The following is a 72,089-nucleotide window of genomic DNA, read 5'->3' as shown; positions in this document are numbered from 1 at the left end:
TGGGCCACACTAACCTCAAAGCTAATTTAGCCTCAATTTTTTACATGCTTTGAGAAGCTGCACAAGTTCACTAGCCACATTATTAAGTAACCAGTTCTAATCGGAAAGCATAACCTCCATTTCTCATAGAATATATTCAGGGGCGGACTGGGAGTCAAAGAGCCTTCCGGGACTTTTAGGAAAAGGGCCACAAAATACTTACATAATTATTTACTTACTCGAAATATTTAAAAATAAAAGTTGATATGCTGAAATTGTTTTTTTTTATATACAGTGGTCGAAAAATAATTAGAAACAAGCTCTTTTTTTCAAAATGTATGTATGTTCTTAATATAAATAAAAAATATTAGAAATATTTTTTAACAGAGACATTTGAAGAGCTTGATGTTTTATTAACGATCTCGTCTTTATTGCACCTTCTTTTTCTAAAATATAAGGGGTTGGTCTGTCAGGAATAATTGTTAAGGACGTTTTATCTATTTTTTCGGAACATGTGGCATTTTACGAGGACTGCAACCACATTAACCGACTTATAGAAATTAGTCGGTGATAGTCCTTTTTATTAATTGTACCTACTTTTAATTAATTGACCAAGTTTGGAAAATGTAAATGCTAAAAATCATTTATTTTTTCAAATAAAAGCATTTGTTTTTAAAAGTTTTCGTGAATTTATCCAGTGCTTTTGTTTGTCATGTTAAAGCTTTTAAAATTTCAAAACTTTTAATTACATGTTAAAAGTTAAATTAAAATTTAAGATTTCACAATTTCAAAATCTTTTAAAATAAAATGATAATGTTAAAAAACAACACTTCACGATTTTCACAAAAAAAAAAAAAAATAATATTTTTAACAGTTACTAACAGTACCTTTTACTGACCGGTTCAGTAAATTAGGTACTATGCATTCTATTACGATTTTATAATGTTTTTGTCGTGTTTGCTAAAAATTTGTTAAATATGTATTTTGTATACACAGGGTGTCCCAAAAGTAATGGATCAAATTCTTACGGTTTTCGATTTAATGCAGTTTTTGCGAAATTTCGAAAAGTCCCGACTTTGCAACTGTATTTTGCTCCCTCCGCTCATAATAGATTTTTGTTTTTTACAATTCTTTCACTAAAACATTTCTTAATAATAAGAAATAATTAATAAATCAAAATATTTTTTGCTGCAAATCAATTAAGAGTTCAATATTTTTTAAAAACTCAATTTGTTACTTTTATTTCATATTTTGTCACCTAAATCTCTAATTAGGGGAGATTAGGTACTGTTGAAGCAAAGGACGGTTGAAACAATACAAGTAGCTCGAGAATCGTTAGTGATACAGTACGACTTATAGGGAATCGAATGTATTTGTATTTGACAAGGCGACATGGCGACAAGGCGACATGGCGACAAGGCGACATGGCGACATGGCGACAAGGCGACATGGCGACAAGGCGACATGGCGACAAGGCGACATGGCGACAAGGCGACATGGCGACAAGGCGACATGGCGACAAGGCGACATGGCGACAAGGCGACAAGGCGACATGGCGACAAGGCGACATGGCGACAAGGCGACATGGCGACAAGGCGACATGGCGACATGGCGACTTGGCGACAAGGCGATATGGCGACATGGCGACATGGCGACAAGGCGACATGGCGACAAGGCGACATGGCGACAAGGCGACAAGGCGACATGGCGACAAGGCGACATGGCGACAAGGCGACATGGCGACAAGGCGACAAGGCGACATGGCGACATGGCGACAAGGCGACAAGGCATTTTCATCATTGTTCCATTCAATCATTGTTCCAGTACATTAGAATCATTGTCAAGTCACGGTTGTTTACATAATTTCTGTTGCGTTGTAATAGAGCAACCTTTATGATTTTAAAATTGTCGTGTTAAGTTCTGATTTTACTTTGACTTACAGGGTTGTTCTATCATTCTATTACGTTTTTGTTTTTGCTAATTGGAGACTTTTGAGGATTTGGAGAAAATGGGAGAAAAAATTATTTATTGGAGATTTTGTCCATTGGATGCCTTTCCCCATGGAGATTTTGTCCATGGGGTCAAACATTTTCTGGAGATTTTATCCGATTGAGAATTTTTTTTTTTGAGATAGTGTAGGTTTCCCGTTTGTCAAAAGAGCTTTTTTTTTTCGGAAAATGACAGGAACTATGTGATCGAAGAGCTACCTTACGGAAAGGATATAAAATATTGTTTCAGTGTATTTGTTTTTAAAACTTTGTGAAAATCGAAAGCTTGGTCTTGTTCAAGCTTTTTGAACCGAATACTTTTTTAAAATGAAAGAGAGATATACAAACAAGCTACTAGGGGGAAGAAGAAAAAACATCGTGTTTACTTTTTTGAACTTTTTTGACTTTGTGTTTTGATGTAGTTCAGGCTTAACACAACAAATAAAGTACCTTGGCACCACTGCTTTTATCGAGTAAAATCTGGATAATTATCTGGATTTTTCAAAAATCTATACAGATAAAGTTTTTGTTGTTTTTTATTTTTTGCCTCGAAAGATTCATATAGGGCCCCCAAACAGAATTCGGTAGGCCTCCAAAGATCCATAGGAGGCCTTCATTGACTTAAAGGCCATAAAGATAATTCCATGGGCCTCGAAAGATCCATATGGGGCCCACAAACAGAATTCGGTAGGCCCCTAAAGATCCATAGGAGGCCTTCATTGACTTAAACGCCATAAACATGATTCTGTGGGCCTCGCAAGATCCATATGGGGCCCCCTGAAAATCCATAGGGGGCCCACAAACAGAATTCTGTAAACATGATTCTGTGGGCCTCGCAAGATCCATATGGGGCCCCCTGAAAATCCATACGGGGCCCACAATTAGAATTCGGTAGGCCCATTAAGATCCATAGGTGGCCTTCATTGACTTAAAGGTCACAAAGATAATTCTGTGGGCCTCGAAAGATCCATATGGTGCCCCTGAAAATCCATAGGCGACCCACAAACAGAATTCGGTAGGCCCCTAAAGATCCATAGGAGGCCTTCATTGACTTAAACGCCATAAACATGATTTTGTGGGCCTCGAAATATCCATATGGGGCCATTTGAAAATCCATAGGGGGCCCAGAAACAGAATTCGGTAGGCCCATTAAGATCCATAGGAGGCCTACGTTGACTTAAATGCCGCAAACATAATTCTGTGGGCCTCGAAACATACATAGGGGAATCACAAACATAATTCTATAGGTCTCGAAAGATCCATAAGGGGCACAATAGATTTATACTGACTAAAAAGGCCAGAAACCGATTTGAAGCATGACGTGAGTGAATTTAAAAATGGAATTTCAAGTGCTTTTAAGAAATGTTTTCTTGCCCGAGGGCCTACCGGGAAAAATCCAGAATGCCCGGTGGGCCAGTCCGCCCCTGAATATATTCAATTTGTTGATTTGCGGCTAAAAGGTGAAAATGTTGTCAACCAGGTATACTACGCTGACGTAGATTAAAACTTTCTCTCGAATATCGGCAAAATATTTATTCCTCCTGAAAAAAATTGGGCTTAAAAAACAGCCTTGTGGAACGCCTGTTGTCGTTTTATACAAATCGTTGGTTGTTGTTTGTTGAAAGAAGAACGAAAAGTCAACAAAGTTTTCTTAATTTTGTAATGTAGAAGATCTTCCCTGGAAAGCATTTTCCCAGGAGTTCTAATTTTATGAATAAAAGGCTTGGAGTCGCACTTGAAATATCTTCGATATAACAAAACAAGAAAAACATCGCAAAGATGTAAGAAGAGAACAGTTTTCATGCTTCGATGAATTTATAACACTTTGTAGAGACTTAGAACAGCTCTCTATCAATATAAGGCCTCAATCAATTTACAGAAAGGTCAAGTGAGATGCAATCATTGTAATTACCGCGGACATGATATGACAGAAGATTGTCGAAAACTCACTCAATCCTCTTATGGACAGAAATTAAACAACAGTTGTCCAACGCTTTGGGAGACTTCCGCAAACTTGATTGATAAGCAGTCGTAGCTTAGTACAAAACATATAAATAAAGTGGTCCGAGTGGATACTTGAGACTTGTTCGTGCCTTGCAGACCGGTTTTCGGCTAAGTTAAACCTTCAGAAACTTGTTTACTACTTGTAGAATCTTCAGGTAGGCTAGGTTCGAAGATTCTTCGCTTTTTAGAATCAAACCTTGAAGCAAACCGGTGTAATTTTTTCTCGCTGCCTTAAGAAAGTTCAAAACTTCTTTTAGGAATGCTTACATTTTGATATCCCTGACACGAACCAAAAGGAACTACAACTTTTGAAATCCACAAAAAGAGCCTAACATATGTATTATGTCCAAAAAACTCCTTTTAAAAGAACTCTGAGGAAAGAAATGAGTGAATTCAACTTGTTTTTGCTAAACACAATTTTTCCAAATTGTTCGTCTCTTTCTGGATAAAGTGCATGCGAATTATGTGACTCAAAGTGTTAAATTGTATGAAGATAATAAAATAGCTTAATATTTTTAGGTACAAAGACCAGACAAATATTTGGAGTGTGAACCTTTCCTTTGAACATAAAATTTCTGTAGATCCCTTACTAAATGAGAGCTAATAAATGTTTCCAACTTTAACACCATCCACCTCCATAGTCGATATACATAATTAATTGAGAAGAATGACTTCTTTCATCATCATAATCAACTAAAGGCTCGACTTTCAAGCTAATAGGTAACCAATTAAAGTAAAACTTTACCCAAACAAAAGTCACCTGTTACAGCATTTGAGTATAAAACAAGACAACAATGAAAAAAAAAACCTAATTGGCATTTCCTGTGAAAAAAAAGTTGTTTTTCTCTTCGAGATCTATTAGCACCTAAACGCCTACGCCTCACTCCATCACTCCATTAGACTATACAACAATTCCCAGCAAACATCACCTAACAGATTAGATTATAAAATGTCAATACCTTCTAAATGCAAATGTCCATGAAACATGTAACCGCTTAATTGTGTTGGATGCAGCAGCAAGTAATAAGCTCAGCCAGTCAGCAGAAAGTTTTGTCTTGACATGATTCCACGCTGCGCTGCTAGACCGCTAGACTTTATGCTATGATGTTAGCGACAGATAGGTAATTCAGTTAAAAAAGATACGACAAACTCTTCGTCAGAAATCGCGCAGAAAAATCACCTTTTTCTTTACCTCTTCAAGACGCTATGTAAGCTTTATAATCGCTGAGCTACGCTGGCTTGGTGTACGTTCACGTATATTAGTTAAGCTGCTTCCACACAAACACTACACGGTGCAACAGCCATCAACCAACCGACCGACAACGAATGCAATTGCAACGCAAACGATTGCTGCAATACACGGAACGATTACGTGAAAGGTGAAAGTTTTGTTTGAATCGAACCGGTAGAAGCGAAGCACCGAATACCGAAACCCACCATTCATTACACATTATTGCGAACAGCTCCACTTTTGTGGGGCATATGGTCCAGGTCTATACTGTGCGCCGCCTCCTCCTCCGCCACCCTCGCCATCGCTATCGTCACCGATTATGCCTGTGTGACTATTTCTGTGGATCTGAGACTGCATCACAGACCTGTTTGGTTAAGTCGAAGTCTCGAATGAAGAAGTGGAAGAAGTCGATGTTGTATAGTTGTCGTTGTCGTCTTCGTCGTCGTCGCCAGGTTTTGTGGTATGTACTAGTTGCTTTGTTGACATGCTAGCCTAGTGCTCTACCTAAGCTGTCTGATGCCCTGCACCAGCCAGCACAATGATGGCTCTGTCGTCTGGCTCTGACTTGCTGTGGATATATTGCCGTTGGCGATTGAACCAATTTTGTTCCATATTTGTTGCGTTTCTTTGCTATTTGCAGATGACATAACGTTCGCGGTGTTTCCAGTTTCTCGCATGCGGTCGTTTTTTGACGTAATAAAATAAATCACGATGCACCTATCAGTGCTGTTACTGCCGCTGTGTATATGTTGCTTTTTGCTGGTTTTGGAGCTTGCTTGGTGCTGCAGCTCCGCTGCCAATTATTGGAAATGCTTTCCGAATCGGAATCAGTTAAATGCATTGAAGGCGCAACCTGCTTTTTGGTATTTTTTTCATTTTTAATGAGGAAGAGGGAAACGGCCAAACCAACGAGATGGCGATGAATATGCCACTTTAATTATGTAGTTTTGTTATTATTGTACCTGATTTTTTTTTTGTTCGTATTGAAAAATTGAATTTTAATTTTATGACCGAAGACAGTTCATGATGGAGGTGTTTGGTAATTAATTGAAGTCTTGGTCTTTAAATTATTACAATATTTATCGATTATCGACGTTTGGCGTGTATATGACTATTTGACTGACTGTAACCAAACTTGTTTTGGATTAATCATGTAATCGATAGTTCATTTTGATGAGAAAATTAATGTCGGGGATAGTAATAGAGTATTGTTGCGATGGATTTTATTGTCCATCATTTGATCTGAACTGTGATAAATTTGCATTTCAGAAAGTTTACTTGAAGTTCAAGATTCTTCATTTCCTACGAATTGTTACTTTCGAAACATGTATATGTACTTACCTAGTATTTAACAAATTAAAGACGACGTGAGTCAGAACAAATAATTGACTTTGCAATTGGAAAGTCAAGAAATATGGGGTTATTGCCATGAATTAGGATTTCCCTGAAGTTTGTTTTATTTGCGGAAAACTGGTAAATTTTTTTAGAATTTGAAAAATACTGCATGAAAAGTGAATTAAGATAGGTAATGAAAATGGAATGGAGAGTAAAAAGAAGTTATTTTTTGGAAAAGTTTTATTTAGAACCCGAGTAAACATGGAATTTCGCAGCACCACCGCTGCGCCACGTCCGCAGTACTTTTCAACCGCCGCACCTACACTGCACCACTTAAGCACTATTATCAGAAATTTCTATTGCGCCGCACCACTCACCGTGGTACACCGCTTCATTTTAAAATGAAAAAATAAATGAAACAAATTCGCTGTACCACCGCCGCGCCGCACAACGACTGCACCACGTCCGCACCATTTAATTTTAAATGAAAAAAATTCTATTCTCGTACTTATACAAGTGTTTAGGTCGCTTCAAAGTTATTTTGACTTAAGTAAACAATTGTCAGTTCGTACAAACAAGACGACTTGATAGTCGATTCCCGACAAACAATTTTGGTTCTATGAAGCTTTACAGATGCAATTGTTGCTTCTGTAAAGCATTATAGAAGCAAAATTGTTAGTAGGGTTGGTTAAAGGACTTCTAATTAAAAGTGCTCGGGTTCGAATCTTCTTCTCGTCGGTAGTTTATTTTTATTTTTCAATAATCCAAAATTAGACATCATGGTGCGGCGAATTTTCATACAAAATGAAATGGTGCAGACGTGGTGCATTCGTGGTGCGCCGAAATTTTCCGCCAAACGGCGTTGGTTTAACTGTGGTGCGGCGGTCAAGATTTTTTTTTTCTTTAAAGATTCAATTTCTATTGTTACTCGGGAAAGATTACCTAAAAACCTTCAAACTTCTTTAACAAGAAAATGCAATAAAACCAACATTCAGTTGCCCTCTCCCACTTGCTTATATAAAGCTTTAAAGGTGCTACTATTGCTTCTGTAAGGCTTTATAGAAACAAAATTGTTTGTAGGATCAGAAATGGGACAATACAAAAGCGGGACGAGGCTGCTGCAGAAGGATTTAGGATTAGGTCAGAAATGAGAAGGAAGTGTTTGAATAGGAAGGAAATGGGTGTACGAATGGGGCGGGATCTTGTCACCGACACTTAATAACTTAATAATAACTGTACAATACCCATAGCTGACATTAGTGACAGCGGCCGAGCTATCATCACATCAAGGGCACTGCGGATTTTTTTAGCAGTATTGCCTACAATTTTGAACTTAACTTACCTGCGAGTAGGCTCGATGCTGGTTGGCGATAGTTCCAACAAGTTTCTTTGCTGATTGCCTTATCCAATGTCATGGTTTTTGCTTCCTCAGAGAATCGATCGTTGTTGCGTAAAATTGTTTCATCCGTCGTTTGAAGAAAAGTCCGCTCTATATTATCATCCCTCAAAAATTTGAAGCTCCTTTCTGACTCTCTTGGAGAGAGCAAAAGCTGTTGTAAATCAGGAGTTGACATTGTTTAATCCGGAAGGAAGGCATGTTTGGCTTTTCTAGAGTGTGTGTTGAATGTCAGGAGTTCGTTAAAGTTGATTTTAAGATACTTGTCGTTGCGTTTGTCTGGCAATTTAGTTCCACCTAGGAGTGCCCCGGCCTTATATTCGTTTAAGTAATAAGAGCAGCGATTTTAATGAGTTTTGGGCAGCTTTTAATGGCGAAATAAATTTGCAGTTTGTGAGTGAATTTTCACTGTAAAGTAGTTTGTTAGTCAGAGATCAGAGTGCTGTATAGAAAGGGTTCAGTTTTGAGCCTTTTTGATGCATTTCATTGTAGACTTATAGTTCTCCAGTTGTACATAGAACATCCTAGAAAAAACAAGATTGCATTAGTGCTAAAAAAAAATCCGAGTTTTAAGCTAAAGGAAAGTCGTTGGTTCTAACCAAAAACCACAACGGGTTGTAATAAGGTACGTAACTAAGCAGTTACATACCTACATTTATAATATTCACCGTTTCACGGAAAGTAGTCATTATCGAAAAATGGTTTCCCGACTTTCTCTAAAAAACAAAATCCCATGAATATTTAATATTAGAAGACCTAAAATGTGTGCAAGTGGATTTCTATTGTGTTAGATAAAATGCACAATCTCACAGATAAAATGATACGAACAAAAATTAAGTAAACGTAATTTTTCATGTTGTATTAGCCCATCAAGAGTACAACAACCCCTTTCTCAAAACCAACAACAACAAAATAAAAAATAAAATCCCAACCCCATTTTAACTACCAAATATAATATACCCTTGGCATCAGTTGAACTTTTCTTTGTTAAATTCATGAAGACACCCTGCGGACGCGCGTCACGTATTCCAACCACCTTCTTCTTCTATTATTATCTGCCTGTGCGCCTCCTCTGCCTGCTTTATTCACTTCCGAGTTCCGTATTTACACAGATGCTACAATCAGAATTCTAATCGGGTGACATATGCAGAAAATGGGATGCAGGATATTCCAAACCCACACCCATTCTACAACCCAACCTCCTTCGACTTGGTTATTATATAGAGAGACAAGGTTCTGGTTGTGATTCGTTTTTCTTTAGTTTTTGTTGTTGTTGTGTTGTATTCATATTTGTTTATTGCTGTTCGACGACGGGAATCCTCTCATTAATGAAACAAACGACTCAAGGCCACAGGGGTGCAGTTTCTTTATATCCAATATTCAGTATAACACACGGTAGCATTTGATTTGGGGTTGTCTTTTGTCGTCTTTCGAATTTCGATCCTTATGAAGTCGGTTTAGTTAGGTCTTTCAGTCCCTTAATGGCATTAAAACCGCTTCCGCGATGGGTGTCATGTGGTATGAAAGGAACGGAAAGTAGTGTAGCAAGTGCATATGATGCTCAGGAAGTTCTACATGTCTATGTTTATTTTGTATGGTAAAAATCTAATTTTGAAATTATTTGGTATAAAGGGTATTTTTCGGAATTTCTTGAAACGTTTAGAATAGTTCTGATTTGGCATGGCTCATAAATTGCAGTTAGATTTCTACCACCTTTTCATCGATTTTTTCACATTTAAGACATCTGTGAATGTAATTGAATAATTAAATACCATTCTATTTTCAATAATAATAATAACAACAACATCGACATTGCTGGTTTCAAAACATTCTGACAAGATAAAAACGAGAACTTCAGCATGGCAATCATCACTCTCAACATTCACTTGTTGTCATTTCACAAAACGAAACCATCCTTCCCAAGGAGCTCGAGTAAAAATAGAAATTGAATTTTTAAAGACAAAAATGAAACAATCTTGACCGCACCACGACTGCACCACATCTGCACCATTTCATTTTAAATGAAAAATTCGGTGCACCACCGCCGCACCACGACTGCACCACGTTCGCACCATTTAATTTTGTATGAAAAATTCGCTGCACCATGATTCATAGTTTTGGATAATCGAAAAATAAAAACAAAAAAACGACGAGAAGGAGATTAGAAACCAAGTATCCAGAGCATTTTCAATTAGAAGTTCAACGCCTTAACCACTCGACCAACAAGTAATGTTTGTACGAACTGGCAATTTGTTGCTTAAGTCAATATAACTTTGAATATTACTTAAACATTTGTATAAGTACGAGAATAGAATTTTTGATCATGGTGCAGACGGTGGTGCACCGAATTTTTCCTTCAAAATGAAATGGTCTGGAAGTGGTGCAGTCGTAATGCGGCGGTGGTGCAGCGAATTTCTTAAATTTTTTTCATTTTTTCAAAATTAAATGGTGCGGACATGTTGCAGCGGTGGTGCGGTGCGGCGCAATAGAAATTTCTGATAATGGTACGTACGTTGTGCAGCGGTGGTGCGGCGGAGTTCCATTTTTACTCGGGAGACCTTTCGAAATCTTTTTGGATTTTTTAGCCTCTAGTTTTTATAGTATAAAAATTCAATTTTATCGACAGACTGATATGTTTTACTGTCCAGCGGTTCCCATCAAGATACTTGCACCCCCAAGCTAAATTATCAAAATTGATAAAATTCGTTTTTTTTTGTTTATAATGGATTTTTAATTGATATTACAACAAAAACATCACAAAGGAAAAAAAAATTCTTTTTCTGACCTCATTCAGCAATTCTAGGAAAGGATTTCATATCATTATACGGATGTCTACGAATCACCACGAATGGTTCCTCAAAAAAAAAAAAAATGAAATAAAAAAAAAAGAACAACAATTCTCAAATTACACATCTACAAAGTACCTGCCCGCCCTTCTGTTGCCTCCATCAGGATAATAACCATCAAGACAAAAATCTCTGAACAATGATCATTTTTCTTTTCCGTTCCATTTGAAAACTAAAAACAAAACAAAAAAAAATCATGAAAAAAAAGTAAAACGGAGCACCATCCTTAAAGGTCCCATTAAGGACCCTATTGGAATCTACTTATTATCTCTTCTTAAAACGAACTTCTTGATGCCCATCGGAGTTTTTACCCTCTATTTCGGTTATGGAAGTATGTGTAGCCATTGAAAAGGTTTGGTTTTATTTTTTGTTTTATTCTTGTGGTCTTTATCAATTTTTGAAGGAGGTTGTGTGTAGCCAGTTATGCGGGCTGTGGAATTCGGATTATGTAGATTTTATTTCGATCATCAAAGATCGACCAAAAACGTGATTTGCTTGTGCTTCATTCTTTATACAACACGGTGTGGTTTGGGTTTATTGTAGTTGTTGTTGTTTTTTTTGAGGACAAAGTGATGATCTACTTGCGTAATTTGTTTGATATTTAAAACCATCCATATCGGGAACACCTGCGATTATCTGATCTCTTTGCGGATATATTTTTTTATGTTCGCTGATTTTGGCAGATTGAATGCAGAGTCTTGTGGCAGGAATGTGAGTTTAAAAAAAAAATATGTTTCAATATTTTATATGATTTTTGGAACTGCATCTGCTGTTAAAAAAGACAAATCCAAGGATCAAGGCTTAATCAGCTGAGTTTTACTTTGTTGTCTGGATTTTTCTCCCACGTTTTGTTTTTTTTTTTTTATTAAAAAAAAAGAACTTGGTGTAACTTTCACTCATAGATTCTAGCAAAAAAAAAAGAGCAATTGTCAATTTAATAGTTAGACAAACTGGCGCTGGTCAAGCCAAGCTTCTTAAATTCTTGCATTTAACAACAATTATTGATCAAGCATTCAAAGTAAACAATTTTTTTCTATGGTGTTCCTCAGGGAAGTTATAATGAACCTTGTTTGTTTGCTTTTCTCAATTATATGATATCCCAATTATTTCAATATTTGTATATCAATATTATTTGCTTTGTTGTAGAAAAATACGAGTTTTATGACCAACTTTATTACGTCTTCTGTTCGTTCATTCTGTCAGGATCCTTAGGCAAAAGTAGATAAAAGAGATTTTTTAAAGATTTTTGAGGCAAGTTTAAGTTACTAAGTTGTTGTGTCAAAAGTTTAAAAAATGATAAAAAAGTTGTGAGTTCAAAACTTTAAGTTGTTTTCTTCACAACTCACGCTTTCAAAGTCGGTGCGTTTCATAATTTTAAAACTGCTGCGCTGCTGCCCCGATCCTTGAAATTTTGAATACTATTTCTATGCTAAATAGCTTTAAATTTGTTAATGATCGCATTCGAAGTGCTCCAAAAAAGTGAAAAATTAAAATTTCAACCAACAAGTGAATTTTGATTTCGGATGAAGATAATTCAGCAATAAGTTATATGAGGGGCACCGCAGCGCAGTGGCAACCCTATTAAGTTTTTTTTACACTGAACCAAATCCTTACGTAAATACAACGAAAAAATTCGTTGAGCCAACGAAAATTTAATTAATTTTCAGCCGATGAAAAATTTAATTGGCTCAACGAAATGGCTTTCATACGTTAATGAAGAACTTCATCAACTAACGAAAACTGTCGTATTTTAATGAAATTTTTCATAAACATTTTTGATCGCGAATTAATGAATTTTTACATCACTTTACGAAACTTTTTCATTGATTAACGTAAAATTTAATTAACCACGGTCATATTTTTCGTTAGTCAATGTATTTTTTGATTAATTTATGAAAGAACTTTCGTTAGCTAACGAATTTTTTCGTAAATTTAATGAATATTTTAATATTAAATTACGAAAAAATATTCGTTAGCTAACGAAACTTTTCGTTGTATTAATTTTTTTTTTAGTAGATTATTGTTAAATATTTATTGGACTTATTAAATTATTATTAATTTAATACAGTCCAAACAAAAAAATGGCGTTTCGACGCGGTGGAGCTCACTTGGACTCATCAGTTGACTTATCCGTGAGACACCTTGTCAATACGCAAATATTTTTTATATTCAGCTCAACTTACATAGATTTTTAAACAAAAACCTAATGTGAACTATATCCAGCAAGATTCAATTTTTAACCATTAAAACAGAAATGCACCCAAGGCAACGATTTTTTTCGTTAACTGATGTATTTTTTCATAAGCCAATGTAATATTTCATTAGTATATGAAGAATTTTCATAAGCTTATGAAGATTTTCGTTAGTTAATGTTGAATTTCATAAGTTAATGAATTTTTTCGTTACTTAATTAAAACTTTGATTAAGTAAGGAAAAAAATCGTATTTTTGTTCTTTAAAATGAGTATGAAATTTTTCGTTAATTGATGAATCTTTTCATTGAATTGGATTTTTTGGCACTAAAAAGGGAGAAAAAGTGTATGAAACATTTTCATTAATTGATGAAGGTTTTCATATTACGAAAAATTACATATTTTCGTTGAGCCAACGAAAGTTTCGTTGGGCCAACGAAAATGTAGTGTATGAAACTATTTTCGTAATTTTACGAAATTTATTATTTTCAGTGTATATCGAACGTGGCACTCGATGAAGGATAGTTATTTTATGGTTTGATGTGAGACTATAAGGGAATTTATAAAGATGGCTTAAAACTGATTAAGCTAAATGAAGCCCCTGGATATATAAACTTACTAAAGTTACGGTTGCAGCGCTTATTGTTAAACTTAAATTAATAATTTAACTTAAATTAAATATTGTAAAACTTAAATTTATAATTGTTTGATAGATGTTCCTTAAATACCATTTCAACAGCTAAGCACAACAAGGATGGATTTTCTCAAGGATCAAGAGTGGGACCAGGATTGTTCAAAATTTACTCTACGTACTGATCAACCAACATCTCAGTTATAAAACAGTACCAAAAATTATAAAGACGTAATGGTTAAAATTATTTAAAATTAAATAAAGTAGGTACCGATCCCCAAATAGCCTCTATGTTGCCCAAAAATTTTACAGACAAGGATCCAAATTTGAACAAAAAACCTGAGCAAAAAATACCCCTTCTAAAAATGGTAAAAAAACGCATACAATTTTTATTTTGTATGAGACTTTTGATTTTCTTTAAAATTTTCAAATAAGTTAGGTTCATCAGACTTTGAGTAAAACTATTTATTTTTCAGTTTGTTCATAGATTTTGGTTTTCATGCTCATTGATGACGATGATGAAAATTAAATTTATGATACTGTAACGATGAAATATTGAACTTTTGTGAAGACAAACACCTGAACGCACCTTTATTAATATAAGTGTGAACATGCCTTTAGATTTTTGCTGAACGCACCCACTGAGTATGAAGCGAAGCGCCCCCTCCAGCAAAAGATGTTTCGAGAAGCAAAGACGAGAACCTTCGAAGACATTCTCGAATTTTGAAATTCAGGTATAAAAGAGCAGCGTGGACACCGACCGGATACAATTTAATTTTGAAAGTAAAAGAGTACAGAACAAAGTGAAATAAAGTGTTGAAAATTGCAAGTAGTAAATAAAGTGATTTAAAAGTGTGTTTGTTTGAGCGAATAAAAAAGTAAACTGAGTTGAAATAAAGTGTGTTCTTATTTGAACGGAAAGATAAGTGGAAATTAATGTCGTTTTCGATTGGTTTCACTCAAGGATTCACTCATTCTGAAATCCAATAGAACAGTTTGAATCGCTATCACTCAATTCTGAAGTTTTGTATCGGTGTATTGGTGAATAATAAAATAAAAATTATTTTGTTTTGCACGAGAAAATTTTGTTTGACGTTAAGTTTCTAGGTATTAGTGATTTTGAGTCGATCCTAATTTCAAATCGAGAAGAGAATTTTTCTTCTGAGAAAAGTTTTAGCTGTCATTTTCGTGCAAATAAAACGGTTTTAGAAGACTTCGGAATGATTCCGGGCGCTTCTGGACGTCCAATCGAAAACGACATAAATAAACGAAATGGAAAGTTGTAAGTGCTCATATCTATGCTGAAATTTTGTTTGTGAAATGCTCTAATTTTAAAGAGCCTTAAATTGCCAATTTCAAAATTTAAATATTGATAAATTGGAAATCACAATTTTAAGGAGGGAGTAAATTGTTCAAGGAGCCTATTTAGCGATAAATAGTCGGCTTTGGCAACGCTGAATAGCCTTGCAAATGATTTATCTTTGTTGTGTCATCACCTTATTAAGCACACAGATCGCTAAAACTATACTCAACCACTAAAATCATACTCAAATCCATTTGACTACCGAATGCTTATTTATACACGATCAAGAAAATAATATTGTTCCTGAGCACCATGCAGCACCAATTCATGGTTCGTAGTGGATAGTCAATTATTGGGGTTCTACTTTTTGTATCTTTAAGAATACCATGAAAATGTGTGTACGATACTGTTCCGGTTGAAAATCGTAGTTAAATATCTTTTGATTGTTCACGCTCTAAGATTTTTGAAAAATCATCACAAAACTAAGTTTTGATGAACGGACACAAGCAGTAAAGAAAATTTAAATTCTTTAAGGGGAGTTTGTTTTGATATTGCAAATAAGGGGTCTGACAATCGTAAATATACCAAGAACTAGTGATGGGAACTATCGAATAAAAACTATCAAACTATCGATAGTTGTAAAATATTCATTCATTCGATAGTTTTAAATCATTCATTTAGTTACTATTTTCATTCGAATAGTTTTTTCATTCGATAGTTTTTTCATTTGAATAGTTTTTTTTAAACGATAGTTTTATCATTCGAATAGTTTTCTAAAACGATAGTTTTTTCATTTGAATAGTTTTTATCCGATAGTTTATTCTATAGTTTATTCGATAGTTTTTGTTCGATAGTTTTTGTTCGATAGTTTTATTCGGTAGTTTTTGTTCGAATGAATAAATGAATGAATGAATTAACTATTCGATAGTTCAAATCATTCAGTTACTAACTATCGATAGTTGGAATCATTCGATAGTTCCCATCACTACCAAGAACCTAAGAAATAGTAAATGTAAAAGTGAGTGATGTGGAATGGGCCATGTTCGTGGGAAAAAGGTGCACCAAGGAGTGTTGTGTTTTTTTAGGAACTTTGCCATTTTGGTATACAAAATTGGACGCTGCGCTGTATGCTTCGAGTTCCTGAGTCCTGGAGATGATAAATAGTTAATTGAAATAAAAAATTAACTTCAGAGAAAAATTAGAACTAATTTCACCTTTTGTGTCAGAAACAGCAAAAATATCTGACAAATAATTAAAAAGAGTAGGTATCGAAAACTCTAAAAGTGCATGGAAATGTTGGCCTTGATTATGACTTGAAATCCTTATGGAATGATAATGTGAATTGCTTTCAAGGCAGTTCATACAAAAACTTCTCCCTGAAGCGTGATGCTCATTATTTGAAATCCTTCTTCCTTGATCAAAAGGTTTGAAATTATCTCGCACTAATGTTCTCTCTCTAAAACCTGTTTCACTGTTGTATAGAACATAAGACAACAAAAACATTTCAACGCAATTTATATGTGGATGATGCACAAAAGCTCTTTCCGGGAATTGATTGATACATATACATATACGCAACGCAACCAAAATGATTTTGGCTTCTTGTATGAAAACAGTATAGAGTATTATAGTGATGTGTTTCCTTAACAAGAATTCTCCAAAATCACATTACAATTTACAATGCTGAATCATAGTTCTCTCATTTCCCAAAATCGTCTAACCAATTCGACCGACCGTTCAACCGACCGACCGACGACCCTATGGTTCTCTCTCAACTTCGAATCAGAGTCTATTAACAAAAGGAAGTAACATTTCATTACCAAGTCGCATCCGGGCGGAAGCTGGGTAGTTTCAAGCTTAGGATATTAAACTCATCTCCCCCGGTTCGGTTTCAAATTGTATTGTGGTTTATACAAAACTCAGTTCTACTGATGTCTTCAACTTTTACCCACATTTCGCTTTTGTGTTACAACACAAGGGACCACACACACACACACACACACACATAGTTTTATACACTCTCACACAAAACATTTTCTAAATGCAGAATCATCATCCTTGTGACTTCCTCATTATTCCACAGTTGGTCCATCCACTATCATCGTCGTCGTCGTTGTCGTCCTCATCCTTATCCTCATACCCGTTGTTCTCATCGTCGTCGTCCTCATATAAAACCAACAACAACAACAAAGTTCAAAATGAAAATGTCTACAAATCATCTTCTGAAGGCTTTTGAAATTTCTCTTCCTTGAAAATGTTCATCTTCCTGCTTCCGGGATAAAATGTTCATATTTCGAGGACATTTTCAGGAAATAAAATACGATGCCATCCCCAACTTCCTGTATGTGATATCCCGGCGTATCACCGCCGCCGCCGCTACTACACCCACTGCCAATAGGACATCCCACAGTACAACCGGGGATTTTGCACTGCCAAGCCCACCCGCTCTCTTACTCCCATTTCCCATTTTTACCCGTTTCCCTTGTACACACAGACAACGAAACGAGGACGAGAACGACGACAACGACGAAGTATCTCGTTATGGGTTTTGCATAGGGAAATGTACGGCAACCCTCCAGCAGTCTTACCGGCTTGTGAATCTAAATCGGAGACGAAGCAATGTGCAGGGTGGTTGCTCTGCTCTGTAGGTTATTACGGAAGGACATTTTGTGCACAGAATCTGAATCAGAATCAGAACATAACCGAACCCAACTCAGAACCAAGCCAGAGAGTAATGTGCTGATGGTGGGCCCCCTGCAAAGAAGTGATGCCATCGCACGCTTTAGCTATAATCGCACTCTTGGATGCTCACCCAAGGACGACTCGCACTCTCTTTCTCTATTGAAAGGCATTGCTCGAGTATTATAGTTTAACCCCACTGAGTGGTCCTTGATTGCAAAAAAAGCACGAGTTTGCAACACATTTTAAAATGTTCAACTTTCTTGCCACTTGCTCCGTCTTGAGTCTCGACTGTGGGATTCTCATACAAAAAAGGAACACAAAAAAATCACCCAACGGATAGAGGAGGAATCCTGATTATCAGACGTTATATTGTGGGTTGGGTTTATGGTTCGGTTCTGGGTTCTGGGTGGCATGGCGTAGTTTTTCCGGAGCGAAGGATTGTTTGTCCTTGTGCCAGTGCATACATTTATGTGCGCCGGGATATGTGCTGGCTTTGCGGAAGCGTATGAGCGGATGAACGGAAACTAGTGTGGTAGGTAGGCTATGAGGTCGCACTGCTTCCTTTTCCTTCTTGCAACATAAAAAAAAACTAAAAGAAAAAACAAAAACAACAACAACAATATTGCAAAGTGCAGTGGATGGGAGAAGATATACTTCCTTTTAAAAGTGTCCTGGATGCACATTCCCTCTATGATGATGGCATAGCTGAAAGGAAAATTGTCTTCGATTTTCTTGTTTGTAGGAAGTCAAGCCTGTTGTATGTGTATTATTATTAGTTTAAGGGTCTCTAACATGTAAATGTCTAAATATTTAAAAAAAAAAAGTCTTAAGCTTCCTTGTCGAAATAGGCCAATCACATGTATGTTAATGTTGTAATGAAAGGCTCGTTTAAAAGATTACAAAGTGGAAATTGAAAGAAGGCTTAATGAGTTCCTTAAAAAAAGGAGGGGGACTATGTTGACAGAACTAAGCGATATCTCGAAGACGAAACCTTAAGTGCGGATAAACGTTACACAGCTGTTAATGGACAAATTTACCCTGAAAGTCTTGGCTATTTCAATTTGATAAAGGTACTGCTTTGTCAGTTTGCCATTTAAAAAATCTTTAATTGCTGCGTTAATTTCTGCCTATTTTGTGCATCCAGTAGTCGTGTTCGAAGCAGAAAGAACAAATAAAAACCGAACTTCTATCGGTGTCAAACTTATTTATTCTGTAAACTGTTCCATAACCTTAAATGGTTAATTGTGGTTTCTAATTTTCACTCTTTGTTTTATGAACTGAAATTAAAAGCTTACAAGAAACATTTTCTGTAAGATAATTAATGAATACGTTCCACATTCGGTAATAGATCCAAATTTTCAATTAAAATATTTATCTAACTCCGCTAAGTCAATTGATTGACTAAGCTAAATCAATTGATTGACTAAGCTAAATCAATTGATTGACTCATCTTTTTCCACTTTAGTTTAATGTTGTCAAATTGAAAATATGTCCTATGAAAGAATGTGGAACGTATTCAGTGTTCTCTTCAAAAAAAGACGTTTAATTAAAAAAACTGTATATTTCTTGTGGTGTGTTCATCTTCCCTTGCATCATGTACATTTTATCGATAAGAAAATGTGGAACGTATTCATATTTAATTCCACATGCGAATAAGTAAGACCAAAATAAAAAAAAACCAAGTTCCACAATATTTCCAAGTTCTAAGAAAGTTATTTGTAATATTTTGATATATTTTTAAGTACCCATGTAAGATCCACATTCAGGACCTATTCAATATTAGCTTCAATAAAATAATTTTCATAATGAAAACCCTTCGTGAGAAAAGTATTTATGTATTTTTTCGTTTGTACCATCAACAAGTTCATGTGATTATGAGCTGGATAAGTTCACAGAATATAAACACACTAGTAAGTTTGTATATGACTCAGCCTAGTTATTCCTATAACTTTATGTCCCCATGTGTCCCAAGTGGATTCTTTTGGTCGAGGTCCGCCGGAGATCCGGGATCATTACATGAACGAAGACTACACAACAACACACCACTCAAATACTCCACCCATAAAACAGCCCCTCAAACAGTTGCACTTGCATACAAAATGGTAATTTCGATGGACTCATCCGCATTCCGCATTGGTCGGTTGGTCGAACAAACATGAAGAACTCACTCCACGTGATTACACCGGCACCGATCTATTGCCTTCGCTTTAGCCTAACACGTACGACCATTAGACGCAAGGGGCATCTCATCGCCAAGCAAAACATCAAATTATTTCCAGAATTGAAGCCTCCACCACCATTGCCACTTCTTCTTGGTCTTCTTTCCGTACTCCTTGGAACCTTCTTTACCCATAATCAACATCAAGACCAACAACAACCGAGGAGACCCACAAAGGAGTGCAATGACACTGATCACCGCAGCACTGATCATCATCATCATTATTGGTAACTCGAATGCGGACGACTACCAGTGTATAAGGCTTGTATAGAGCCTCTTCGTACACAGTACACACGCATTACGAATGACTGAATTAACGTTCCTTCACGTGCCACAGAACTGTCTTGCACCCGTGAACTGCATACAGAGATATGGCCAAGACTGGCTTAAGAACACATAACACCACCACTTCGACTCCATCCACCAACTCCGCAACTCGCTGACTCTAACTCTGGCTTGCAACTCCATCAGAGTCCAGAAGACAATGACCAAAAGAGAACTGATGGCAGTGGCAACAAGAAATGCATCCAGGATTTCACCGATCGGGGCGCATGTGTGTGACTCTGCTTTGTTGATTATATAAACGCTGCACATAGGGGTATTTAGTCAATTTAGGCGGACAAAACACAAAATTTTAAACTGGTCCAAACGTAAAAAAATCAAAATCCTACTAAAAGTAGATAACTTGCTTAGCATTTTCTTATAGTTTTAAAATTGATTATCCCTTCAGGTGACTAACAGCAGCGGTCTAGAGTATAAAGTTTTCAGCCCAAAGATAAAATTAATTTTTTTTGTAATTTAGCGACTGTGCTTAAGTAAGTACTTTTTTTTCAAGTGGATGTTGAAAAAAAGTTTTTATGGAATATTGATAAGGAGATACGAAACTGTCTACTAGATGTTGTATCTAAATGTTGTATATGTTGTGTGATATGTTGAATCTCAATAGAAATTAATCGTAAAAAAACTAAATTTCTGTGTTGGTAAGGAGATAAGTTATACAATTTCACATTATTGTGTGATAATATTAAATGTTTTCTAAAGGTTAAACTCTTATCTAATTGAATCTGTAAAAAAAATGTGCAACTAAGTGCAACTTCGACACATTTGCCCTTCTTAAAGATTTTAGGTTTTGAAAAATGGTTACCTTGTATTCAGCATCCAAATTTTAAGTTTTTTTTTTAAGATTCAACTTCTTGAGTTACAGAATCTGAATCCTTATGATTTTTCCTAGATTTTAAGACCTTTATCTTGGCGATACCATAAATAGAACTCCATTTATAAGTGATTTAACAAACAATTGGGATCCAATCTTGACACTTTTTTCTTTGATCAAAAAGTGGTTTAGGAAGAAAAATGTTTTCATTGAAATCAACACTTAAAACACTTTATTCCAGTACTAAATACAAGCTTTTACCTTGTTGATGAAGATAAACCGGAAAAATAATTTTGTCCGCGTAAAATTGGCAAATACCCCTATGTGCGCTGGTAAGCTGCGAGACGTGACAAGATTTCGCTATCACCGCCGCTATATGTGCTGTGCTGTGCTGTACTTGTATTCAACTATAAACCCGAAGAGATCAAAAACTAACGACGACAACGATGAAGAAGAAGACGACGACGTTTAGGATGTAACCATTCTTTGAGTTGCCCTGATTCTTCGGAAGTCGCACGATACAGTTGTCCCACCTAATTGCTCGACGACATCAAAAGCTGCTCTCTCAAGTATAGTTGGGGACTTATGTCGTTCAGGTTGTTAGTTCTGCTGGCCGTCTTTGGTAAAATGATTGCATGTGATCGCGATGGTGGAACAAAATCACTTCTCTGCCGGTCAAAAGACTATAAAACCAAGACGACGAAGAAGACACCCTACGTAAGGTAGGTAAGTAGTATATAGCTCCCATTTTCTCATCAGAGGAAACGCATCATGCTTCGCTTCACATACTTCCTTTTCCTGATCAGTGCTGCGTGGAGAAGATGACGATGATGTCTAGCGCAGGGAAAATTACCGCTTTTAAGTCACTCTGTCTCAGCTCAGGTGAAACGAGTAAAGATACGAATGAGACTTTGCCGCTCCCTAACACTCGATTTGGAGACACAGTGACAGTCACTCCTCTAATAATGTTATGTTAAGTTATTTGGATATTCACAGGTTAGGTTTTTTTTGTAAGTACTCGTATCTACGTTTTTTCAAGCGAGGAATTGATGAGACTAGAGTCTCTTCATGGCAAAAGGGTCAGTGTGCGCAGTGAATTATTTCCATAAATACCTGAGAATATTTTTTTTTAGAAATAAAATTGAAAGATATTCAAATTATTACAGGAAATTTTAAATTTTCCATTATTTATATTAAAATATGACTTGTTATTTGTTTGTTGAGTGGGACACTTTGGAATTCGGGAAAATATAGTGTTTTTTTTTTTTTTAATTTGGTGTGAAAAGAACAACAGAGTTTTAAAAGACCAGAGACTAGATCGAAAATTATTAAGTTTTTTTTTCGAAATACGTCTTCAAGAACTTACTTTATGGATCGTAACATGTTTGTGGAACGCATTCATTTTTCATTATATTTCCATTTATATTTTCACTGAGGCTTTAAGGCCCAATTTATTCACTCTCCATTATTTTTAAAGGCTCCATTAAAAATTATAAAACTGTCAAATCGCATACAAATTTTAAAATTTCCCTTTTTTAATGGCGACTTTAAATTTAATGGAGTGTGAATAAATTGGACCTAAGTAGTCTAAACTAGTGAAAATGAAATATTCATACAAAATAGTTTGGTACTTCGAGTTTTTTAGCAATGCATTCCACAGCTTTTACACTGCACTTCATCAACACAATGCACTTTCTATCTTCCGATCAAATACTTACAAATTCCTAATTTGGCTTGTAACATGATATGGAACGCATAGTTTTTTTTTAATTGTATGAATGGTGAGTGAAGACTTGATGAAAAGTAAATACGTTCCACAGTGAAAAAAAAAAAACGAAATCAGCTCGTCCCACAATTTTATAAGGCCTATTCTTGTGAAATGTAATATACCTAAATGCATTTGACAACATTATACGGTCGATCAAACTAATTGATGGCCATGCAATCAGAAGTGGAAAATACTTAGGAAATTATGGCTTAACTTAAATGTTTTGGTCGAAATAGAAAATGTGGAATGAACATGAACAACCTATTAAACAATTACAATAAAAATTCCATATAAAATTGATTGCTCCTTTTTTGAATGACTATGTTTGAATGATTAACAGCATGTTTTTCAACTGTACCATACTTTTTTCACTTCTAGTTCAATACTCAGAAGTTAAGGATATGGCCTTTAATACTTTGTGGAATCTATTCAAAGCTTTGATGGCCTGCATTCGTATCAATTATGATTCAATAACTCCAAGAAGTAGGGTGTTCCGAATTTCATTGGAGAGTTTGAAAAAGCAATGCAACCACCCGAATGCCCAAGTTTTACTCCGATAAACTTAAGAATCCCTACACCGGTAAACAATTGAGAAAATTTGTGGCATTGCTGATCTTCAAAAAATTCTCAATTGCGTATCACAACATTCAAAGTTAACTTTGTTAGTCCTTTCTTTTCGTATTCCTTGGATCTGTTAAAGAACTTTTAATTAAAGAGTTTAAGTTTAAGTTAACCTTTAATAAGGTTTGTATCTTTTGGCATCTGTTCTTTATGAACAAACTTCACGAAATACCTACCAAAAATATTTTCATTGAAAATAAAAATTTAATAATTCTAAAAATTAACCAAACAACATTCCAATGATATCGGATGTGGCAATCCATTCTCCACGAGCACACACATTTTTTGTTCTGCAAAACTACAAAAATAAAAACTTATTACTTCGAAAATCGTGATCGAAATTTCGAAATCATTCAAAAATGTATTCATTATTTATTTATCTTGAAGCGCTGAAAAGTCACCATTTTTTTTGGTCAATAAAACAAATTTTAATACACCACTTAACCGGAATGACATAAACTGTATATTCTGTCATTAAAAAGCTAACAAGCTGATGAGGCAGAACAAAAAACGAAACACCAACCAACAGATTGATATCGCTGGATATAAGCTTTTTTCGAGTACAAATCAAGTCAAGTGATGGGCCCTCTTCTGTCGCACCAATAATAGTGTGATCTGATGACGATCTCAAATAGCTTTTCATCGATTATGACCATGTTTGGTATTCAGAAGGCGTTATTTCCTGTTTAGAATATTGTTATCACAAATTCATTCTACATTGCGTCGACTTGGTGATGATGAGAAAATAAATTATTATTATATTTGTTTTATTTTTTCTCTTTCGGATACCTATAGGCCGAGTTGGCATATGAAATTGAGGGCTCAGACTCATGCAGCTTAAACGATGCCTTTGGGCCAATCATTGTATTGTCAACACACAAATTGATAATTCAATTTAGCGAACATTCCTCCCGATTAAACGGAGACAGATAAACACCGACCAGATATACCCAAGTCCTCTACTGTTCGTGGAATTGATGGAACTTTATTTATGGCCATCACACACCCACACGTTCCTCGTCGAGAACCGTGTTGTTAGGAAACAAAAACGAGAGAAAAAAAGGCCAACAATTGAATAACAATCAACACAACGACCGAAACAGTAGAATGTTACTTAAATTACCATCAGGTCCGGGCGATATGGTTTGAGGTTTTTTGAATTTTTGACTAATTACCATAAAATGCTGTGTGCTTAAGCCACATTGGTATTCTGCTCCCAAAAAAACTTTACGGAGCATTGTTCGGGAACCGAATTATGATAAGCGGATATGTCATACATAAATTCACGTGAAGCCATTATTGTGTCGTAAGAATGTCAATTCGGTTCAGTTCTAAATAGCAACGGTCTCCTAAAAAAAAAAGGAGAAGAAAAAACTACTTGTACATGTCCCGCCGCTGACGAACTCCCATACCGATCGATGCCTGAGAAACTTTTCGCGCACCTAATAAATCTCTGCAGGTTAAACCAGAATGCAAAAAAAAAAAAACTCGGTTAGGATAGGGAACCGTTGCAAGGGTTAAGTTCAAAAACTTTCACATGGTGTAAGGTTATCAAATGTCAAGTTACCTCTCTACCGCCCGCCACGCCACCACTACTATCACTATCAAGAAGGCAGTTGCTTTGTTGTCGATCGAGTCAAAGACCTGTCCTGGTCAAAAGGACAATGATGGAATCAATCTCTTGCAATCCCTTGTCCCCGTTAAGAGTCTCCGATCATAAACTAGGGGTTGTATCACTATGCGATGGAGAAAGAATGAACGATACAAAAAAAAAAAAAAAAAAACAGGGAAGCCTGTTTGAAAGTGTAGACAATCCAAAAGTGTAATTGATCTTGTTTGGAATGATCATTGAAGCGTTATAACAATCGCTGCATCTTTTGTGTGCCATTGCCACAGGTATACACCTAAAGGAGAAGAAGACACTAAGTAGTGTCCAGCCGTCACTGTTAAAGCCGTTTTCGGTGGATAGCTTGTCTCGTGAAATAATCAAGTTGCAAAAATTTGTAACCTTCGCTCTGCGATCGATGGCAAGTAGGTATATCATCAATACCCTTTATGGATGGAGATAGTGCAGGTTGATCAAACCGCAAAACCTGGGGAACAGGACTTGTCTGTCTGCTTGCAATCATGTCGTAAGGAAATCCGAAAGCGCAAAATGTGTGCAAACGTATGTACATCCTAATGCGTTGTTCCCCTATACCTGTCTTGTATAGGACCCGATTTTTGTTGTGTGATGTGTACCTACCTTTAAGAGGAACACAAATATTTGGGTGGCTTCCAAAGGTATCGTGGTTTCAGGTGACACATTTGATCTGCATGATTGTGTTATGAAAGTCTTAAAAATCAATGGTTACACTGTTGTTGCGGAATCAAGCGGCGGAAGAATTATTGCCTTTTCAATAAAGAGTAAACTCTGTGGCGGATACCTCTCAATATTATGTATATTGTTGCATTAAAAATTGTCGATGAGTTTTTGGTTGTCAAGCTGTTGCAGTCTTCTTCATGTATTTTTGTGGTTACCATAGTTCACACATAATAAGGTTTCAAAGCAATTACTTATGTGTGGGAGTCTTATAATAAGCAAGGAAAAATGATAGAAATTTAAATAAAAAAATAAAAACGTTTAAGTTAGACAGGATTTTTCCTTCAGAGATTAGAAGGAATGTAAAATGAGGAGATTGATCTTGCTGCAGAAGTTTGAATGATTTTTCAATGTTTTTTTTTGTATTTGGATAAGACCTTTGGTTTTAAATGATACCTATTTATTTATTTTGTATCTCGCGATCATTCCAGCTTAAATTGACAAATTTGAGTTGATTCTAAAATTATTACACTTCTTGGATAAGTTGTTCTTAGTTATTTATTTAGATTGTAAAAATGCTAATCGGATCTCCAACTACTAGCGCTGGTGTTACCCTAGATTCAATTTAATATCATTTGATTTGTTAAACGCAATTTTCTGACTAATTTTTGAAGTTTTTTCACAATTACACGTATCATTATTGGTTTTCTGCGCTAACTATTTGACTTGGCGTATCCCAAAATAAATAATTGGAAGGTTTAATCTCCTCATTACGCATTTCGTCAGAAAATATAAGAAGGTAAAAAGCTGCCTCAGTTGGTCGATTTTTTTGGCTCTGTAATTTGCTAAAGCTTATATATAAAAGAGAGTTCGTTAAGTGTGTGTGGCCGATAAACTCGCGTTTGGCTGGTCCGATTTTGGTAATTTTTTTTTTATTTGAAAGGTATTAATAAGAAGATGGTTTGTATCAAAAAAAATTATACATTTTCTACCATCTTTGCATAGCTGTCAATTTGTACGACAGAAGAAACACTCGCTTTTTAAAAATTTCAAATAAGATTAATTTGAAAACAAATTTATTTAGACAGGCTTTCAAAATAATTGTTATCGTTTAAATCCTGATTTTAAGTAAAAAAAAAAAATGTTTCAACAATATTCAAAGGACTATTATAGTGGTAAGTAGTAAACAAATTAATTAAGACAGGGTTTCAAAATAATAACCGTTTTATTTTAAAGTGGGGCTTTGAAAAAACTTATATTAATCAAAGGATTTTATAGAGGTAAACTTGAATTGCGAGAATCGCTCAACTCAAAGGGATTTTCGAAAAAGCAAAGTGAGTATAGAGTATTTACAGTTACTGTTTTTATTATAACGGGGCAATAAATTTGATCCATGATCTAGACGTTTCGATGTAATAAGAATTTTTTGTGCAATTCCTTTGTCATGGAAAAAAATATTAGTGTGTTTGGTTTTCCGTGGTAAAAGTAAATTATTTCCATATTTAGCTATGGAAAATTATCCTTAACTCCCATATATTTCTTTATATAACCTAAGGAAAATCTTTTCATATCACTTAATTTATGAAAGAAATTCAAACAATTTTTTGAAAATTGAGGTTTGGATTTGCTTGAAATTCACACTCATTCCGATTCAAAGCTTGCTGATACACATCAAATACAGATACAGATATTGTTCTTAGTAATTATAACCGTGTGCAGTCCTTCAAATCCACTCGAATTTTGGCATACTTATTAGGATAACATTACTCAGAATATAGTATATCGAATGAATAAAACACGGGCAAAATTAGGAATTGTTGCTCCGCAAATCATGCAGAATAGCAATATTTTCTTGATCAAGTGAAAGACAATACGATTGCATTGAATTAAAAATGTTTGGGTAAACTAATGTGGCGAAGTTAAATGTTTAGCATAATAATGTGTACGATACAATTAAACAACGTGTGATCAATCAGAGTTTAGGTTTGTGTTTTTTCTATGAACTTGGTGGAACGGGGAAAATATTTTTGCTATCATTGACGCTCTGAAAATAAAAAGGCATTGGCTCTGGCTCCTTCAAGCCACGTTATTAATTACAGTACAGCTCACTCTGCTCTTAAGTTGCCTTTAGAACACATGGCCAAAATTTTGCAACAGTGTCAGGTTATTGTGTGGATGAAAGCACAATGGCGCAGTCAAAATCACTTAAAACCTTAGATTCCACCTTGATGATTTGCTAGAAAGTCAAAAAATATTTGACAGTGGCATGATCTTTTTGACTGGTGACTTTCGACAAACTGCGATTTTATGTAGGTAACATGCTGCAGGCAAAATCAATGTCTGTTTAAAACCTTAAATTTTTTGGCTAAATGTCAGAAAATTTACTTACACACAAAAATGTTTGTGTGTAAACAAAAAACTATATATCTGCAGCAAAATTTTCTAAGTAACTTTTGTACATTGGTAATTAAATAATGCCACTTGATTCTGAACTACACTTCCAACCAATTTTTATTGTAATGCAAGTTCGAGGAATGAATTGATTCAAACTGTGTTTCCAAGCATAAAGAAAAATTACACAAATTACGGTTGGTTAAATGAATAAGAAATAATGGTTGGTATAGATAAAAATGTTTTTAAAAATCATAGTAATACTTTTGGGCGATATAAATGCATAATTTTTAGCCTAGAAAAATCAGTTGACACAATTACAAGTGAAAACGATTTCGAATATTACCCGATGTAGTTATTGAATCCTTTGGTTTAACCAGGAACTCCGTCATATTACTTAGTGCTGAAAGTAAACTTTGTAATGGTACCAGACTTCCCGTTAAGAATTTAATAGCAACTCTGATTAAAGCTGGCATTTTGTATGGAAAATTCAAAGATGAAGATGTTACGATTCATCAAATTACAATGATTCCGCTAGACTTGCTCTTTGATTTCCTGTTGATCTTACATTCGCTTAAACCATAAATAAAGCACAGAGTCCATTGTTGAAAATATGAGGTATTGGTTTTGAAATTACCTATTTTTTTCTTATGGACAGCTACATACCTGTACCTGTACCTGTACGTTGGCTGTCCGCGAGTAGGAAAACCATCTGCTCTTTTTAAAATTTTGTGTTCCAAAAACCATTAGAAATGTTCATTGCAATTAACGTAAATTCTCTTTTTCGGTTTTAAATTAGTTTCACACAGGTCCAATTTATTTCAAAAGTGCACTCAGCGAAGCGGGTGAGGGTTAGCTAGTATTCTATAAGTTTGACTCACGACTCCATTCTTTAAGAACTAGAAGATTGGAAGCGTCATCGTTGGCCATAAAATTGCGAAGGCTAAAACAAATAAAAATGAATCTCATAGTTTGAAATATGGCAATTTGGGCTGAGAGATATGATCGTCCGAAAATAATGCTGGTATAATTTACGCACAGGTCAGCTCTGAACGATATTGATTTGGCCATCACTTTAATTTCAACAGAATGGAAATTTTCACAAAAGATGAAACAAATGTCAAAAATACATGGAATATTGAAAAATTTGATTCAAAAAGCCTGCCAAAACACCTGTACAAAAGAAAGAAAAGGCCCAGGGGTTAATATTTTATCTATGAGGAAAGTCCACAAAAGCCTTACCTATTAGGATATAATTTAATAACTTAAAGTCGTTACTGCTGAACTAAATCAACTATAATGGAATTAAGCTCACTTATGCATGCATAAGTAAATGAGCGAATACACACAATCCGTATTTAAAAACCATAATGCAATTTAGGTGTGATTCGTTAAGTTTTATCAAGATTCTGCTTCAGAACTTTCAAGTCAGTTTTTAGTTTTTACTCCAAAATAACAACCTTAATTGTTCTGGTTGTAGTCTAGTCAACAAATATCAGATACATTTCTTGTTAAAAAAAGATTTAACGCAAATCCGAAAAAAAAAACCGAAAAACCATTGCTCGCTTCCAAAAGAAGTTGGTTCTATTTTTATATGACAGCTGAGACCAATGAAAGCAGTTCAAAGTTCTGAACTTTACTTCAGAATCAAGAAATTTTCGGAATTTTACTAAATAAATACTCCAAAGAGTCGTTTTTTTTACAAAGTGTACAAAAGATTTTTTAATTTATAAATTTATAAATGTCAATGCATTTACAAAGAAATGTTTATGAACATTGAATTTGCTCTACCTGAAAAATAATTATTGAATGAATACATTCAATGACCAATTTTTCACATGAATTAACACCGTAAAAAGATTATTAAATACAATTATTAACAACAATTCATTGGTTTATGATGGCAATCAAATAAATCCCTGTACATATTCTTTTAAAATGTCATTCATAAATGAATGCAAATATTCTTTCGTGTTATTAAAAGGTGTCATACATTGCTAACGTCTACTTTGTAATATATAAATTTGACTATTGTTCCTTAGAATCCTTTTTTTTTTAGGAGAAGATCAGTATTTCCCGCCTCTTTTTTATTTCTGAAATGTTTATGCAAGTGTTCCACTCTAAAGACGTTGTCCTTTTAACTGCCAAATGCTATAGTAAAAGGACATGAACCGATCCGGTAGATATAATAATAATTTTTTTTTTTTTTGAAAAGATCCCTGAGGTTTTGTTCAAGTGGTCACTCACTCAGCTGAATGTTGTATGTTGTGGAAGAGTGGAAATTCCTTGGAAACCCATTCAAAAAGAGAATATACATACAATCAGGATGTAAGTGCGTATCACTTGTGAATCAATAGAACTGTACCTGCGATCTCGCATTCTCTTTCTGAGATGGTTTTTATCTAATTTTTTGTTGTATTGTTTTTTTGTTGTTGTCTTGTCAATATAATAAATATTTTCTTCACTTTAAAATCTTTAGGACAATCGGCATAGGAATGCAGGTAGAAATATTGGATAATTTCCTCAAATATGTATCCTTAATTTATTGATGGATGTACAATAGAGTGAAGATGCTTCCCTATTTCTCAGGAATACTGCAACAAAAGGATATCTGTTTTTTAAAGTTTTTTTTTTATTTTTTTTTTTTGTTCATTTTGAATGGAGAATGTTTTCTTGATTTTTTTTTTGTAATATATGTGTTACATTCTACTCCTTTGAGGACATAGATACATATACATTATGATGAAGGTACTTTCACTTTGTTGTTAAAAACTGTTGGGGTTTTTGTCGTCGAATTCCAGAATTCTTGTGAAAGTTAATGGATTAACTTTTATTAATTAGTTTATTAGTTTATTTTAATAATATTTTATTTCGACTATGAAAGTCATCTGCTTGCATATGGGAAGAACAGTTTGCAGTTACAGTTTCAAGCTCATTTACGTAAATTGAGAACAACAGAGACCCAAGTATGGAGCCTTGAGGAACACCTTTGACTTTGAAATTACTATGTTTCGTTAGTTTGTCCATAATTTTTAAATCTAGTAGTTCTGATTTTGGGCAGGGTTGTGTAGTGAGTTAGTTCATAGACAAAATAGTCGAATGCATCATTGTCAAAAATTTATAAAATGTAGAAAAATAACCGAACAATTATTGAAAAAAAAAAAAATACCAATACTTGATTTCAAAAAAATATTACGAAATTGGAAAGCCAAAATTTTGCCAACCAATTTAGGTTACAAAGAAGGTCGAAAATTATTCCTTAAGAGCTCAAATCACAAAAGACTGAAAACTTCGGGTATTTATCGACATTTTATGCATTTTAGACAATGATACTTTCGCTACTTTTACCTGAAAACGTAGTACGTTGATTGAACCATAACCATAAACTCTGCAAAAAATCTGAAATAACAGATTTAACGCACGTTCTTCCTCCGCAACAAGAATAAACAACAAAATTCAAACACTAAAAGGATGGCGGGCTACTTTCAAGACATCTTTTATAAAAGACACTTGAAGATGCTGAAAAGTTCTAATCTTATCAGAAGTACAAACTCTGTCAACTTCAAGCAGCTACTTAGTAATAGAAATCATTAAAACCATTTTTAATCAAGAAAATCACGGAAAAATAACTCAAATGAAAACCTACTTTGCTTTCCAACGTACCCTTTTATTAGATGCAGAAATGAAAACGGTTCAGCCAGAAGAGTATGCTGTTATTTTTCTTAAACAACATCACGGGACATATCATCAAAGGACAACTCATCATGGACAGTCCATCATGAGAAAGGTCATCATCGATTGGAACAAGTTCATTTTGACTTCAATTTATTTGAATGTTCTTCTTTACACATTTTTGGCGCATAAAAGAAGAAAGATGGAAATACCTCAACCTTTGCTGTCGAAAAATCCATATGAAAAGGTCAAAATGGCCGCAGGGAAAGTAAATTGTGCTCGTACAAATCGCACCAAAGGAAGTACAACTTCACTGAAAAAAGTATTATTCTTAAAAACTATGAATCTCGTTCATAAACCAAAATTCATACATTTTTAAGAAAAATTCATTAAATTTAAGCACAAATTCTTAAAAAAAAAGTTTAGTTTTAAGAAAGATTCATAAAATTTAAGAATCAGTTTTCATACAAATTTTCCTATGGAAAATTTTTTTATGAATTTTTTTTAAGAACAAATACGAAGGTTTATGAATAAATTCATAAACTTCTAGCTCCAATTTGAAAGAATATTTTGCTGAATCTTAGAATCTGGACATACTTTTATGAATGAAATTTACTATTATTTTCCATTCAGTTGTATTTTGAGTTAAAATAATTTTTAAAATTGACTTTTTTCCCTTCTAAAATTGAAAAAAAATCTATTTTCACAATTACATTTGTAAGAAGTTCATAAATTTTGTGTTTTTATTTAAGAATTAATTCATTAAATATTATGAAAGTATACATATAATTAATGAAAAAATTCTTACGTTTTGAGTGTTTAAGGTCCATTTTCTTCACTCGGAGTTGAACATAACTTGAGAATTTTTATATTAAAAATTCTCAAGTTATGTTCAACTTCGAGTGAAGAAAATGGACCTAAGTATATTTTCTTAAAGTCTATGTACTTTTTCATCAATCTAGAAAATAATAACTGTTGTTCTGAATCCATGCCTTAGAAAGATTTCTTTGAGGATTAAATTTAAAATCTGATATTCAAAGTGGACGCTCGTTGCCGAAACAAGTTATAAAAGTTTGTGAATAAAAGACGATATCGTTTATAGTGTAAAGCATTTTAACCACGTAGACAATTTTGAAGAGTATAAGTACATTGCAAAAGTGTAAAATATTGTTGGTTCCTGTTGCCTCTTTCCCATATACTCAGATAAGTATAAAAACATATAATGTTAAAAATTGCTTTCTTTTATTTATTAAATATATTTTCTTTTTTTTTTGTTATAGGTGCATATTTTAAAATTGAAAATCGTAATTTGATATTTTTTGTGAAATATGGAGGCACGTACGTAATCTTCAACTTTGGACCGGAAAAGGGGGAAAAATCAACAGAAAATAAAAACCATATTAAAGGCGATTCTCAACAAATCCTGTACAATTGAAATTGTCATTGCAAACTAAAGCAAAACATGGAATTTAGTAAGTGTTGCATTTTATTTTATTTCTCTAAATATTTAAATTTTGTTTTAACTTAATACTATCAACATTTCTCATAGGTACCTAAATTCTTTATATTTTTATCTTTCCCCAACTTATTCAATTTTTTATTTTTTTTTTTTCATATCCAGAGTCTAATGGTGCCGATTACAATAAGGTAAGAATTAGATAATTTAACCTTCTAGCTATTTAGATTTTTTAAACCAAATACTACATATTCATTTTACTAATACAAACTTTTTTCTATCTTTTCATGATGCATCCATTAAAGAAGTAAAATTAAATTAATTTATAGTGAAATTTATAGTGATAGTGATCAATAAAACATTTTTATAACGTTTAAACTTAATAATTTCTTTTATTTTTAAAAACAATTTTCATTTTTTTGTTTCAGATTTTGGGTTGTTTTCTTTTGCAGTTTGTTTGTTTGGAATACAATTTTTTAGGAACAAATTAAAGGCTTGGAATGGTAATGTATTATATGCATTTATATAAATAACTGCATAAATTTTAATGAAAAGTGTATTATATTTTATGAAAACAATCATAAAACTTCAAGAAAAATTCATAGTTTTTATGATTTTTTTCATAAAATTTAAGCAAAATTTCATTTGAATTTTTACGAAATTTATGAAAAAAATCATAAAATTTAAGAAATAATCATAAAATGTAAGAAACTTTTCTTAAACTTTGTTCTTAAATTATAGAAGAAAAAAAAAAAAGATTTAAGAAATAATTCTTAAATTGTATGAATTTTTCTTAAAATCTAAGAAACTTTTCTTAAACATGTTCAAAACTTTTCGAATTTGTTTATGAACAGAATTCTTAAAATTTAAGAACTTATTCTTAATTTTTAAGAAAGATTCATTCCCTTATGAATTTGTTCTTAAAAAGATTCTTAAATTTAATGAATTTTTACATTGGCTCATTTGCCATGAATTTTTACATTAATTTAATGTACAAATTCATTAATTTTATGTACCTTTTTGGTTCAGTGTTGAAAAATCCCCACAATCTTCAATAAGTGACATGAAAACTATTGACCAAAGGTAATAAGTCAAAACAAAACATCAATTCACAGCTATTATTACTTAATGATCTTTTGTAAACTCTAAAAACGCAGTATGCATAGGCATTTCCTTGTATTTCATTAAAATCATTTAACTTAAAATGCTAAAATCAACTCAACTCAATTTTTTTCGTTTGAAAAACTATACCAGCACCTGTGTTTGTATGTTTTTTTTTTGTTTGTTTCCCCATATTATTGTTATAGAAACCGGACTTCTTTCTGACACAACACATTCCACCAAATAATATCAGCTAACAAAATTTTCTAAGCTCGATTATGGGCTTACCTCTATTTAAGTATTTATACAAAACTCTAAACACGTACATTGCTCCTTAGAATTTAGAAACATAAGACAAATCGTTAGAATATAATATTTTTTTGTGTGTGAGTGTTTACTTGTTGGCCCTTTGTTGTGTTATTTTGACCAGCAAAGATCCGAGGCGTCTCATATCGGTTAAGAACCCATAGATGTTCGTATATAATACTTGTACAAACCTGATGATCGAGCTTAAAAGAAGAGAAGTAGTGTCAATTTAATATGCAAGGCCGTGCTCGTCTTCAAGGAAGAAATATTTTCCGTATTACGTGATAAGTGTTGTATTTTGTTGTTGTTGTTTCTGTTGTTTAAGTCTTCGTATTCTTTGTGTGATTGAATGGTTTCAGTTTATCATCTAAAATATTCTAATGTTTGTAAAATTTTAGTGTTGAATACTCCTACAAATAAAATACATACAAGGAGTATTATCGACGAATGACAAATAAGGAGTTTTCATTATGTAGGTACATACGTCCTTGAATTAAATTTTCTATTTTTCTGAAGTTAATTTAGAAAATTGAGATAAAATATGAAAGAATTATCAAAAAAAAGTTAAGGTCTAAACAAATAAGTCCAAATTTCATTAGGAACAGAAGAGTTAGATATTATAGTCTTTGCTCTGCTCTACAAAATTCAAATCCATCATTAAACCTAATTTGACAGTTAAAAATCAAACAGGAAACGGAAATCAAAAAAAGGTTTATGTAGAAACTGCAATAAAGAGAAATTATAGCAAATACTTAAACCAATCAATAAACTAACTGCATAAAGTTTACTTTTTTGTATTCTGTTGAAATCTACTACATTTTCTATTACTTCCAAATTCCAATACAATCACTGCAATCAGTGTTGCCCTACACTGCAGTAGTAGTACTGCATAGTACTTTTTTGTACAGTTCTTTTACTTTAGACGATTTTACTGAAACATGGTAATAAAACATATGAACCGGATGAAACTTAAGTAATGCAGTTGTAGCTTTCACTTTCAGAATGTAATAAAGTTTTATTAATTAAATTTTTTATGAAAAAATTCGATCTTTATTCGAAAAGGATAGATATAAATATGTAGAAATAAATCCAATCCGGAGCAAAGTCAAATTTTTAAATTTATCCTTGGTATATCGTTCGGATTAGTAGCCAACCTTAAACCGAAGACCAGAAATCGCTTCTGATATTTAAATTGGTTCACTTGTTCTACTTACAGATATTTAATTTATGTATTTCTGGGCTACACTGACTTAAAACTATACATTTGGTTTCCCGGGCATTTACTGACAGTTTATTGTCATTCATCTAGGTTTCAAATGTCAATCTTTTAAGGATCATCATTATTTCTTTTAAAGTATTTCACGATGACACGGTATTAAATTCTGCCCCGTCAACGCTGGGACAGGGTCATTGCGATGACACCCAGTCCTAAAACCCTGTCAACGCGTCCCAATGACATTGACAGAGAGATTACACGGTCATCGAAAATAGTCAATGCGTTGACCCAAAAATGCGTGTCAACGCGAGTGTCATCATACCCGTCAACGCAATGACAGCAGTTTTCGTTGACGATCACACGACGTGACACTCTTGGGACAGATTGTGACGTCATTTTTACGTAAGAGATTCAACGCGTTGACCGATTTCGTTGACCGTGTAATCATAGCTTTATGAAGAATAATTGGGCAGGTTCTTGATTACCGTTACCGTTCTTGATTACCTGCTTGAAGGCAAAGTGACGGACCCAAAAGTGCATCAGTTATTCTTTGCTGACGATGGAGCCATCATAAGTGAAGACCCGATATCCCTGCAACGAGCACTTGATGTATGGGTGGATGTTCTAGAAGGTAGTGGGTACCGCATAAGCGCGAAAAAGACAGAATACCTATGCTGCCCATTTTCTGATCCACGCAGGCCTATTCCTGACATTTATTTGAATGGTGTAGTGCTTCCCAAGTGTGAAAAGTTTAAATATCTGGGGTCTATGATAAATAACGAAGGTATTTGTGATGACGATATCAATCATCGCGTAAGCGTAGGGTGGATGAAGTGGCGGGAAAATTCTGCCATCTTCTGTGATCGAAAAATGCCCCCTAAGCTGAAAGGAAGACTCTACACCGCAGTTGTGCGTCCAGCACTCACATACGGTTCACAATGTTGGACAATGTACAAAAAGTATGAGAGTAAGTTAACGGCAGCTGAGATGAAGATGCTTCGTATGACAGCAGGAGTAACAAAGCTTGATAGAATTAGAAGTACGAAGATCCGAGGAAGCCTTCATGTTAAAAACACCATCTCCCAAAAAATTTAACACGACCGACTCAGTTGGTATTGCCATGTTCAAAGGAGAGATCCTGAGAACCCCGTCAAAAAAGCAATATCATACAACGTTCCAACACGAAATAGAAAGAAAGGTAGGCCTAAAAACTCCTGGTACAAGCAAATGCAAAACCACCAGCATTCAGTTGGCCTTAGAAATGGAACAATACAAAACCGGGAAGCTTGCCGCCGATTTCTGAGGTCAACCCGGCGAACCCCACAGGCGGATCACTAGTGTGAAGCAGTTACGTGGGATAGTTATGATCCCCTCGACATCAAGATCATAACAGCGCCGAGAAAAAGGAAGAAGAAGAATTGGGCAGGTTCAGAAACGTTAGGCACTAAATATTTAGGTAATTTCTCGGTATCTAATTGGTCAGCTGTCAAAAAAAATCCTTCCAATTTAGGTAATTTTATTGGAAAGCTGACTGGAAAGTTAGGCAAGAAAATTTTCCCTAAAAATTTAGGAAAGTTTTTTTTTGTCAACATGACAGCAGATTGTTTTTAATTAAAGAATTAATTTAGCAAAATTAAATTTATTTGTGTAAAAAACAACTAAAAAGTGCATTATAATTAATTTTATTTATTCATTACAGTTAAGTGAAATTTGGTGTCTTACCCATGCGACCGGTAAAATTCTTAAATAAATTTTGAAATTTGACAATAGCATCACATCCAAACTAATTTAGTCAATTTACTCAAATTTCCGTTCAGAAAATGACGTTGCCTAAATATCTAGTCCCTAATATTTCCTGAACGTGCCCTTTCTGTAAAATAATTTTTCTTGATTAAAAAATTTAATTTTGTTATCTGATTATTAATGAGCCTAATAACTTCATTTGTCGAACAGTTAAGTCAGCTATTACATGAAGCCTCAAGAGGCACGCCTCTTTTCAAACGTAATGGGTGCAAAAGAGAAAAAAGATGAAACAAAAAATTATCCGACCAGGGAGTCGTGGGTCGGAATTCTGAGACTCTTTTTTGACGTTTCTTTTTCCACTTTTCCTTTTTTCAACATTCTCTTTCATTTCTTTTTGCTTCTTGGTGCAATACAACAACAAATTTTAAATCAAAAGAGAAATGTCAAATTTGAGTCCTGGACTCAAGAGGCATCGTGTAATAGTACGAGCCTCACAGAATGATTATCAAAAGAAAATTAGAAAAAAGAGTCTAGCCTCTTGAGGCTTCATGTAATAGCTGACTAACTGACTGTTTATTAGAAGATTGAAAAATCGGCTCTAAGAATATTTATTATAGCTTCCTGAAGAAGGTTGTAACTACAACCGAAACGTCGAAGAAAAATTAGGATAAATAACGAATTTGACCTCAAGCCCACATAGGCGTTAATATTATTATTTCTTTTGTTCCTCTATGTTTGAAGTTGATTTGTATCGAGATAATAAAATAAAACAGGAAATCCGCTTAGTGAGCTTTTGGTAAAATTTTAAATATACAAATGAAGGCAAAACAGTGTTGGTCCAAGACACTCCTTTGTGGCACTCCCATCTCTATAAGTTCTTTTTCATTTATGCAATCTTTAAGTAGAACTGAAACCACAAGTTTCCTCTAAAACTTACAGCAAAATTCTTACGTAATAAGATTTTGTAGTCTTCGTTATTCAATTCTGTTGACAAATTTATGAAGAGATGACTTATAGAATTCCCACCGTATTTACTTTTCTTTAAGATCATGTGTCTTTTGTGTCATGTCTATTGCTTTTGATGATTTTAGTCCTTGATTGTTTTTTTTTTTTAATAGATTGAGCTATTTAAATCTCTTTTCTTTGTGTAATATTTTGTTTTTTTTAATGTTTTTTTAGTTTAGTTTAGTTTTATTGACTTCAAAATTTTAATTCTATTCACAATTTCATTTTTAAGTTTATCTAAAGTCTTAAATTTGTTTTTTTTTTTCATATGTATTAGGATGTAGTTGTTTTTCTAATCATGTATTACCCTTCCGCAATCCTCTGGTTATTTCGAATGTCCGGTTGAATTTCTTCCAATCTTAACGGAGTAGCCAGTATTCTGCATCGTCATCCTGAAAAGCCCATCAATTTCGCTGGGTTACAAATTATACCGAAAAAGGCACTGTCATAAGTGGTTTTGAGCTATTCGTTGAAAAAAATCAACTTTCGTACTTATTTGGTTTATTTATTTTAAAGTTTTTTTTTTTTAAACTTAAATTTTTGACGAGGCATTACTGATTGATAAAATCTATTACTCAGGTCTTAGGTGATCGATCATCCAGATAAAAAACGATAAAGAGGAAGTAATGATTGTGTAATGTAAATGACCCTCTGTTTATTTATTTAATAACTCATATATTCAAAATACAAACTCCTCCAAGTTATGATTCAAACTTTCTTATGACGTACATGATTGCAGTTTTATCAAAGGAAATTCCATATTTGTTGACATGAGGTTCTGTATGAAAATATCTTTATCTAGTTTTTGTTAGGGTTGTTGATGTTTTTGTATAGATAAGTCCTACGTTTTTTTTTATCGACAGGACTTTATTTATTTACTCAAAATTTTAAATATAAAGAGGGCAATATCAGATTTATTTTTCAAAAGTATTTGAAAAAGCCACGATGAAGATTGCAACTCAATTATTACTTTGCATTTTCATGTTGTTACAATTTTTCGTTGGACTTTCGGTAGAATTTCATATTTCACAACTGTGGTCCAATGACAAACCTGACCTGCTTAAGCCAAGACGTGAACCGAATGTACAGGTACTTTTAGATTTTTAAAAATGTTAATGCAAAATATTTTTAAAGTATTTATTTTTTTTACTTTTAGATTGTTTCGCTCAAAAAAGTTAAGGAAAAATTCGTAACAGGAAATTCAGCAGAGGATTATATTGATACATATAATATGAAATACGATATGACTGCACAAACTCCGATTAAGGAAGATCCAAATTGTGAAGCGGGATTTAAGCGAGATCGACGGGGAATTTGCAGAGAAGTTTGGTGAAATTTTTGTCGTGAATAAAGCGAAATCAATTGTAGTTCAATTTGTGATAAAGTTCGATAAAAGATAGAAACGGTTTTTTTTTTAACTAAGTGCTTTTTTAGTTGTTATATTTGAAAGGCGCCCCTGACAGAGTGAGAATTTACATCACAAAGGAATAAGTCTGATTCAAAAAGCCAATGCCTTAAAATAATTGAGTGTTATAAAATTCATACAAAAAATTAAAAATAAGTACATTTTCCCCATTAATAACAAAAAAGTATAAATGAAACTCCGAAAATGAGTCATTTCATGAGAGTTGAGATCCGAACAAAAATTGTTACGAAAGGTTTTCAAATTATTTAAAGGTTCAAGGTTATCGACAAGGTTTGAGCTTTGAGATTTTGTCAATTATAATTTAAAAAGTGTCATCATAATAAAATCACAACAAGCTCTAATTGCAAAAAAATGTGATTTGATAATGAAAAGTGAAAATTTTTAGTTAAAGCTTACCTTCATAAAAGAATCTTCTTTTATTTTCATAGAAGCACCATGTTATTAGTCCAAGAAAAAGATTTGTAAGGAATGTGGTGCAATGTTAACACACCAAAACTTTTTTGTTAACAATTTTGAACTCGAATTTTTTCGTAAACTAGTAACAAACAATACTTTATTATTTTAAAAAGGTTTGGAAATCGCTGACTTACTAAATACTTTGTTACCGTGGTTTACTCTGGTCATCTTCAACACAATTTTTTTTCATTTTATCGATTTTGTTGTACTATTTTTATTTTTAAAGAAATTAAGTTTTGAAGTTTAATTTTGTTTTCTCAGTTGAAAATTTAACAAAATTATCCGATTTTTAAACAAGTAATTAGGTAGTTTCTTTGCTTTAACGGCCGATTTCTTCACAGAGTCCTAACGCTAATACCGATCCTAGTCCTAAAGTTAGTACTCAAATCAGTACCAACTCATTTCTTCACCCAAGTACTAGGTCCTAAAACTGTCAATTTAGGACCGAGTACTAGTTAGGACCTGGTCCTAGCTAGCTCCTCAAAATCGATTAGTACCTGGTTATTATACCAATCGTTAGTACTCAGATCGGTACCAAGTGATTTCTTCACAAAAGTCCTAAGCCTTAGTACTGTCAAATTGGTACCGAGTATTAGTTAGGACTCGGTATTTATTAGGACCTCAAAATCGGTAGTCTAACGGTTAGTACTTCAATCAAAGCAATGGATTTAATTATTTTTAAGAGATATCTGGCAGATTTTTTAATTTCTTGGGTGTTGTTGCACTTGACAAGTGCGTTTCTATTGATTTTAATGATTTGGATGATTTTGTTTTAATTTACCAAAAACATAATAACCGATTTTTTGCATTAGATATAATTCATGAATAATAACGACAAATACGTTCACCTGCCGTGAAAAATTGCAATAGCAAAGCAATTTTTGAATAAATTATTATGAAAAAAAATCGTTGGCACTGCATTTTTGATAGGAAAACCATGGTTAAGTATAAATATAAATGGAGTCACCTACATACAATATTCACTCAAAATATCACCTTTCGGTACCATTTTACGGGCAGAGGACATGTTTAGAATTCGTGATGGCCGTGTGAAAACCATCTTCCTATTTCCAACGCAAAATGTATTTGCAAAAGTATTCTATTTACAAATAGTATTGAAGGTTATGCTCAAACTTGTCTTCATTCTCTTCGTCCTGTTATAAACTGTTATAAAAAAAAACTGTACCAAAACAATAAAGCTGCAGTTTTTCTAAAACGTTATTTTTATTTAGATATGAATGTACATTATGAACAAACATAGTAATCATAGCATACATAGCATAGTAATCGTCTTTTTTATTACTTATTTTAAAATGATTTTTTTTCGGTCGGCGACTTTCCCAGGCAATAGCCAACCTATATTCGTTGGTGAACTAGTTACCAGTCTTGCCGACGCTTTTGTATACGATCCAGACATTATCTTCATTCTTGATTGTAACAGTTCTTAATAGAATTTATCTTCTGTTCTTGTTGGCTTCTTTTCAATCTTCACAATATTTTTTAAAAATTATTTTAATGATAATTTCATTAATTTACTGTTTTTTGTATATTTTTAATGTGGTTTAATCTGCTGAAATATCAAAATAAAATATTTCAAACATCAAAATATTGTCAGAATGACAGTTAGTCCAGTTTTATACGTATTATTTCTTAGGACTGCGTTGTGAATTTAGATCAGGTCCTATATATGTGAAGAAATGCTCGGGTCCTAACTTTTCCTTAGGACCGAGTACTATTGCTAGGACCTGGTCTAGCTAGACCGGGTGCTAAGCTGACTTAGGACTTATGTGAAGAAATTGGCCGTAAATCTTATTAAAAAAAAAACAAAGAAATTTACCAAAATACGGGTAAAAATCATGCAGGTGGTAAATTTCGATAAAAATTCATCTTTGTTTTATAATTACAATTTCATGCTCAAATTTTTTGTACGGTTATCATTTATTTGTTCATAAACGAACAGAGCACGAAATAATTCATTCCTCAATTTACCGCCAAACACCAAAAATAGTACTATAATAACGTTCCCCAAAATGGGGGAGATGTCTCCAAAACGACTGTTTTGATAATACGAAGTGTATTCATTAGTTAGAGATTTTTGTAATTATTCTTTTTTTTCTTTCTGTTTAATTTACAGGGTCACTGTGGTGTATGTGTAACCTTTTTTATTCAAAAATCTAAATGCTTTTAAATTATCTTTTAGGGTTATTTTTTTCTACTAAAGTACCCGTATTTAATTTTTTTGATGACTTGTCTTTAGTTACTTACACAAAATTTGTATAAAACTGGATGCTCTACGAGAGATCGGGGAAGCCATTTAGGAATTTTTTTTAAATCGTATTGTTTGAGCATTCATTAGGGAAAATTATTCTAAGGCCCAATTTATTCACTCTCCATTAAATTTAAAGTCGCCATTAAAAATTGAAAATATGTCAAATCGCATAGAAATTTTAAAATTTCCCGTTTTTAATGGAAACTTTAAGTTTAATGGAGTGTGAATAAATTGGGCCTAAGTTTCGTTCAATACTGTATGCATTAACAAGTAAATCGGAGGGACAGTTTTTATTTTCTAGATGCGAATTATGTCTTGACTAAACTCCGCAAATAACTTTTGGCTTATACAGACTCTTGCCTTAATTCGTGTGATATCCTTTTTTTTGTTTTTTTTTTTTTGCAAAACTAATTTATCTGATGTCTCCAATAATTTTTTTTTGAAAAAAACTTTTATTTTTCATCCCAAACTTAAATATTTATTATACATTTTTTCTTTATATAAATAACAATTTTATTCTTAATCTATAACAAATTATTATAAACAATACAAATGAAAAAATTAAACAAAAATAAAACATTTTTAAACGGAAATTTAAGTGCAAGAGAATTTCAAAATATAAATCATTTATACACTCCTAGCCAGCCTTTAGTATATTTTAACTACTTTTGTGCTGTATAACTTTAAAAAACTGTACATACAATTGAAGCATTTGGATGAAGAAGGGGGTAAGTGACATTTTTTCGATTTTCGTTTTTTTCTGAAAAATAAGGATGCCTTGCGAAAACTTAAATTTCCGTCTAATCTACGTCACGCTACGATTAGTATTTTCTAATTTAGCGCTTTCATTTTTGGTATAAAGGGGTTACTTACAACTAAAAATCGTATAATATGAGTGGAAGAATGGGGTAACAGCACTTAACTCCTTTTTGGGTGAAATAAAAAAACCAAGACTTTTTCGTCCGAGAAAAAAATCGCATAATATGAGTGGAAGAATGGGGTAACAGCACTTAACTCCTTTTTGGGTGAAAAAAAAAATTAAAGGAACAAATGATGTTCATACCAAGGGAACACCACTGGTTTTATGAAAAAGCTTTATCTGAACCATGCGAACAGAAAACAACTATTCAAAATAAAAAGAAAAAAATGAATTTTGTTACTTAACCCCTTTGTATTCTTAAAAATTCAAAATACTTATATCTAAGCTTTTTTGCAAGAAAGAGTTAACTGCTCTTTTTCTGAAAAAAATTGATTTTTTAAATATACCGAGCTACTGTTTTGAAATAAAAGTAACATTGCTAAAAAGCTTTTATTTTTCTTGTTTTATTAGTTTATTCAATTTTATTAAGATTGGAATACGAAAAAAGTTCTCAACAAAAAACTTTAAGTCCTTATATCTCGAAATGTTGCAAATGTCACTTACCCCCTTCTTCATCCAAACGCTTCAATTCTTTTGTTTTTTATTTTTCATTTTTTGTTTCTTATGGAATGTCAGTTTCTATGTCTTAAAGTATCACAAAAAAAAAAAAGAGAGAGAATACTAGAATTAGGAGGTGTGTCGCGGCAAGATCTTGACGCGTTCTTAAGTATTTTGTGTGTGTTCCCAAAAAATTTTTATTTTTTCATCTTATATCCATCAGTAAATCCATAAGCATTTGCCACTAAAAATACAAAAAAAATTGATAGCAAGTTTTTAAAAAAGAATTGATAAAACTTACTTTCAAAATCCTTTTTGTAGCATTCAAAGAAATCAGCTAATAAATGACCAGGTGGAATTTCCCATGTTGTTGTGCCTCCATATTTTGCTGGCAAGAATTCTCTATCAATATGTCCAGCTAATGATTTCCAATCTTTTCCATGGAAGAAAATCTAAAAATGAAACAAATCTCTTATAAGTTTGCTGTTGAAAATCTTGATTCAGCAGTGACTTACCCTCTTTCGTAGTTTCTCCCTAATAAAAGGTTTAAAGATGGCAAATAACATATTGAAAATGTACGAGTTATTCACAATGTGTACAGCCTTGAGTCTCATGCAAATGCAGTCTTGAACATAATCGAGTAGCATAATAGCAAAAGAGGGTGTGAATTGCATCACATGACTAACTGGCAGACCTTCCATATCGATGATGACAACGGCTCCACAAATTTGTGATTTTGGTTCTGCCATTGAACCAACGACTGCTAATTGAATTCCCTTGAACATATCACCCAGTGGCACTTTTGATGGCTTCCATTTTTCTATAAAGAAAAAAAATGTTAGTAAAGTTTAAAAAAGAAGTCTTCAAATAAACTTACTTCCAGCTTCAATGACAAGAATTCTTCTACCATGTTGATCCCTATTTGGCAAAAGTGAAAGAATATTTTCTTCAAAGACATTTCTGATTGTAGATGGAAGGATATTATCACAAACTTCTCCATATTTCAGTTTCATGTGATAAAAATTGATGAGTCTTTTGAGGGCACTTTCTGGATAGTAATGTGTGGGTCTCAGGAACATTTTCATGTATTCATCGTCCAGAGGTAAGTGCAGGAATTCCGTTTCTGTAAAAGGAATTCATGTTGTTTAAAGTTAAAGATTAAAAATTTTACTATTTAAATGCAATTAATTAGAAAATTAGAAAAAATATTGAAATATTGCGAGCGGAATTTAAATTCATTACGAACAAAAGATCTATGACGCAAGTTAAACAAGTTAAATGTTTCAAAGGTTATTAAATGGGTCATGAATGTCTTTTAATTGTTCAAATGTGAATTAAAAGATTTTATGCGTGCGGTTTTGTTTAGGAGAAAAAAGAATAAATTTTAATTGTATGACGTCAAGAGAAAAAAGGTTGACATTTTTGAGCAATTAACTACAAATTGATTTCTTTTTGTTTTAAACCTTTTTAATTATCAACTTTTGCATGACACTTTAACAAACAGACATAATGATTAGTCTTGAAAAAGTGTAATACTTTGTTTTAGAAATTATATTATGTAAGTGAATTTTTGCAGAGCTGTTGTGACTTCCTTTTTAAACGTATTCATCTTTTTAGCCTTATCTACTTATCTTTTACTTTTCATCTGCTTGTACTTTAAGTAAGTAAGTCCTTTTTTGCAGACTGAACTATTATTGTATATTTATCTACTTTATGTAGTGAAGATCCGGCTCGTAGGACCAAATATTTGTTGTAAAATGGCTGTAGTTGAATTTTTATCCATTTTCGACATTACAAGAAGTTGAAGCTTCTTTATTCTTTAACAATACTTGGGGCAGATAGAACAAATTGATCAAAACTGAGCAGACGGAGTCCCACAAGACATCCTCCTAGGTCCCTTTCTTTTTTCTTAGTGTTTAATAGTGAGAAAACAAAGTCAGTAACTTCAGCCACTCAGTTCCGTAAGACGAGTTAAGTGGCTCGCCTGTGGCTGTTATAGTTTTAAGGTTCTACCTCTTGATGTAAAATATTGATAAATATTATAAATACAACTTTCGAGAGACATATCAAGTATAAGCAATTAATAAACCTACTTTAATTGACTCATCAACGAATGGGAAAAGTACTAATACATTGTGCAAAACTAAAAATCATGACTTAAAGTGATGAGAAAAATGGTTGTCAGATCAAATAGAAATTATTATTATTTTTTTTTTTTTTTCAAATATTATCAATTTGTAGAAAATTAAAACAGAAGTTAGTAGAAGGTATAACTGCTATAGAAACCGCTTTCATACATGGAATGGTCGACTGATGAATCTGAATGACTTAAAACATTATTAACTACGCTATTAAGCTATTAGCATTTAGATTGTTAATTTAAAATGTCAACAAGTAAGATTTGTAGTTGCAACGTTCTAACATTTAGATTGACAACAAATACATTAGAACTAACTCAGCCCTGAAAAACTCCATTTGATCTGAAAAGTCAAACAAACCAACTATAAAATAACCTTATTGAGCTAATTTTTCTTAAATAAGAACAAAAAAGTATTTTTTTTTCTGTACTCAAATATTCTATATAATAGAGCTAATTTCCAAGTTTCCAAGCCAAGAAAAATTCAACCGAATTATTACAGTACAGTTCCAATGAATAACAAACATAGAAAGTACTAAAACTGATGAGAATCAACAAGAACGAACAGTTTCTATTCAAACCATATTAGCCTGGAAATTTCAATTAATATTTTTATTTTATTTTCCTCAGTTGTAAATCAAGAGCTTTACAAAGAAATTGAACAAAAATCTATGCCTAAGAAAAATTTTACAAAAAATATTTCTGGAAGGTACTCGAAATCGTGAGAATCAACAAGAACAACGTTGTTTTAAGTAAATATTTTCATTTCCCAGTTTTTTTTTGGGGAGAAACACACTTTATATTATAATTTTTTGCAGTCATAGGAAGGAAATTTATTTTATAGAATAAGAGGTGGAGTTGGATGGGGGGGGGGGGGGGGCAGGGGAAACATCGCCGTTTTATCTTATATTCGTCCAAGAATTATGAACTAAATTGGTAAAATTTATGGTTTATATTAAAAAACAAAAAATTGGGATGGTGGAAGACTTGTTTTCATTACACAAATTTTGTTTTGTCTGTTAGAAATTGTTAAAACTTTTTTTATCGTCAATATCAAATAAAGTATTTAAACAATAAAAAAATAATAAAATACAGAATTTAAAAGTGCATAAAGAGCAAACTTGAAACTTTAAGATTTGATTTAAAGATTATTTACAGTCATAAATTATATTTATCAATGCAATTCGTTTTCAATTAATAAAAATTCTCAAGTCATTTATCTCTAGCTAGGTGCTTCTCAATAAAGTAGATTCTAACAAGCTGTATAAGATTTGTATCTTACATTGATGGTATTATATAATTAACTACTGTATAAATTGTATGTTTACATTCGATGCATCAGAATGAATTTATTTGCAATAAAGCTCAATTGCTCATTAGGTGTTTTTTTTTTTTTTTAATACTTTTAGAATAATATTGTGATTAAAACGTGTTTAGAATATCTATAGTACTAAAGTTATAGATTTTTCCATTAGATAATAATTTAAAATACCTATGTATAGTGTTTATAAATGAAAGAAAATTTGTATGCTTAACTTACGTTGAATCAATTGACGTAATTCTAGAATTGCTTTCTCTACAACTTCTGGTGTTTCACGAAGTTCGTTGCGTGCCTTTTCCAATGCCCATTCTGGGGGATCTTCTTTTTCTAAACGAATAACAACACTTCCCAAATCGATATATGGTAATTGATTGTCATCAAATTTTAAACTCGTTGCTTCTGGAGGGCTCATCTTTAAAACTTTTCCTTATTTATTTACCTAAAAACAAAAAAAAATGTGTGGGTTTTAAAAAAACATTTAGGAAGTATTTTTTAACAATAAAATTAAGTAAAAGGTGTGGTCTCATCATCATGTTTTAAAATATTTCAAATTTAAACTGTTTATTTAAATTCGGAGCCCATTCACACTATAACTATGTACTTAATAATAATTATAATGTAACAAGGCACACCTTATCAATATGATTTTTCATTTAATAATGTGCATTTTGCCTACTTGTATGCATTCAATTGTTCAAAGGCAAACCTAAGTTGGCAAGTTTATCTTTTGCTTTTCCGCCCTTAGACCCAGTTTTAGAGATTTATCAAAACGAACTATATAATAAATGAATGACTCAGTAATTTGAGATTAAAATGCTAGTCAACAACAAAGGAGAGAAAGAAAAATCCAAAACAAGTTTTATGAATGGCTTTATATTTGTTCAAGCAAAACCTTTTCAAGATCAAGGCCAAACAAAAGCTAAAACGTCTATACTTCTTACATATATAATTAACGAGTTATTTAAATATATATTTTTTAATAAAAGTGATGACTTGAAACCAATATTTCTATTTGATTAGTTTTATTTTTTTTTTTTTTGTAAACGATTGTATTTTTCCACTAAATCGTTAAAATAGTAATATTGAGGTTGAAAAATTAAATATATTTGAAATTATCTCATAAAATTGAATTATTTTTTGTGGTTTAAAATGTCAGATATATTTAGATTTGAATATTTGCATTAAATCAGCCGAAAAAAAGATATTTATAAATGAAGGATGCAGAAATTAGGACAACTTTAACTTACTTTCATTTGATAAATTTTTTCAAATGATAGGTATTTGCATTGAATAATTATATATAGAAGTGACACCGATAGTTTCTAGCGCCACAGAATTTTATTTTTTTTTGGCAAAAAAATGTACTAAAAAATCCCCAGAGAGAATGGAGCTTGTCCTAGAAAATTATGTTTTCAAAATTTTGTTTTTAAAAAAGGAAATTTCACTAATACAAACAGAAGGAAACAAATATCAAATAAAAATAAATCGTATCAACACGTCGACATTCTATAATAGAAAAAAAAAATAAGGACATTTTACTCACACATAAAACATAAAACAAATATCAAACAAAAATAAATTGTATCGACACACCGACATCCTATAAATGAAAAAAGAAAATAAGGAAATTTTACTCATACATACAAAACTACACAAATATCAAACAAAAATATTTAAAAGTTAGTTGACATTATAAATGTATCCATAGTAACTCGAAACTAAAAACAAGAAATTTTTGACTAACGACGAGAATTTGAACAAAATTAAATATTATTGTTGTATATCCTAGGCACGTTATAGCTTATAGGGCATGAAAGTTACCCTTATTTCAATAGTCCTATTAGCGTAGGTGACAAGGTGATTGCTCTTTACTTTTGCTCTCTGAGTTCGTATCCCCACAGAAATTGCTATTTTTTTATATTATATTTTTTTTGGCAATATTACGAAATGCGTAACAATTAGCGCCGTTTTTTTGCGGAATCGAAACTTAAGCATTTAATTACAACATAAATCCTTATGTGACAGTTTACGTCGAAGAAAAAGTAAAGCATAAAAGTTTATGTTCAAAATAAATTATTTAAGGTTCGTTTGAGCAAATGACCCTTAAAGAAAAAAAGAAAAGCGTTAGGAAAAACTCAACGTAATATTGTAAATCAGGTATGAGCTCAAACCAATAAATCGATTTGGCTCAAACTTTTTGTTTATTTTTGATTTCAAGGAGGGGAAATTGAAGTTTTTTAACGGTACCAACTAGAGATGCTGCGAATAATGATTCGGCCGAATACCGAACATTCGACCACGCTTATTCATTTACTTACTATTAGGCTAACTTACACCTGATAACTTTACTTCATGACAAATACATACATTTGACGAAGATGGAAGTTATCGTTTGCGCCAAAGAATTCTGAATAAGAAGTTTTATTCACCAAAACTTATCATTAGTAAATTTTATTTTTTAAGGGCCTTACCAATAATCAAATTTAAGGCTGACTAAAATATTTAACTGAATTATACATATTTCACCCTACCAATAAACAATTTAATACTTAGGTACAAGGCTACAGGTCGGCTAAGTTTAATAGTTGAGTTTCATAACCATAAAATTTAACCTAGCGTTAGCTTTAAACCAGAGTTGTTTTTACACACTAGCCTAAAAAGTTAAAGGAACAAAGCAAAATTCGTGATAGCTCCAAAACAAGTACCTATTCGATTTGATTTCTTCTACTAAGATAGATTTTCAGAAAAAAAATTTCAAAATCGTTGGAACCTTATAAATAAATTAAAAAAAAGAATTAAAAATAAAATTGGTACCTATGCCATTTCGTAGAGATTACTAATCAACATTCAAAACTAAAATGTCAAGAGAATTTAATGTCCCGTTTTCGAAAATTTGATTTCAAAAAAAGTGTTAAATTTTTTTTTTTCCAAAAACTATTACTTCTCCAAATTTTCTTTCTGTTTTATATTTAAAGTTTAAACTATATTAATGCTTTTGTATAAAAAATTCGTTGAAATTGAATTGGTAGTTTGGCAGAAAATCAGATTTGAAAAAAAAACGGTTCTACGGTAGGTTAATAATAAAATTTAGAAAAATTTCCATGATTGCCCAAAAACTATTATATAATTTTTTTAAACAAAATCACTGGTACCGGCATATGGGTCAAAATCATGGAGGTGGAAAATTTCGATGACCGAATTCTTAAAAAATCAACTTTGTTTTATGATACAAATCTCATGCTCAAATGTTCGCTTTAGCCATAATTTGTCGGCCCATGAACGGGTAGAGCACAAAAATGTAAATTTTTCAATTTACCGAAAAACCCCAAAAATTAGTACTAGAAAAAAATTAAAAATAAAGAAAAGTATCCAAAAATGGTACGAAAAGATTTTTTTTTTTTCAAAATTTAACATTTTATAAAAACTTTAAATTTTCATTTACAACTGCAAATTTGAACAAAGCCGTATATCCAAAGTTCTTGTTCGAATACATAAATCATTTTGAGCAAATAATCGAGGTAGTTTCGTATTGTATTAAGATACTTTGAAATATGTATTAAAATACTTTAAAATAACGTGTAATATGGCCATATTGTATGAACTTGATCCTTACCTACTCTTGCATTATGCGGTTTAAGAAAACAGTAAGTATATGCCAAAGTTCATGTGGACAACATTGGCCTAGATGTTATAACAAAAAGCACCCTAATCAAAATTAAATAAACTCTCTATAGTTGAAAAGATAATAAAAACAGAAAAAACAAAATCTTTTCAAATATACATAAGAATCAAACATTCAAAAATAAATGTTCAATTCAAAATATTACAAAAATTAAAAATAAATTCAATTTGAATATTACAGAAACAAAAATAAACAAACACACTACTAACACAAAACAAAACTAATACAAATACACCAAATATAAATAATTTTGTAGCTGTGGTTACTTAGTAACCAAAAGTCCTTTTTAGGAATTTTTCGGCCATCAAATACACAATCCTAAAACGATTGTGGCTCCACTCCTCAAACGAATGTGGCTCCATCCCTCAAACAGAGCGGATGTTTTTTCCGGTGTCACTTCTATATATAATTATTCAATGGTATTTGTTCAATTTAAATAATAACCTGTTATTAATTTCAAAAGTTAAAATCAAATTCTGACTCAGGGCAAAGTGACATGACAGTTTGATTTTGGAAGTCTTTATTTTTATAACTTTTTTTAAATTTTGATGAAGGACAATTTTTGGGAGAGGGGAAATTAAATTAGAAATAAGATAGGTATTCAAAAATTGTTTAGAAAATATGATATGAAATAAAAATAAAAAAGGTTGATCATTTAAGTGATAAATTGAAGAATAAACGGGTCACCGGGGTGTATGCGTAACATTTATTTCTATAGAAAAAAAAAAAACTAATCTGAGACAGACCAAAAACGTACTACGGAACCTCAAAACATTCAAGTTTTTTTCACAATAGCTAACTATAGTCACTATTTGGACTCGTAAGTAAAGAACCCAAATTTTGAATCAGTTAAATAACTGAATTTTGAATAAAAAAATTAAACTGAAAATAAAGTTGTATCTTTCTTATGAAAAAAAAAACATTTTAAAAATTTTTGTATTAATTTTACTTTTATAAATAAATCAAAAATGTTTATCTTCCGTTGAACCTTGTTCTTAATTTCCAATTAAAAAAAAAATAACACACCTGACTTATCTTCAATTCGAAAATAATTGGCTCATTTAAAAATGTTTAACTCATTTAATTACTTTGAAAGCTTTCATTTTTTTTAATTTAAATGTTTTCCAATGACCATTTAAATTTTATTTACAAATGGAAATATTTGAATGAAAAAAAAAAAAACAAAATATTTCACGATTGAATACACATAAAATATTTCTAAAAAAAAAAGTTAATTAATAAGCAGAACGAGAAAAATTCTTTAGTGATTTTTTGTCTAAAATGATTGGTCCCTAATTAAAAATCTTTCGCGTTTTAAAACTGTAATTATTAACATAATAAAAACAGGAGTTTAAAATGAAAATCAAATTAATAAAAAAAAAAAAATCAAAACATCAGCTGATTATTCTAAAAACAAATAAATATATTTCGCTATGCAATTAAAGCACAAAAAGTACCACATGATAAAATTATAGGTTTGAATGATGATGAGTCAAACTTCATCCAGTCTGATTCACTTAATAACATTCGTGACCATACATGTCCATAGTTTCATGAGTGTTAATAAATTACAAGACCCAGAGACAAGGTTAAAACCAAAGTAGTTATTATTATTTAGTTAAACATAAATTTTGTATTTTACATTTATGAGTGCGTACGAACTTGAAACCATAAAAAGATAAGTTAGCAGAAAATTTACACCAAAAATATAAAAATAATATCTACATAAAAGCAAAACAATGTCACAAAGACTCGCAATACTTAAACTTTAAGATACCAATTTTAACTGGAAATGAGTATAATAGTAAATAGGTATGATAAAAGAGAATGTCGGCGTTAGCACTTTTTATCTTGCAAGCATGCCATTATTATTGTTATATTATCATTATCTGCTGGTGGACGACCGACGGACGACGACGTTAATGTGAATACAACATTTCCGGTGTGGAAAAGCCTGGTTTAAAACCAATACAATAAACTTAAAGTTTGAATTACCATTTCGCAGGTCAAACTCCCAATAAACTCATTCAGTTTACCTTGAGTCAGCATCGATACGATATCTTTTTTTTTTTTCGTTTCTTATTGTATCGCACCCTAAAAAATAAAAATAAAAAATAAAAAGCAACTTCCAAGGTATAACCGAGCAAAGTCATGGCCGATCGAATCGAGTTCGCAAGACAAAAAATACAAAAAAAAAAATAACTAAAACACTATAATCTGACGATTTTGCAGAAATTGCTTTTAAATTATTATATTTTTTTGTGACATTGTTAATTCCAAAGGAAAATAACGGTTGGCAAATGCATTTTCAATTAATTCTGCAACTGCAGTTATTAGTCAAGCGCAACCAGGTGTTAACTGACAAACATGAACACATCATTCATATCGCAGGTTGGGCTTAGGGTTGCCATTGTTATTTTATTATGAATTCATATTTATTATTAGCCATAAAAGGTTACACAAAATTGTCATTCCTTGAACGAAACATTGAAGTATTAAAATGTTTATTGAATGCGCCAGATTGCACTCTAACGATTTTTTCATATTTTTATTTTCAACGTGGTAAAAACTTTTAGTTTAATACATTTTTCTGGAAAGCATAAAAGAACACCTAAAAATCCAATTTGATGTTGAGTAAATAGTGTGCCACGTCTACTGTATTGAGCACATCAACTCCCTGAATATCGAACTCCAATAATTTACTGTTTATCAACTTCTAGAAGACTTTCAGCTCAAATCAGGTTTTAATTTAACTTTAAAATGGGTTGGGGTCCAAATTCTGCCGGGGTCAAAATTCTTTTGTCAAAATTCTGCTTTCAAAATTCTGCAAAAAATTAAAAACGGGCTTGGAAAATGTTAAAAAGCGCACGCTTTTTAAAATTTTCCAAACCTTTTTTAATTTTTTTTTTTGCCAAAATTATGTAAAATCATCTTCCTGAAAAATTATCTGCTTATTTGATTACTTACCTAAATAATTTGTAATTCTTTGAATGTATATTAATTTTTGTTTTATAAATGAATAAATTTGAAAATATTAAGAAAAGGTTTTTAATACTAAACATTTCCGAAAATAATTTAAAATTTTTTAATTTGTCAAATAAAGATGAATATTCAAAAATTTGAATAAGAAAAGAAATATCTTGTATCAAATAACATCGGTTCCAATAAGTTATAGATTTTATTTGAAAGAAAGTCAATCTATGTATTTTAAAAAATATTTGAGACACTTAAACAAAAAAATTTAGGAAAGTATACCAATGTTGAATTACATTGATGAGGTGTATTTTTCTTTAGTCAGCGCATATGCTATGAAAAAAAAAACAGAATTGGCAGAATTTTTTTGTTTAAGTATAAGACTGGCAGAATTTTGAAAAGCAGAATAGAAAAAAAGCAGAATTTTGAAAAACAGAATTTTCGCAGAATTTTGAAGCCAGAATTTTGACCCGATCCCCTTTAAAATTTAAACAACAAATTAATATGGCAACCATGGAATATGCATAATGAATATAAAATTTTAATAAATCATTGCACAATGATTGCTGCATTGTGCCGGCCATGCCAATCTCCAACGCGGACGCTTTATTTTCTATATTTTTTTGCTACTTTTTTAGAAATTGAATACTAATGATTCTGTTAGAAGATCTATCTTCTAAGGATGACCATACTCTCTATTACAATACAAGTCAAGGTGTTTGTTTTTTTTTTTTTCATTTGTAGGAAATTTAGATGCGTGCTTTTCTTCATAATGGTTGATTGCAAGGTAGCAAGGTTTTTGTTTTTTTTTTTTCTTTTGTTTTTCAAATAAAATGCGCAATTAACATGCGCAACACTTTACCCCGAGAGAGTTACGTGTATTCATAAGAGTATGATCTCTCGTAAAATAATTGCTCTACTCTGTGAACATACTATAAAGTGATAGTGACTGACTGACGTTTTTATTGCTTACTATTATATTTTTGTTTAACGATATAAAAATCTGACCTTTATAGTGTGATGTGATGAGCCATTTAAGTTTTCACAAGAAAACACAAAAATTGATGCAATTATTGTACTAAGAATGACCTTACAGAATACAAGGGGGATTTAAAAAAAAAATATTAAAGTTTTTGATTTCAGATTTCATAATAGCTGTGTTTTATTTGTTTCGCAAATAAATTCTTGATCTGATCTGGATCACGAGGAAAAAAAAACACAGCTAAGATTGAAAGTATGTATTAGATAACAGAATTTATCCAATAGGTACTTTCAAATTAAGTGCCCAAAATAGGTGAAGGTAACGCAAAAAAAGGTTTATGTATGGTAAGGAACATTATTTTTATATTATAAAAACCTTAAAACGGGGTTAAAACTCCAAAACAGAAGTGAAATTCATAAATACAAAATGTTTGTAGAAAATAATATAAAATGTTTCCTTAAAGTAATGGTTTTATAGTAATCCGCTAAAATAACTAAGCAAATTAAATGATTTATTGTTTTATTTTGGTCATACTAATTCATGAGAATCAACAAGAACGAATGTTTTAGTTTCATTACACAAATAAAACGACGAAACTAATGGGCAGGTTCAGAAACGTTAAGGGCTAAATATTTAGGTAATTTCTCGGTCTCTGATTGGTCAACTGTCAAAAAAAATCCTTCCAATTTAGGTAATTTTATTGGAAAGCTAACTGGAAAGTTAGGCAACAAAATTTTTCCCCAAACATTTAGGAAAGTTTTTTTTGTCAACATGACAGCTGATTGTTTTTAATTATAGAATTTCGTTAACAGAATTAAATTTATTTGTGTGAAAAACTAGTAAAATGTGCATTATCAGTTATAATTAATGTTATTTATTTATTAAAATTAAGTGAAATTTGGTGTCTGCCCCATGCGATCTATAAATTGTTAAGTAGATTTCGAAATTTGACAATAATATCACATCCAAACTAATTTAGGGAATTTACTCAAATTTCCGTTCAGAAAATGACGTTGCCTAAATATCTAGTCCCTAATATTTCCTGAACGTGCCCAATGAAAAACTCTTCACAATTTCATTGAAAGATTCTTCTAGGAAACAATAAACATAATTTTTAATAGAAATGATGTTTTACATTGACAAGAAGTTTTCCTTTTTTTAAACTCAAAAAACCTGTTCAAAACTTTTTTACCACAACAAATTATTTAACACAATTCAGGAATTAAATTTTTTTTCTGTTTCACGTATAGATACAACAAAATAAAACACAATTCAGTTTGATGTACATAGTATGTCAAATTCTAATTTGACAGAAATCATATTTCTTGCGACTAGATTTGTCAGGATGGGGAAATTTTTTACTCTCGCGTGAGCGCTCTCTTCTACAAAGTTTTTGAAGTTGGAAACAGACTCGGTACCAAAAATAAGTGTGGAACGGACCTAATGTGCTTTAATGACATTTTACAAATTATGTCTTCCAAATATTTAAACAATATAATGTAAATATTAAATTAATAGTTTAAGAGATAATATATGGTTTATCTATTTCGCAAAATAAATTATTTATTATTATTTAATGATGATCATACTAGTTCATGAGAATCTTCAAGAACAAACATTTCAGTTCGATTGCACTGGTTCAAATTGAACAGAAATTTAAAACTACTAAACAAGTGATTTATTTGAAATAATCAGCTCTAAGTGATCATTGAAATGGAGTAATGGAATGGAGTATTTTTGGAAAATTTATTGTACCTATACAAATACTGTTTGAAAAATAATAGACTCAGCTCAAAAAATTTGCAATGAAATACTTAAATTTCAAAAACAACGTTACATATATTTAATTCTAAAATTTGTGGAGTAGCTTGATTTTGTCATGCGTAAATTCAACAAAGAAAGTAAAATAAACAACAAAAGGAACAGATAGAAATCATACTAAATTTAAAAATTCATTTTGGTTATATCAATTCATGAGAATCAACAAGAACGAACATTTTTGTTTGATAATTTCCAATTGAACGACAAATTGTTAGCGGGATTTTAAAGTTATTAACTTCAAAATGGTGTTAGGGAGCAATTTAAGGTTTAGCTACTCATAAAAGTTTCATAGTCAGTGCAAGCAAGCAAGTCAGTGTGAACGGACGTGTTAGCGGACAACTTAAAAAAACAACCACCATAATTAAAAACAACCCCCAAAAAAAAAGGGATTAAAATCCGGACTACCTGCCAGCTACCTGGACGGATTAACCAAAAAAAAGGGATAATTACCCAAATTAACTTAATCCCTAATCGTAAAGTATTTTACCGATTAGGATTAACTTAATCACTTCAGCAAAAGGATTACCGACCCATAATAAATATGGGAAAAAAGGAAAAGCGGAAGGACGAAGCAGCCGCTACCTATGACGAGTTCATAAAAAAGGTCAGAGAAGGCATGTCTTCTCATGGAAAGGAGTTTCTGCTCCAAATACATGAGAAACTCAATGCCTTCGATGAGCTTTACAATGAAGAAGAAGAGGACCAACAAGAAGAGGATCAAGAAGAAGAAGTACAGCCAGCAGAAGAGGAAGAGGAGAAAGAAGCTCTGCAGTCCGATTTCGAGGACCTAGACGACATCGCCAAAACAAGACAAGTCATTGAGGATAACAATGACGCAGAGATGATCGATGCCGGACAGGAACAACCACCGAAAGCCCAGCCAGAATCCGATTTTATCAAGGTGATAAGAATTAAGAGGAAGAGGAAGCCAGCAGCAATGTCTACTGAGCAATTGGAGGCCAAGAAACCGACCCCATCTACACCACCACCAACGCCAACTCCATCAGCCGCAGTTGTACCAACCACCTCAGCCCCAGCAACCCAAATGGACTCAGCCGCAGCAACTACCCAGAAGACATCAAGGACAGCCACCAACATGGAAGGAACATCTAGGGAGAAGCTTATGCCACCCATTGTCTGCTTTAAATTGAATGTCGCAGAGCTCAACCGACATTTAAGAGGACTGGGTGTAGCATACAAGGCCACGAATTACAACAACGGCAAGACAGTCATATTAACGAAGACCAAGGACAACCACAAGAAGATCACGGAGTACTTAAAGGAAAGGAAGACCGAATTCAACACCTATACCCCCAAGGAAGACAAGAAAATCCTCATGATGCTGAAAGGAGTACACAGCACATTCGAGGTAAACGATATTATTGAGGAACTTAAACACGAGGGAATCAACGCCATCAACGTGAGCCCACAAAAAGGAAGGAAGGACAAGGAGTACAACAACTTTGTTGTAGAACTTGACAAGGACTGCGACATCCCAGCAGTCTTCAAGAAAACACTACTCCTGAACCAGAAAATCCACTGGGAAAAATTCAGGTCTACCACCATCACCCAGTGCAAGAACTGCCAGGCGTTTGGACATGTTGCCAGCAACTGTGGCATGCGGTACAGATGCGTCAAATGCAAGGACCAGCATTTACCAGGAGAGTGCCCAAGGACGAAGAACAACACGAAGGATGACAATGTTTACTGCGTAAACTGCCAGAAAACCGGACACCCTGCTAGTTGGAAAGGATGCCCCGTCCTAAAACGGAAAATGGAAGAAAGGAGGAAAGCCGCCGAGAAGAAGGTGGAACAAGCCAAAGCCGTGAAGAAGACAACAGTGGAATCCATTCAACAAGGACTGAGCTTTGCCACCGTTGCAGCCCGTGCAACACAAAGACGCCAACCCACGAGGACCACCAAGCCCCAGGAAACAGCTCAACAGGCACCAGCTGCAACAACAACCAAGAAACAACCTGCCCCAGCACCAAAACCAGCAACGAAGACCCAGGATAATGGAGACGTCTTTGCAGATGCTGAAAGGCTATTTGGAGCTGACCTTTTCACTTTAGTGCAAAAGGCCAAGCAAATAGTCCCAAGCAATTATGCAAGCCTTGACGATAAGGCAAAAACATTAATAATTGGCCGTCTTATCTGCCAATTATGTATTTAAAAACCCTTAAAATACTAACCTACAATGTAAACTCTATTTACTCCATAACCAGACGGGTTTCTTTAAACTTGTTTTTAAAGTCAAAGAAACCCGATATTCTTTTCTTACAGGAAACTAATTTACAGACGAGGAACAAATATCAACCAGAGGGATACCAAATCTTCAGAGAGGACAAAACCAGCAACGGAGGAAGAGGAACCGCCATACTAATGAGGAAGCTGTTCCAAGGGGAACAGATGAAAATCAACGGACTCAACGCCACAGAAGCTACCTGCGTCATCATCAAGACATCGGGATCAGAAACCCTGATTCTGATGTCTATCTACATGAAGGGAGCATCTTCTAAGGGAAACATCGAGGAGGATCTCAGGAAACTTATGGACATCGCAGACCAGCACACCCATTGCATCATTGGAGGAGACTTCAACGCCAGGCACCCCAGATGGCTGGACAGCACTAGCTCACAGCAAGGAGAAACCATCGTGGACTGGCTGGACAACAATCCACACCGACATTCTTTGGCCATCGTATCGCAACCAACACCCACCTTCCCGAGGACACCATCAACGCTGGACTTTTTCTTAGCATCAACGAGCTTCATCAACATTCTCTCACAGCTCGAGAACTACCGCTGTGTGACACATCCATCGGATTCGGATCATCTTGCTGTGGAGCTTGATATTCGACTCAGACAGAGGATATTGACCACTCAACCTGATCCGGAGTTTCACATCAGGTATGATCGAGTCAACTGGAGACAATTCCGCGATGACACCGAGGCAAGACTTCCTGAAGTGACCAACATCGCCAACCTAACAAACACGGAAATTGACGGAGCGATCCACGGATTGGAGACTGCAGTCAACATCGCCTTGGACAACCAGAAGACCCAGAAGACATCAAGGGATAGATTCTCGAACCTGCCAGAGAATATCATCGCCATCAACAACCACAGGCAGAGGCTAAGAAAAAAGCTACAGCGGATACTACATCGGACCTACAACACGGAGAATGACGAATACAGAAGGACCTATTCGGAACTAAAATGCACCCAAGTTATGTTTGACCGGGCGGTTAAACATTTCCAGGACTCCCAGCTACAAAGAAGACTCCAAGATATCAAACCTGGACCAGACTGCTTTAAGAAGATAAACGCCATCGTAGGAAGAAGACGACAACTCCCAGATTCTATCAGCCATGGACAAACAACAGCACACACCCCAGCAGAAAAAGCCGAAGCGTTTGCAAACCACTTCGAGGGAAATTTCACGGACAATCCACCAGTTCATCTCCCGGAATTCATGATGGAAGTAGAAGCAAGAGTGATTGAAGGACACCAGACATCAATAACAACATTCAGCGAGGAAAATCCTGCCCACAACCCCATCAACAACGACGTTTTCACCAACACCGAAGACATCCGTGAGACCATCATCACAGGAAATTCAAAGAAGTCAACAGGACCAGACGGCATTTCCAACTTTGTCTTGAAAAAGTTGCCGAACATCGCCCTCTTCCTGCTGACAGTCATCTTCAACAACTGCCTAAACAACGGCTATTTTCCGGCAGCATGGAAAACAGCAAGGATTGTTCCAGTACCAAAGAAGACCGACAGGAACACCGTGGAAGGATACAGGCCCATCTCACTACTTTGCTGTGTTAGCAAAGTACTTGAGAGTCTACTACTGAGAAAGGTAAAAAGTTTCTGCTTAGAAAGAAATATAATACCAAACTTCCAGTATGGATTCATGGGCAAGCACTCGACAATTCATCCTCTTCTTGGACTTCACAGCAACATCACCGTGGGATTGAACAAAAAGGAAACCACCGTAGCATGCCTGATAGACATCGAGAAGGCATTTGACAGCGTCTGGATCAAAGGACTCATCTTTAAGCTAATGGAATTTGGCTTTCCAGGATATCTGGTAAAAATCATCCAAAATTTTCTTACTAATCGTCTCTTCTTTGTACAGGTTTCCAGCGACAAGTCAGGACTACGACCCATTAAGGCCGGAGTTCCGCAAGGGTCAAGATTAGGCCCTTTTCTCTTCAATATTTTTACAGCAGATCAACCCGAAAACCCGCCAGGCACGAGGACCAAACTGTACGCAGATGACTCCATCACATACTCAACATCACTATCACCGGAGATAGCAGCCCGTAGAGTGCAGGAGCACATCTACAATCTCTGGAACTACTACCTCAAATGGGGATTGAAGATCAACGCCAGCAAGACGGAACTAATTTGCTTCAGACCACCACAGACAAGGACGAGGGCCCGTAGAAGGATCGCTGAAAGGAGTCGGAACATTACCATTGGATTTCCTGACAACACGGTAGTGACTACAAAGGACAAAGCCAAATACCTGGGAGTAAACTTCACCAACCGGATGAAGTTTAACAAACACGCTGCAGCCATTTTGAAACGCGCCAGTTTTTCGTTTCACCTGGTACATCCTCTACTAAGGAAGCAGTATGGACTCTCCAAGAAGACAAAACTACTCCTCTACAAGCAGCTCATCAGGCCCGTCATCACCTATGCCTGCCCGGTCTGGTTCACAATTTCACCATCAGCCATGAAGAAGATCAAACTCTTCGAGAGGAAAATACTCAGAGTTTGCACTGGACTTTATCGGAACCCCCTAACGAGGAAGTACTGGCCAAATAAGAAGCTGTACGAGGCAGCTGACATCATCCCAATCGACCAGCATATGATGGAACTATCCAGCCGAATTTTGAGGAACCTCGAAGGACATCCAAACCCGGAAGTACAACAACTGCTACAGGACGAAATTCTCACCAGCCAAAGGTACCTACACCCAAGAGCGATCATCGATGCCAGATTCCAGGATGTACTATTCAACGAAGGAAGACCTTTCTACGAAAGAGCGGACAGCGGACACGACAGGGGATAAAAACCTTGAGTTATAATTAATTTTCTATTTTATTTAACAAGACATTTATTTTTCAATTTAAATTTTCATGTATTAGATTAAGTCGACACAAATATGTATTTATATTTTATAAAACCATCCTTTTAGCCAGTAGAAATAAGTTAGGCCCCTTCTGAGCCAACAATCTAGTAATAGTTAATTATAAGCCTAGTTTTAAGACAATTGTATATATAAAACTTTAGCAAAATAAAAACAAACCTTAATCTAAAAAAAAAAGTTTCATAGTTTTAAAATAATATTAGTCCACTTTTTTGATAACAGTCTAAAAAGATAAACTTTGTTTTTAATTTTTTTTTTTTATTTTTTAACCTTTCAGCAAAATAACAATATGCAATTATGTTTGCATGAAAGCCATACAGTGGTATTTAAATATTCGACAAAAACGTGATTCTACTTCTTGATACTCGCAAATACTCCCCTTACTCTGTATAACCATCGAAGCTTGCAAAACTATGCAGAACCAAAACCGTAGAGTTTTATTACGAAACCAAACAGTAATAAATAGAGTTGATCAACGACCTTGTCTGTATTTCTAATTGGTTACTCTTGTATCCACATTTAGCGGTGATAGAATGTTTGTCTTTCAATTTACTTTTCAACCCTATAATTCTATCAAAACGAAAAAGAGATAAATTTTTATCACTTATCAATATTATTTTCGTTTATTACGATGCCCTTGGCCTTTTGAATAACTAAAAGACAATAAAAAAAGAGAAACATACAAAAAACCACAACTTGTATGAATAGAGCCAACTCAGCATACTGACCAAATTTTTGTTGGATCGATTTTAAATGCTAATAAGATTTGAAAAGAGAATTTTGTTTTGTGTGTGCAGAGAGACTAACAAGTAGAGAGGGGGGCCTTGGAGGAATAATTTTGTTGTCAATGACCTGCATTACATTTTGAGTCTATATTGATTCATGCCACGTTTGTTTATATATCGCTATCGGTTTCGCTTCATTTCGGCTTTAAAAATTATAATCATTCCGAATGGTCAATGAATTCTTTGTTTGTATATAGTTTGAGCTATCTACATGACTACCCCACCATATTTAAGCTATTCTTAAAAGCAACTTTCAAGAATTTTTAATTAACCAGCAGTGTTAGCGTGCGATGGTGGTTTAATAGTTGATTGGAATATTTAACGACATATTCCCTCTCCCGTTCGTGTCGATCGTCGAAGACTTCTTTCGATGTCTTTTGCATAGATTAACCTTGAATCTTCTTAAGTTTTGAGCTGGATTATTAGTTTCGTTCATAAAAATGGACAAGTTTTTGGCTAAGATTTTTTAACAAAATTTTCCACAAGAATTAAATTCAAATTAACCCCAACTTAATTGGTAGCCATTTCTCTATATTGCTGCTAATTGCAGCATAGAGTTCGTATGGAAGTCTAAATGCAATTGACTCCGTTCACTCACGCATAACTGCGCTGCTGATGATGTCTCAGAGACCGCAACACTTGCAACACAAACCATCACCACACCAGTTGTTTATTGTGCAACAATTTTTTATTTTTTTGTTTACTTACTTTACAGCACTCCTCGTCGCGGTTCAGTGTTGCTAAAGAAGCAAATTTATAAAAAGAGTCACAAAACAGAAAAAACAACACAACACAAAATATACAGAAACAATGGTTGATTGTAATGTCAGAATTATATCCACGAAATGTGTAAGTAAACCAGCGACACAGCACCAGGCCAAGTGCGACTTCGATATAAAAATATGCGGAACACTATGTATAGAGACTCAAAAGACCGACTGTTTGCCTGAAGAGCTCTCTAGATACTGAGTCTTGGTTTTGGCGAGAGGCTTGATTTCTACACAAAATATTCTTCAGCTGGAATATGGAAATAAGTCGGAAATTTGCACAAACTTCGTCGCAAAAGCTCGTATAGCGGTAAGCAATTTTTTGAGGTTGGTTTTCGAGACTGCAGCATATTTTGGTGATGAAGCTTTTTTTTTGTAGGTAGGTAAGTAAGTACGTGTGAAGTTTAAAACACGGCTTAGTTAGCAAGTTCAATAGGCAAGCTATATAGATATGGATGGATTTTTTTTATTACCAAGTTCACTATACTTGAATGGTGGATTGGCAAAAGTGGTAACTCAGCTGAAAATACTTATTATTTTTGTACAAATTAAGCTAAGTTTATAAAATCAAGTTTTTGGCCACTGTCGTCGTCGTTGTTGATGGTTGTTGGTATGATATGGTGTTTTAGGTTATTTGGCGGGTTCCAGTTGTTCTGGTTTTGGATAGATTTGTTATCGTAACACATGGTAACGCAGTAATTTGTGTCTTTGGTTTAAATAAGGTTAAATGAAAATTCTTAATTTCCAATTGAGGTTATTTTCATTTTTTGACAAAATTAATTGTAGGTATACAGCTGGTGACGAAAAAATGAAAAATTGTATGTGATGAGCAAAATGAATGAGTAGGTATAAAAAGCTACTGTCAAAGGTGAGATAGTGTTATATCATTGACAGTCTTGATGATACCTTTTTGATGTAATTTGTTCAGTAAAGGTAACCAGATCATACATTAACTGTAATATAACAAAAAGAAAGATCATGATGATGACAGCAAGTAATTTTTGTAAATTTTTTGTATTTTGTTTTATTTAGGCGCCAGCAAGAAGATAGGCAACTATTACTTTTAGTAAATGAAAATTTTCAAATTCTTTCACGTTAATGAAAAAATAATTACATTTCTGTAAACATTTTAGTTTATACATAAATACAACGAGTACCTATCTAAACATTTTTAATTTGTGAATGAGATGTTTCGATTTGTTTTTTTCCTTTCTCACAGAGCAAACCTATTTAATTTGGAAAGCTTGATGAGGATATTTAGGAAATTGTTGGAAGGTCGAACAAAATTCAAGAAAGTGATGACAATTCTGGGTAGGTACTATAATCAAAATTCTCTGATACACATGAAATTGTTCAAGGAATCATCAAAAAAATCGTAATCATCACGAAAAAGATAGGGATCTGGGGCGTAGCTTCCCTTGTATCAGCTGTATCCATGTAACAGGGCCCCCGAGATATAGGGACCCCCAAAAAATTGAGTATTAAACATTTTTCTGATAACCATTGCCTTGTACATGTGTCTTTGGGATAGTTTTTTTTTTACTGTTTATCTACTAGATCAACGAATAACGAATGTTAAAATGTAAGTAAAGATTTATGTGTTTGAAAATATAAATTCTGATTTAATACAGTAGGTAAAATAAGGAGAAAAAAGGGGTAAATCTCGGAATGAATGTTAGTAGAAATTTTTTTGCTCAATATCTTCCTTTTGCCATTCTATAACATATCTCAAAAGTCTAGAAAAATCTCATGTCCGCTTGTCGCGATTTCAAGGTCAAATCGCGAAATGGAGATTTTCAAAATTAGCAAAAATAGGCTATGGTATTATATACACATATGATACATGATTTCAAGGTATTTTTTAATGTTGATTCCAAAAAATCTAAAATTAAGACAATCTGACGTCTCTGGAAAAAGTTATACCTGTTTTTCATCTGTCAACTCATATTATTATAACAGTTGCCAACTTACTGCCGTAAAACCCTTAAAAGTAATGGTAGATGAACCAAATTTAGCATGAAGATTTTAGAATCCATCATTATTAAAAATCAAAACAATCCCTTAAAAAAATATATATACCTACGAAATAATGGTATTTTTTGATGGAGGGGCAAATTTTAGGATATGCACTAAAGAAGATTCTTGTTCATCTTAGGAATAAGTGCAAATACGCTAATTTTTTCATTTTAATCTTTGTTTGGATATTCTTTAACTACCCTCAAAAATCTAAAAAAATCTCATGTCCGCAAGTCCTAATTTTCTTGGTTTGAAAATAAGGTGCAGATTTTAAAAAATTGGAAAACTACACTTCAGATATTTGTGTTAGATCAACATGAATAAGGTGCATTACTTTTCAGGGATGATCAGGTTGACTTGTTTGTGAGTTTTGTTGGAATCAGTGTTAAAAAATACCTTTAAATCATGTCGCTTATGTTGGTATACATATACAAATTTAAACTTTTCTTATTAATTTTTTAAAATCTGCACCTTATTTTCAAACCAAGAAAATTAGGACTTGCGGACATGAGATTTTTTTAGATTTTTGAGGGTAGTTAAAGAATATCCAAACAAAGATTAAAATGAAAAAATTAGCGTATTTGCACTTATTCCTAAGATGAACAAGAATCTTCTTTAGTGCATATCCTAAAATTTGCCCCTCCATCAAAAAATACCATTATTTCGTAGGTATATATATTTTTTGTAAGGGATTGTTTTGATTTTTAATAATGATGGATTCTAAAATCTTCATGCTAAATTTGGTTCATCTACCATAACTTTTAAGGGTTTTTCGGCAGTAAGTTTGCAACTGTTATAATAATATGAGTTGACATATGAAAAACAGGTATAACTTTTTCCAGAGACGTCAGATTGTCTTAATTTTAGATTTTTTGGAATCAGCATTAAAAAATACCTTGAAATCATGTATCATATGTGTATATAATACCATAGCCTATTTTTGCTAATTTTGAAAATCTCCATTTCGCGATATGACCTTGAAATCGCGACAAGCGGACATGAGATTTTTCTAGACTTTTGAGATATGTTATAGAATGGCAAAAGGAAGATATTGAGCAAAAACATTTTCTACTAACATTCATTCCGAGGTTAAACCCTTATTTAACTGGATTAATTCTAAAGTTTTTCACAATGAAAACTTAGAGAAAAAAAACATTTTTTTTTTTGGGAAGTGAGACATGTTTTCATAAATAGAAACAGGAACATAACAAAGCGCTTTTTTGACGAGTTGGCAGAAGTAATTAAGTAAGAATTTTAAATCCGGAATCGTACTTTAAAGTCAACGTTAACAATTTCCGATGGGTTGACAAGGATTTTAGAGCCTTCATGCTTCATGGTCTGAATAGTATGTTCGACACCTTAGAACCAGATAAACTATTTCCGTTTTCAAATAATGATGTAATAAAACAAGGATCAACAAAACTGGTAGAAAAGTAGAATAAAGGCTCTCCAGTTGGTTTCTACGAGGAACTATATTTGCTTTAAAAATGTGCTTAAAATCAAAAACCCACAAAATTATTCCATAAAAGAACGTCCCCTACGGATCCTTCGTGGCGGAATCAAAGAAACACAAATCTCCCATATTGTATCTAGTTAAATGCTAATTTCTTATCCAAAAATCAATTTTGTAGATCCTATGCGTAGTTTCATATTTTATTTTTAAGTTTAAAAAATACACTCCCGGTTTGCTCGGCCAGTGGAAATTTTTTTAAAAATACCTGCTTTTTTAATTTTTTTTTGTTATTAATTATAGCTTTTACGATGCAAACTCCAATTTTGTAGCTCTATTCTTTTTGAATTATTATTTAAGGTTTTTTAAATACAAATAAATTCAAAGGTTAACTTTCAAAATGCAAAATTCTAAAATTTTTTCTGCAGATTTTGATGTAACCTTAACCGAGATCAATCGCTTACATTCCCGATTTTGTAGAAAACTAATCGAGCTAAAAAATCGAGGTTTTAGCCTTTCATTTGGGTCTGGGTAACTTAAAAATACTGCAAAACAGCACGGAAAACTATAAAAAAATAAGTTTGGAAATTTTCAATTTTTTGAGCCAATGTTGTTAAGGCTTAAGGCTGTGTCCAAGTCTAGGAGATGAAGGGGCCCCCAAAAAAAATTTCGATACAGGGCCCCCAAAGGACTAGCTACGCCACTGCTAGGGATATACTTTTAGCTTTTCATACATAATTATTTTTCATTTGTTTAATATTTAACTAAAAATAATTTGCATGTTATCATTATAATATTACAATTAGCTATTTTTTATAGGTACAGGTGCAGTAGAATCTTTTTTGTTTACGTTTTTATTTATTTATTTTAATATTATATATTATGACTAAGCAGTAGAACAACATCGTTGATGTCAGAAGTAAAAACCCATTATCGGACGTTTTTTAAGAAATTTATTAAAATTGCAATTATTTCTACTAAATAAAGGAAAATAATTTAACACTAAAGAACAAAGTTTCCCAACCCTCTTGTGGTATGTACATATGTACCTAGTATTTCGCACCAAAAATTTTCCAAAACTCTTATGCCCCTGCCTCAAAAAATTTATAGAATGTTCATAAAAAATGAATGTTTGATACATATGTAAGGAAAATATTCAAAGAAAATAAGTAATCACAAACAAATTTAGGGAAAATAGAAACAACTGATTTTATTAATATTATATAAGTGTCATTAGCTTTGTTTAAGGAGCCAGTTATAGCTTATAGCCAGGGATAGGATGTTGTGGAATTTGCCTTTTTTTCTTGCTCAATCGTACGACACTATAGATTAAAAACAAACACGTTTCACGTCCCCATCGTGCGAAATATATGTATTTTATTTTGCCTTTTCTTACGTTTTTGCCTTTTTTTGCCTTTTCTCTTGTTATTGCCTTTTTTTGTCTTTTTCTATGTTTTTTTAATCTTTTTATCGTCTTTAAAGTAATGCCTACACACAAAACACTCAAATACAAACAAAAAGATAACTTACTCAATATATCGCACCCTCAGTGCAAAAGAGCGAGAACTCAAAAAAGTTCATTTCGAAAAAACGCTTCTGCAAAATACATACTGACTCTAAACTTTCCCCTATAACTTTCTATGGGACAGCAATTTCCATAATGTCAAAGCTCTATTACAAGAACCATTATGTTTATTTTGTAGTTTTAATAAATTTATTTTTTAAAATTGTTTAAATTAGGAAAGAGTTTGACTTTTAATATAGTAGGAATTGGATAAAAACAGTCATAATCTTTCGAATTTTTCGTTTACGTTAACAACAAGCCCTTCAAAAGAAAGGTAATTTAAAAAGCAACATTTCCTCATCATTATCTCAAAAATGTCATTTTTTGACTTATCGCTCTTTTGCAATGAGGGTGCGATATTTATATTAAGGATCTACCTATGCAACTTGTTTGTCTGCTATTGCTACCTATGTTCTATTGCGCGGCCAGCAACCGACACGTATCAGGGTTCAAAAGCTAACTTACTCAATTTACAATATTCGATTGGAGAAGTTTTCCAGATTTTGAAAATCAAGAGAGATTTGGAAGCCGCGAAAAGGGCAGTCGCAAAAGATGTTTTTGAGAAGTACAAATCAGTTTTTTTGGGCAATAAGGGACTCGAGAGAGTCGAACAAGTAAATTGAGTAATAAATGGGAACACAAATCAAGAGCTCCCGGCAAATGTTGAAGTGGGTGATGTCGAGTGCTTTAATTAATTAATTAATTTAATCTTTAGCTCGTTTAAAGCACTTATGACGACTTTTCACGAGTCGATTTTAGCCGCGCGATATGTCGCACGATTTGCAGCTTACGTTCACACGAGTTGAAAAGCTTGGCCGGCAAAAATCAAATCGTGAAAAGTCTCCAATAAGAAACAATCGCAGGCGCTTTTTACCTGAAAATTTAAAAAAACTCATGATTGTTCAAAATTAATACAATTAATTTTTATATTACATGCTTTCTCTCAATAAATGCCTTTTTATGCCTTTTTTAGAGTTTTATTTTGCCTTTTTTTAAGTTTTTAGGTCCACAACATCCTATCCCTGCTTATAGCTATTGAATTGCATCGTTGAATTTTTTTATTTCCGATTTAAAGGCAGTTCGTTTAATATTCTAGAATCTAGAAATTTAATTTGATTCTTAGTCAGACTAAAAATTTTGTTTTTTCATTTCTCCAACTTTGTTTTTTTTTTTGTAGAAAAAAAAAAAATAATCGAATAATAAAATAAAAGAATAATAAAGAACAAAATTTTACCTCGAAAAAAAAAAAGATTTTAATTTAAAAAGCTGCAATTTCAAACCCATAGAGGTTAAAGTATTCTTTCATACCGAATGTTCTTATTTTTTCTTTAACTGGGCCTTAATTCACTTTGTTCTATACCAGAATCAAAATAATTTGAGTTAAGACGTTAAAAATTTAGGACAAGATAGGTAGAACTATAATAATGGGGACTATAAAGCTAAAACTCTATTTTCCTAAAAAAAATTCCTAATCCTTGAATACTTTGACCCTGTCTATATTTGTAATTTTCCTACAAGCAAAGGGTTAGAGATTCCCCTACCTTTTATTGCCTTCTAAACAGGGTCTGGAAGTGTGTTCTAATTTAATGCCATAATTTTTTTCACAATTGTTTATATTGTTTGAATCAAAAACTGCATTGCTGTTGTACTATAATTTTGTTTACACGCGGTAATAGCTAGTTCTTGAGGATATTATTTATCAAATACGCAATATTAAACATCATTATCTTACATATACATACATACAAACTTAATTTGACATTAAGATACGTGGCAAAAAATTGTCTGCATCCATAAGTCACTTGATAAAAAAATATATTTACAATGAATACGCACCTTTTTTTAAAAGTTTATTTTTTCAAAAGAGTTAGTTTTCATTTTCTATAGTATCCGAAATATAAACAACAAATTTCACATAAACCCACATTGATTAAGTAAATGAATTTAAAATGATATTTAAAAAAAAATATTTAAACCACACCAAAAAAAATAATGACCATTAAAACCCTTCCAAAATATTCTTTGTCTCTACATTTTCTACCTGAAGAATATTTAATTGATTGAATATACAAATTACAAATGCATTTGCTGTCAAAATCTACCTTAAAATATGCCTAGCAATCAATTAGAAATTTTTTTTGAAAAAAGTACAGTTCGAATGAAAATGTTAATTACAAATCGATTGAAAAGTGAAATTATAGAATTTTAATGTCGTAGGTTCTTTTGCGTACCTACGTAAAATTATTGTCTAGTTCACTTGAAAGTTCAACAAAGGAAAATAAATTGTAAATTTTATTGATACAAATTCATATAATTTATTTGACGTTGATGAAATTATAGTTAAATATCAACTAACACTTATTTGTTACTATAGAAGCTAGAAGCTAATACGTATATTTGACCTGAAAGCTCAATAGATCTGTATTATTACTTTGCTTCATTGTTAAAAAATAGTGATTATGAAATTATCTCAGGGGATTTTAGTCTTGGTGTTATAAGATGGGAGTGACATCTGGACGATATATCTATAAAAACAACGTGAGCTTTAACATACATATGTATAAGCATGTTATTAATTTTTGTAGTTTATTCAATTATTTAATGCAAGAGGTATTAAAAAAATTGTGCCAATCGTTCTTTAAATAGAGACTTAAGATCTGCAAGGCTCAATTTCAAATAATAATGGTCAATTTTTCAGGATCAAAATTAAGAGTACCTGCCATACGAGCATACGACCAAAATAAAAAAAAATTGTTTTTCTTAGAAACTACGTTCGCACATAAGATTCTACTTTTGAGATAAAAAATTATTTTTTGAACAGTTAATAACGGTACCACACGGAGAAAAAAGGACACCTTAAAATAAGATGATGCGTACATTAAATTTCACCACCTATAAGGTGATATCCGCTCAAAATCAGATGATTCCACTTAAACTCAGTTAAATTTAATGTGAACTTCATCTTATCTTGATTTGAATTTTCATCTTAAAAAAATCGACAAAAATTTAAAATTTTAAAATTATAGTCACACTTTAGCTTTCCTTGCAACAGTGAGATAGCACGATGGTAAGGCACTCGCACTCGCCTAGTGACCCAAAAGTTGCCCATTCTTTTTTTTTTAATTTGCACATTCAAGAAATTAATGTGCATGTAATCTTAGCAAAGAACCATGCAGAAATCCGCTTAAATTAAGGTGGGATCCGCTTAATTCTATGTGGTCTCTTTTCTCCGTGTAGGTACCGAATTTTGCGATTCGTATAATATAATCAAAAAGGGATCGGGTCAAAATTCTGGCTTCAAAATTCTGCTTTTTTAACG

General features: G+C 33.0%; 2 protein-coding genes and 1 long non-coding RNA gene across 4 annotated transcripts; 1 reads left to right on the top strand and 2 right to left on the bottom strand.

Annotated features, from left to right (window-relative positions):
• Positions 1 to 10,716: 10,716 nt before the first annotated feature.
• Positions 10,717 to 12,143, bottom strand: LOC129907299 (uncharacterized). Its single transcript, XR_008771003.1, has 3 exons — positions 11,041 to 12,143; positions 10,858 to 10,951; positions 10,717 to 10,788 (listed from the first exon to the last, which is right to left on the bottom strand). It is a non-coding gene; the product is annotated as an uncharacterized LOC129907299 (long non-coding RNA).
• A 27,303-nt stretch (positions 12,144 to 39,446) lies between these two features.
• LOC129907032 (uncharacterized) lies at positions 39,447 to 40,042 on the top strand. The gene is made up of 2 exons (XM_055983071.1): positions 39,447 to 39,627; positions 39,695 to 40,042. Exons 1-2 carry the CDS (start codon positions 39,484 to 39,486, stop codon positions 39,869 to 39,871), a joined length of 321 nt encoding a protein of 106 aa, XP_055839046.1. The 5' UTR covers positions 39,447 to 39,483; the 3' UTR covers positions 39,872 to 40,042.
• Positions 40,043 to 44,140: 4,098 nt separating this feature from the next.
• LOC129921052 (alpha-tocopherol transfer protein-like) lies at positions 44,141 to 70,737 on the bottom strand. 2 transcript variants are annotated; one of them, XM_056002685.1, is made up of 6 exons: positions 70,607 to 70,737; positions 47,784 to 48,003; positions 44,984 to 45,229; positions 44,622 to 44,926; positions 44,408 to 44,558; positions 44,141 to 44,350 (listed from the first exon to the last, which is right to left on the bottom strand). In XM_056002685.1, the coding sequence occupies exons 2-6, from the start codon at positions 47,974 to 47,976 to the stop codon at positions 44,304 to 44,306; spliced, it is 942 nt and encodes a 313-aa protein (XP_055858660.1). In that variant the 5' UTR covers positions 47,977 to 48,003; positions 70,607 to 70,737; the 3' UTR covers positions 44,141 to 44,303. The 2 variants fall into 2 exon arrangements, with proteins under 2 accessions (XP_055858660.1, XP_055858659.1); XM_056002684.1 differs by lacking the exon at positions 70,607 to 70,737 and adding an exon at positions 63,682 to 63,952.
• Positions 70,738 to 72,089: the final 1,352 nt, after the last annotated feature.

The sequence above is a fragment of the Episyrphus balteatus genome, chromosome 1, assembly GCF_945859705.1.
Source record: "Episyrphus balteatus chromosome 1, idEpiBalt1.1, whole genome shotgun sequence".
In the NCBI taxonomy this organism is placed as follows: domain Eukaryota; kingdom Metazoa; phylum Arthropoda; class Insecta; order Diptera; family Syrphidae; genus Episyrphus; species Episyrphus balteatus.
Note: the sequence above shows the minus strand (reverse complement) of the source record. Positions and strands in the feature narration are given on the sequence as shown.

Coding starts and splice junctions, on each gene's coding strand:
- LOC129907032 (XM_055983071.1), top strand. CDS start 39,484: ATGAAGATTGCAACTCAATTATTACTTTGCATTTTCATGTTGTTACAA. Junction 39,628..39,694: donor GACGTGAACCGAATGTACAG/GTACTTTTAGAT, acceptor TTTTACTTTTAG/ATTGTTTCGCTCAAAAAAGT.
- LOC129921052 (XM_056002685.1), bottom strand. CDS start 47,976: ATGAGCCCTCCAGAAGCAACGAGTTTAAAATTTGATGACAATCAATTA. Junction 45,230..47,783: donor ATTACGTCAATTGATTCAAC/GTAAGTTAAGCA, acceptor TTCCTTTTACAG/AAACGGAATTCCTGCACTTA. Junction 44,927..44,983: donor TCTTGTCATTGAAGCTGGAA/GTAAGTTTATTT, acceptor TTTTCTTTATAG/AAAAATGGAAGCCATCAAAA.